The sequence below is a fragment of the Triticum aestivum genome, chromosome 5D (genome assembly GCF_018294505.1).
Source record: "Triticum aestivum cultivar Chinese Spring chromosome 5D, IWGSC CS RefSeq v2.1, whole genome shotgun sequence".
Taxonomy (NCBI): Eukaryota; Viridiplantae; Streptophyta; class Magnoliopsida; order Poales; family Poaceae; genus Triticum; species Triticum aestivum.
Genome location: NC_057808.1, coordinates 484,434,646 through 484,506,734, shown reverse-complemented (window position 1 = coordinate 484,506,734; position 72,089 = coordinate 484,434,646). Strand labels below are relative to the sequence as shown.

The following is a 72,089-nucleotide window of genomic DNA, read 5'->3' as shown; positions in this document are numbered from 1 at the left end:
AATGGCGGCTGCCAGGGTTCCTCAGTTGCAACAAACACCATCTCCTCCACCACAACCAAGGCTACTTACCTTTGAGGAGTTTCTGGCACAGAATGCTGACCCCTCGCCGGTTAGTTCATCCCCAATCTATTCACCCAAAGCATATCGTTTATTCAACACAGTCATATATCCCGTTCACATGTCTTTTCAACATCCAGGGAACCGGTGGATCAACCGTTGGTGGTGGTCTTCGCAGCACTCCCGAGTCACGGAGCCCGACCACTCTGATCCACGGAGGCAGAGGCAGTGGTGGAGGCGGTTTTGGCGGTAGCGCTGCCGCTAGCAGTGACGACCTGGGCTTCGGCGGACTTGGCGGTGACGACCTCCGCGGTGCTCGACGTCCTGGCGCTTAAGCCTTTGGGTGACTTGTGGTGATGATACACTTGATGCTTCTTATGTTGTGAGATGCTTATGCTTGTGAGATGCTTCTTATGTTGTGAGGTGATTCTTATGTTGTGAGATGCTTATGCTTGTAAGATGCATATGCTTATGAGATGCTTATGCTTTGTGATGCTCAGTTTGTCTATGCATATTTGATCAGTTTGTCTATTGCATATGTGATGTATATATGTTGTATATATTGAATTGAATTGACCTGAAAAGAAACAGAAAAAAGAAAAAAACAGACAGAAACTATCGGCATAGAGCTGGCGTGAGCTCCCAGTGGCTGACACGTGGCAGCTATGCCGACGGCCTAGCCGTCGGCGTAGTTTTAATCTATGCCGACGGCTAGGCCGTCGGCATAGAAGTGCCACGTGTCGCGCAGCTGTTGGTCAGCACTTGACGGCGGCCGCCGTTAGGCGTGGACGTTGCCGACGGCCGAGGCCATCGGCATAGATGTACGGACACCGTCGGGATAGTATCTATGCCGACGGCCTTTCTACGCCGATGGCCTCCCGGGCTACGCCGATGGATACGGCCCTATGCCCACGGGGGCCGTCCGCATAGGCCTGTCCCAACGGGAATCAGGGATGAACAAATATAGGTGTTGAAGCCTCTAGTGTCGCCACCTAGCAGTTCAATTCGTTGGTCAAACACAAATATTTGTGAGAAGAGATGAACAAATATAGAAGACTTGATGATGCTGATTGCTGCAATGATTGGATCATAGTCCTGATCGAGATCGATGAGGATATAGTCGACCATCTCTGGATCAGAGACCGGACGACCAGCATTCGCAAGTTCATCACCTACGCTCTTCATCTTAGCGATATAGGCGGAGACCGACATGGCACCCTTCTTGGTGTTGGCGATCAAATCCTCGGGTTTGTAACCCAGGAAAGAGACTCTGAGGCGAACAATGTGATGATTGCAGCCCATAGGTTAAATGTGGTTTCCTTCCCCACAACTTGTGCGAGAATTTCTTTGGAGAGAGAATTCACCAACTAGCTCCTAACTTGTTAGTCCTTCTATACCTATCTAGCATACATGGGTTACATGGGATTTGGTGCGATGCCATGGCTTTGTCCGTCTATTTAGTTTCTACCATATTTGGTGGCACGGCGTTTGAGCCATGAAGGATACTCGTGAACTGCGCGCCAAGCAGACCCGACATCCATTGAGCCTTCCAGAGGAACTAATTCTCCCTTGTCAGTTTATCGGTTGGAGGTGGTCTGAGGTTGAGGGCTACGGCAGCTGAGTTGGAGGCCATGGCATGACGTTTTTCTTGAATTATTAGGGTGGGCCTCGGGCCCATTTATCAATTTTAGAAAAAAAACTCTAAGGGCCTATGTGGGTGAAATGGCAATGGATGTGGTGGGAAGTTTAGTCCCATACCACTAATTGGAGAGGAGTTCGACCTCCTTATAGGGGATTCTCTTCCACGTGCTATTGGAGCTTGAGAAGAGAAGTGGTTCATGCGTGCTCGTCCTCCACCGCCCGCCTCGTCACGACGCGTCGCGTAGCGGTTTGCGAGAATGAGCCTAGCCGAGCTTGAAAGTGCGTTATATCGACTAGAGGGGGGGTGAATAGATGATTTTTATGAATTCTTCACTGAGGAATTTGCGAGTGAGGAAATTCCTGAGTGAAGAACTACTTGCAGTGGAATAAGTACTCAGATGTAAACATAATAGAACACAAGCATGGTCATCATGAAGAAATGAAGACAAGCACAGAGTACAGAAAGTGTAAACACAGGATGAAGACAAACAGACTGAAGAAATTGAACTGAGGAAATTGAGAGAGTGTTCAGTCAAAGTCTTCAAACAGATATGAACAAGTACACAGCATAGTTACGAGGAAATGAAAGAGTTGAGGAAGTAGAACCAGTAAGCTTGGTGAAGACAATGATTTGGTAGACCAGTTCCAACTGCTGTCTCAGTTGTACGTCTGGTTGGAGCGGCTAGGTATTTAAACCTGAGGACACACTGTCCCCACCGTATTCTCCTTGAGCTAAGGTCACACAGACCTCGCCCAATCACTCGTGGTATGTCTTTAGGTGACTTCCAAACCTTCACAAACTTGGTCACTCGGCGATCCACAATTTCCTCTTGGATGCTGTAGACCATGACCCCTAACCGTCTGGAAGAAGCACAGTCTTCAAAGGTAACAAACATCGGATCCACTCAGGATCAATCTCTTCAGTGATGCTCAATCACTTTGGGTTTGTAGGTGTTTGGGTTTGGGTTTCCTCACTTGATGATTTTCGCTCAAAATCCTCGGAGGATGGGATGCTCTCAAATGACAAGTGTCAGTTTCTCTCGGAGCAGCCAACCAGCTAGTGGTTGTAGGGGGCGGCTATTTATAGCCTAGGGAGCAGCCCGACATGATAAGACATAAATGCCCTTCAATGATATGACCGTTAGGTGGGTAGATATTTTGGGACAGCTGGCGCGTAGCACAGCAACGGTCGGATATTTGAGGCTCAATTTCCTCAGGGCTATCATGTTCCTCACTGTGTAGGCAATCCGCACTGGCGAATTCCTAACTCCTCAGTCAGAACAAATTCCTCAGAGACCAGAAGAACTTCGTCTCTGTCACTGAAGAAATTGACTGAACTGTATGAGATTTCCAATGGCTTCACTCGAAGGGATTGGTAGGTGTAGGATTTTGAGTTGAGCATCACATGGAAATTTTTCCTTAGTATTTCCTCGACCCCCTTTAACAGTACGGTGTTTCCTATGACTCAAGAAAGAGAAAATGAAACTACGAAAACAAAAGTCTTCACGCTTCATGTTCCTTGAATGAATACCAAGTCTTCAAGGTCACACCAATTTCTTCACTTTCAAAGTCTTCAGAAAGTCTTCAGAAATCCAAATCTTCAGTCGAAGATATTCATTTTTAGGGGTCGACTTTTCTGTAAATATCAAACTCCTCATAGACTTATAGACCTGTGTACACTCATAAACACATTAGTCCCTTAACCTATAAGTCTTCAATACACCAAAATCACTAAGGGGCACTAGATGCACTTACAATCTCCCCCTTTTTGGTGATTGATGACAATATAGGTTAAGTTTTCAACGGGGATAAACGTATGAAGTGTAAATACTGATACTGAGGAATTTGATTGCAAGATATAGAAGAACTCCCCTGAAGATGTGCATAGTGAGGAATTTGCTTTTGAAGCAATGCACACTTGAAGAATAGAATCATGGAGATCCCCCCTAATCTTGTATTCATGCTCGCATTTAACATATGATATGAAGAATTTGAAATGCATGATGAAATATGGTGACTGATGTAATTCAGCATGCGTGCATTAACATTAATGAGGAATAAGCATGCAGAAAATCACATCAAATGTATCAGGCCACCATAGAGTTTAAGTTTACAACCCGGTCGAATAAAGTCTCAGAAGAACGAGAGTTGCAACTTTGCAAAAAAACGCCCATATAGGTAGACCCGCTTGAAGACTAACTCAAATTTCTCCCCCTTTGTCATCGAATGACCAAAAGGGTCGAAAAATGAGGACTAACGCCCCTGAAGAATATCATGATGATGAAGGAGCGCCAGCGTTGTTGGGGTCGTTTGTTGTTGAAGGGCCTGCCGTAGTGTCGTCCAAGTCTTCATACTCGTCGGTGTCGCGTGATGAAGAATAGGAGCTGGCCACCAAGGAAGGAACCTTGACCTTCTTGAATTTCTTCGGTGGAGGTGCAGACCAGTCAAAATCCTCCTTGAGACCCATTTGCTTCAGATCTTCTTCACCATATAGATGTGACAAAATAGCCCAGGTGCGACCGAAGACTTCATGGAGGCAGTAATGGTTTTTCTTCACTGCATTATGTGTAGCAGTCATGTTGTGAAGAATAGAACCAAACTGACGCTTAACCCATTTATGGTTTCGATCCACCTTCTGGTGAAGACTAAGAAGAAGCTCATGGTCAGTCATCACCCTTGGAGCTATGGCTTGAGGATTTGGCTTGGATGCATTTGCAGCAGAGTCATGAGTGGCAGAGTCATCATTGGTGGAATAAGATGCAGCTTTGCGAAACTGACCATCCAATGGACGAATGCCTTCATCAATAACAGTTGGTGCCTTGCCCTTTTCATCAGTTGAGGAATATGTCCCTTTGAGGACTTCAATTGGGGGCAAGTAGCTGAAGGTGATCTGAAAGTCAGCCTTGTAGTTGAGTGAAGACCTTGTTCTGAGGAATCTCATAATCCAAGGTGCGTAAGGCTTCAACTCAAATAGAGAGAGTGCAACATTTGCCAGAGTTCTCATGAAGAAATCATGATAGTTGACAGGAATGCCATGCATGTATTGAATAGCAGATTCTTCATGATGCCAACAATTTCCTCATCAGACGAGTCGTGGCCTTTGACAGGACTCAAAGTCTTCGTTAGAATGCGATAGACTGTGCTTAGCACATATAGCAATTCCTTCACGAGGAATTTTGTCCTTGGGGCTTGACCAGGATTCAGAGGCTTCATAAGCACTTGCATGTAATGAGCAGTCAGTTCAGGCTCCTGGTACAGGCAGCGAGCTCCTTCAAGGGGTGGACTGATGAGCAGGGCGTGAAGTAATTCAGAGGCCAGTGCCTTATAATGAGTATTTTCGGTCATCCATTCCAATACCCAAGTGTTGATATCATCAGCATCACCTGTGACGTGCAGTGTTGCGTAGAACTGAAGAATAAGCTCTTCATTCCAATCAACAATGTCAAAGCAAAAGTTGAGAAGTCCTGCATTATGAAGCACACTAAGGACCGGGGTAAAGCAAGGCAGTGATTCCATGTCTACATGAGGAATATGCTCGTGGTCGAAGACTTTGTCCTTGTTGAAGAGCAGTGAAGAATAAAAATTGGCCTGGCTGGCAGTCCAGAAACGCTTCCTTCTAAGACGAGCAGAGTCATAAGGATTATAGTCAGTGAAGAAAATATGCTCGCCGAAGAAGTCATCAGCCTTGAATTTCTGTTTCTTCGAGAATGGATCCTTTGGCTTGGGCTGAGGAGTATCAGTCAATTGCACCACCACCTCAAGAATCGCAATCTCAGGTTCCACGGGCTGAAGAATTTCAGGTTCTTCTTCAGTGACAGCCTGGGTTTTTAATTCTTCATTAACATTTTCTTCAGCACTAGTGGCTGGAATGTCTTCATTGACAGATGGGGTTGCATGAGGTTCTTCAGATCCCATTTGTACTTCAGTATTGACAGGGGACTGAGGAATTTGTTGCAGAGGTGTGAACAGAGGAGAGTTGGGGTGCTGACTTTCCCAAAAGTCATCATTCAGCACAGGAGTTGTACACCCAATGTCCACATCTTCTTCTTCACTCTTTTCCTCAACGCCGGCCTCTTCAGTAGTGAACTGAGGCATGGGCGATGAGACTATTGGGGTTGAAGGGATTGCATCCGCTTCAATTTTTTCATCCAACTGCTCTGACGAAACAGCAGAAGGAATCTCTTCATCTGATTCACTTGGAATCACATATTATTCATCAAAAGGAACAAGGTCCTTTGATGGCATGGATGAGACTGGAATAGCATCAATTGGATTCGCAAAAGAGCTGGTCAATGGCTTCATCTTCTTCGGAGCTGAAGAATCTGATAAAGTTGATGATTTCCTTTTCTTCACAGCTGCATGCTCTGCAGCCTTGGTTTTCTTCACATCTGATGCAGACGGAAGGATCGAGGTTGGGGTAGGCACAGGAGGAGCAGAGGAATTTGGTTCAATTACTTCAGGCACAACTGATGCAGTTGCCCTGACTTCTTCAGTTTCTTCAGGCGCAACACTAGTGGTTGCCCTGGCAATTTCTTCAGCGGCTGGAATGCAGTCATCAGCCCTGGTACTCTAAGTTTCTTCAGCAGCCTGATTGTCATCAGCGGTGCTGGCATTTTCTTCAGTCGGCTGAGCGGATGCCTCAGCCTGAGGATTTCCTTGTTGCGTTGGGGCTGCAACATTGGAAGTGAACTTCTCAGTTAAATTCACAAATCTGACTTTGGCTCCAAGCCAGTCAGCACGGTATACGTCAAATTCATCACTGAGCTTCTTGATCTCAAATTGAATAGTGACAAGTTCTTCAGTTGTCATGGAGACAACGTTTTTCTTCAGGAAGCGCTCCTTCCTGTACTGCGCTTTCTTCAACTGCCTGGCCTTTTCAAATTTCCATTTTTCTTCTTGAATGAAGGCAGACAGCATATGACTCTGGCCAGGAGTCAGCTTGGAATCAGGCATAGGAGTGTTGGGGTCCTTGTGCCAGAGATCAATGTAATCAAGGATCAATTTTTTATCCAAAAGTAGAGGCACATTTGTGCCTTTGGCTCTAGCGACCTTGAGCTGCTTGTCTCTGATGATTTTAGCAAGTTCATCATCATCAACTTCGTCTTCATCAGACGGCACATGAAAGGCGGCCTGCTTCTTGTGAGGACTTGGTCGAGAGCCTCGTCCAGCAGTAGCCTTTTTCTTCGGCAGAGAGGGGCCAGTTGATGAATTTGGTGGAGCTGAAGAACTAGCAGAAGCTCCTGAGGCAATAGAGATGCCTGTTGTCCTTTGGCAGGTGGCGAGATGCACAGGTGCTGAGGATTTTGTCGGAGGAGTTGAGGACTTTGGAGGAGCTGGAGCAGCTTGAGGAGTTGGCCGTGAGGACTTTGAAGAATCTGGCCGTGAGGGCATTGCTGAGGAACTTGGCCGTGAGGGCATTTGGGGTGAAGCACTTGGCTTATGAGCAGGCTTCTTTGTCATGGACTTCTTTGGCTTGCTTGCAGAGGCCTCAGTAGTGTTAGCAGCAGCAGCGTCTTCATTAAATTTCCTCACTGCTTCCTTAGCTATTTTGGCTAGCTTGGCCTGGCGCTTGGCCCATTCATCAAGGTAGTCCTCACCACGCTTGAGGCTGGTGGGATCAGCTTCTTGGTCAGGTGCCAATGGTGGTCTTGGGCATGGAGGATTTAGAGCGAATTTCTTCATATACTTGGGAGTAACATATCTGTACTCCCTCCATTCCCGTGCCCATCTCCTCTCAATCTTTTGAATGCGCACCTTGCGCTGATTTTTATCCTCGTCATGGGGTGTGCAGTACCCAGCATAGATGTCATCAGGGATCTCAAACACTGTGTTGACCTCAGGCCTCTTTCCTCCCTTCTGTGGCTTCTTACCGCCAGCCATTTTCTTCAGCTGAGTAATATGAACAACATAATTTTCTGAAGAGGTGTGCAACTTTTCTTCGAGGAACGCTGCAAATGAGTTAAGTTGATGAGAACCTAGTGATTCAGCAGCGCACATGAGTACCTGTGAACAGAGTATAGTTGCGAGGAATTTGGAGAGGTCATATGCGTTCTCAGAAGGTTTTTCAAAAAGAACAAGTTTGAGGAATTTGACCAGATGTGTCTTGAAGAATTTCACTAAACGTTCTTTGTCTTAGGTTCCAGAGTTGTATAGATCGAAAATCCACACAATTGAGGAATCTTGAAGAAAAATGTTGCTTAGAGAAACGTATCAAGAGCAGATGACATGTGAGGTGCTTAGTGTGTGAAGATTTGAAGAATAAACACCTTTGAAGATTTTGTAGAAAACATTCGAATCAAATAGGGCAGTAAAAGTAACTTTTAATTACCCTTGATGAAGAACACGACGAACTGGGAAGTGTAGATGTGAAGTTCTTCAGTTCAGATCTTCCACGCCCTAACTCGGCAGAGGAAGACAGCTACGGCGGCGGCGGAGTGAAGAAATCCGCAGCCGGCACGAGTACGATGGTGACGAGGTCGAGGCAATGAAGCTCTTCCTCACCGGCGACGATGAAGTAGCGGCGGCGCTAGGTTTTGGGAAGCTCGAGCGGGAGAGAGGTCGAGCGGAGTAAAAATGAAGTGAGGAAGGGGAGGGGTATTTATAGTCGGAGTGAAAAACTGTTCGCCCGAAGAAATTGGACGAACGTGCCCCTGACCCTTCTCATTCGCTTGACATGTGTCACCCACGTACTGAGAGGTGGCGATCGTGTGAGATCGTGGGTGAATAGATAAGTATTATCGTGGAATGTGGAACGGTTTGAGCGGCAAACGCCGAAAATTCAGATAAGATAAGTTTTAAAGTTCCGTTCGCAAATTCTTCAGCTGACAAGGACACAGTGAAGATTTTGAATGAGTTTCAAATAGAACGCACATGAAGAATTTGTGAATAGATTGGGTTGAGTATAGCATAGAGGGGGAAGGGTCCGATCACATTCACTTAGCAGAAAAAGCAACTTGAAAAATTAGCAATAAGTGAATGCTGTAGAGGACATAAACTCTCTCTCTCTATATATATATAGCCATTGAAGAAAAACGACGGAAACAGTGAAGACAATGCAAAGTTGAAGAAAATGAACAACTAAGGAATTTCAAAACTGAGGAAAAACTCAATTGAAGATTTCAACTTTTGGTGGTCGCGTAACCCACCGTGTAAGAATGATGATTTCAGACACCGCGTACAATTGTCGTAGGGCTCTGAGAATCAAATTCTTCGTTAATTTCTTCACACTTAGAGTGTTAGTCTTCATTGATTGAAGAAAAACGTTTCTTCCTGTGTTGCACATCTAAGTCATCAATTTTGCATAAGTGTTAGGATGAGTGTCCTTTTCAAAGAACATTTGAAGATTCTAGGATATTTACCTCACACCTCAACTTGCTAAATCTCTTCTCATCCAAGGGCTTTCTGAAGATATCGGCTAGCTGTTCTTCAGTCCGTACATGCTCAATAGAGATGTCGCCCTTCCACACATGATCACAAAGAAAATGATGACGAATTTGAATGTGCTTTGTCTTGAAGTGCTGAACTGGGTTGTGAGCAATCTTGATTGCACTCTCATTGTCACAGTAGAGAGGCACATTCTTCATGTTGATGCCGTAGTCCTTGAGAGTTTGCTTCATCCACAGCAATTGAGCACAACAAGAACCAGCATCAATGTACTCAGCTTCAGCAGTAGACAATGATACGCAGTTCTGTTTCTTCGAGGACCAACAGACCAAAGATCTTCCGAGGAAATGGCATGTGCCAGATGTTGACTTGCTGTCCACATGATCACCAGCATAGTCAGAGTCTGAATATCCAACGAGATCAAAAGCCGAGCCCTTGGGATACAATAATCAAAGTGTTGGTGTGTGAGCTAGATATCGAAGAATATGCTTCACAACCTTATGGTGTGATTCCTTCGGTGTAGTTTGAAATCGGGCACACATGCATACACTAAGCATAATATCTGGCCTAGATGCACATAAATACAATAAAGAACCAATCATGGAGCGGTATACCTTTTGACCCATTTTCATCAGTGCATAGATGGCCATTTGTGGGCATTGGAATTTTGACCCTTTTGCATTCTTGCATGCCGAATTTCCTCAGTACATCCTTGAGGTATTTCTCCTGAGATATGAATATGACATTGCGCTGTTGACGAATTTGAAGACCTAAGAAGAATTTCAATTCTCCCATCACAGACATTTGATATTCTTCACTCATCATATAGGCAAATCCATCACTGTAACGTTGGTCAGTACAGCCAAAGATAATATCATCAACATATATTTGGCACACAAATAATTCACCATCATAAGATTTAGTGAAAAGAGTAGGATCAAGTGAACCAGGTTTGAAGCCTTTCTTCATGAGGAATTCCTTCAAAGTATCATACCACGCCCGAGGGGCCTGCTTGAGGCCATAGAGGGCCTTATTGAGTCTGAAGACTTTGTCACGATGCTTTGGATCTTCAAAACCTGGGGGTTGAGCAACATATACTTCTTCCTCAAGCTTACCATTGAGGAATGCACTTTTCACATGCATTTGATATAAAGTGATATCATGATGGTTAGCATAAGCAAGTAATATGCGAATAGCCTCAAGTCTAGCCACAAGTGCAAAAGTTTCATCGAAATCAATTCCTTCAACCTGTGTGTAGCCTTGAGCTACAAGCCGTGCCTTATTCCTCACCACAAGGCCATTTTCATCTTGCCTGTTGCGGTAGATCCACTTTGTGCCAATAATATTGTGCTTGCGAGGATCTGGACGATTAACTAGCTCCCAAACGTTGTTGAGCTCGAACTGATGTAATTCTTCTTGCATAGATTGAATCCACTCAGGCTCCAGAAATGCTTCGTTTACCTTAGTGGGCTCTGTGATAGAGACGAAAGCAAAGTGCCCACAAAAGTTAGACAAATGTGAAGCTTTTGAGCGTGTGAGAGGACCTGGAATGTTGATGTCGCTGATGATTTTCTCAATCTGCACTTCGTTTGCAACGCGAGGATGAGCGGGTTGTCGCCGAGGAATTTGATCAACATTTTCTTCAGCACCATTTTCTTCAGGTGCATCAGCATGACGTTCTTCATGTTCTGGAATGATTTCTTCAGCTAATTCTTCGGTAGGAATGACATCCTCCGTAGCTTTGAACTTGATAGATTCCTTAGGTGACTGTTCATCTAACACAAAAGGTAGGTGCTCTCTTTGCGAGCCATTAGTTTCATCGAACCGCACATCTACAGTTTCAACAACTTTGTGAAGAACGTTGTTGAAGACTCTGTAGGTGTGCGAGTCCTTTCCGTAACCAAGCATAAAACCTTCATGTGCTTTCGTTGCAAATTTAGAGTTGTGATGAGGATCTCTAATCCAACATTTAGCACCGAAGACTTTGAAATAACTCACATTGGGTTTCTTGTCAGTGAGGAGTTCTATGCAGTCTTCTTGAAGAATTTGTGAAGATATACTCTGTTGATGATGTGGCATGCAGTATCAATTGCCTCAATCTAGAAGCTACGAGGCGTCTTGTAAGCATAGTGCGAGCCATCTCAACAAGAGTCCTGTTCTTGCGCTCCACGACGCCATTCTGCTGAGGAGTATAAGGAGCAGATAACTCATGAGTAATACCGAGTTCATCAAGATAGTCATCAAGACTAGAATTCTTGAACTCAGTTCCATTGTCACTTCTGATATGCTTGATCTTCACACCAGAGTTTGTAGAAGCCCTCGATGAAAATCATTTGAAGACTTCTGCAGAATAATGATTAGCACCAAAGAGATCCATGTGAAGCAATTCAAATGGTCGAGTAGTAGTCATGATAGTCTTCACTGGATGCTTAGCCTTGGTCATCTTTCCGGCTTCACAGGCTCCGCATAAGTGATCCTTGAGGAATTTGACATTCTCAATGCCAATGACATGCTTCTTCTTCGCGAGCGTGTGCAGATTCCTCATGCCAGCATGACCGAGTCGTCGATGCCATAGCCATCCTTCTGAAGCTTTTGCAAGTAAACATACGGTTGGTTGTGGTCCTGTAGAGAAATCAACAATATACAGATCTCCTCTCCTAAAGCCTTTGAAAACTTTGGAATTGTCAGCTTCCATGATCACAACACAACGATACTTGCCAAAGACAACAACCATATCAAGATCACAAAGCATTGAGGCAGACATGAGGTTGTATCCTAAGGACTCGACAAGCATGACTTAGTCCATGTGTCGATCCTTTGAGATCGCAACCTTATCTAGACCCAATACCTGACTTTTGCCTTTGTCAGCGAAGATGATATGCTTCAGATGCGATGGAGATAAGGGAACATCCATCAATAGATTCTTGTCACCAGTCATGTGATTTGTACATCCACTATTGAGGACCCACTCATTAGCTTTGGGTTGATCATCCTGTAGATGAATTAGTGCATCTTACAAACTCATATATTTCATCAGTGAAGAATATGACATCAATTCATCAGATCAATTTCATCAACCAATAGAACAGATAAAACAGTATGAGGACGTGAGAAATGAATATTCATTTCTTCATGATTAGCCTGCGTCCTATCAGGCATTTTCAGATCTCCAGCAAATTCTTCAGACGTTTAAGCACGTCTGGAGACCTGACCCTGCCAAAGAAATTAGTTCTTTTTCTTCACCACCCACATCTGAAGGGGTGGCAAAGAGTTCATCACTCTGCGAGCTCCATACGAGAAAGGTGGCATAGAAGCCAATCCATTTCGTTTCACATAAGAGGAGTTAGGATAAGCATATGAATAAGCAGAGAAATTCTTCGAGGACTTATGAACATAATGATTAGAAGAATAATGCTCATATTCATAGCCCTTAGCTCTCCCCTGCGAAACAGAGGTGTTAGCACGATATGAGGAATTTGACCCACGTGAGGAATTTGGTCCATATGAGGACTTGGATCCATATGAAGAATTTGGTCCATATGAAGAATTTGATCTGGGGTTCCTTTTCTTCATAGGTGGTGTCATGATGACATTCACCTAAAGATTTTCAAGGCACCTTTTGGGAACCCAGATTTTCTTCATAGGGGAACCATTCTTGCAGTTAGTGCCAACATATCTAGCAAATACTTCACCATTCTGATTTTTGAACAGTTTATAGTTGGAGTCAAATGACTTATCAGAAGAATGAGGAGATTCACATGTAAAGCCAGATACATTAGATGGATCTACTGGAGGTCCCTTTGCAGCAACCCATGAGGTTTTGGGGTACTGCTCAGGCTTCCAATATGTTCCGTCAGCATTGATTTTCCTCTCAAAGGCAATACCCTCTTTCCTAGGGTTCCTGTTGAGGATCTGCTTTTTAAGCACATCACAAAGAGTCTGATGCCCTTTGAGGCTTTTGTACATGCTTGTCATATACAATTCCTTCAGCCCTGCATCATCAGTGATACTAGCAATGTCCTCAGATGAGGAATTAGTGATAGCAGAGACAGGTGAAGAATTTGTAGCATTAGAAGCATTTGAACATTCAGGTGAAGAATTAGCAGATTCACGTTCAATGCACTTCAAACATGGAGGAACAAAATCTTCCTGAGCAGCGCTGATTTGTTGAGCAAGTAATGAATCGCGCTCCTTCTGAAGATCCTCATAACTCACCCTTAGCTTTTCAAGATCTTGCTTTCTTTGAAGAAATTCATAAGAAAGCTTCTCATGATCAGATAAGAGAGTGTTATGATGACCTTGAAGGTTGTCAAACCTAGACTGAAGTGTCTGAAGACTTTCAGTCAAGGTTTTAGTGCGATCCATTTCTTCGCCCAACATATCATCACTTTTGTCTAGCATGTTTTGAACCTTTTCAAAAGCCTTTTGTTGTTTCACAGCAATCTTAGCAAGTTTAGTTTAACTAGGCTTGAGGTTTTCATCAGATTCATCTTCACTAGATTCAAAGGAGGGGTATTTGAGTACCTTGGCACCCTTTGCCATGAAGCAATAGGTGGGAGCGTAGTCATCATTGCCTTCATCAGCCTTGTTGGTGAAGCCATTTTCTTCAGAGTTGAAGATAGACTTGCTAACGAATGCAGTAGCGAGAGCTAGGCTCGCCACACCAGACTCGGACTCCTCAGATGCCTCCTCTTCCTCATGTTCCTCAGATTCAGCCTCAGTGTCCATTTCCTTGCCAATGAATGCCCGAGCCTTCTTGGAGCTACTCTTCTTGTGAGATGAAGACTTTGAGGATTTTGATGATGAAGACTTTGAAGATTTCTTCTTCTTCTTCGCATCATCAGAACTGTAATCCTTGTATTTCTTCTTCTTTGATTCCTTTTCCCACTGAGGACAATCTTGACTGTAGTGACCAGGTTTCTTGCATTTGTGGCATAGCCTCTTCTTGTAGTCACTGGATGAGGAATCATTGCTCCTTGAGGATTTTCCAAAGCGACCACGTCTTGAGAACTTCTGAAATTTCTTCACGAGCAGTGCTAGTTCCTGGCTCAGTTCTTCAGGATCACCAAGGCTGCTGCCAGAATCTTCATCTTCAGACTCAGAAACTGCCTTGGCCTTCAGGGCACGTGATCTGCCATAGCTCGAACCATAGAGATCTCTCTTCTCAGCAAGCTGGAACTCATGAGTATTTAGCCTCTCGAGGATATCAGCGGGATCAAGTGACTTGTAATCTCCACGTTCTTGTATCATCAGTGCGAGGGTATCGAATGAGGAATCAAGCATCTCAGCAACTTCTTCACCACCTCATGGTTGGTGATGTCAGTGGCACCGAGTTCTTGAAGCTCATTTGAGATGTCAGTGAGGCGATCGAAGGTTTGCTGAACATTTTCATTGTCGAGTCTTTTGAAGCGGTTGAAGAGATTGCGAAGAACGTCAACTCGAGAGTCACGTTGAGTTGAGACTCCTTCATTGACCTTGGACAGCCTATCCCAGATAAGCTTATCAGTTTCCAAAGCACTCACTCTTCCATACTGCCCTTTGCTAAAATGGCCACATATGATGTTTTTCGCATGGGAGTCGAGTTGCTTGAATCTCTTCACATCAGTAGCGTTCAGTGAAGGTGAGACTGAGGGAACACCATTTTCCACAACATACTAGAGATCGTTATCAATTGCCTCAAGATGCATTCGCATCTTATTCTTCCAGTAGGGGTAGTCCGTCCCATCGAAGGTAGAACACCCAGTAGAGACCTTGATCATACCTGCGGTCGACATAACTAAAACTCCAGGCGGTTAAACCAAAATCACATAGAACAAGGGAGTACCTTGCTCTAATACCAATTGAAAGTGCGTTATATCGACTAGAGGGGGGTGAATAGGCGATTTTTATGAATTTTTCACTGAGGAATTTGTGAGTGAGGAAATTCCTAAGTGAAGAACTACTTGCAGCGGAATAAGTACTCAGATGTAAACATAACATAACACAAGCATGGTCATGATGAAAAAATGAAGACAAGCACAGAGTACAGAAAGTGTAAACACAGGATAACATAGGATGAAGACAAATAGACTGAAGAAATTGAACTGAGGAAATTGAGAAAGTGTTCAGTCAAAGTCTTCAAACAGATATGAACAAGTATACAACACAGTTACGAGGAAATGAAAGAGTTGAGGAAGTACAACCAGTAAGCTTGGTGAAGACAATGATTTGGTAGAGCAGTTCCAACTGCTGTCTCAGTTGTACGTCTGGTTGGAGCGGCTAGGTATTTAAACCTGAGGACACACAGTCCTCACCGTATTCTCCTTGAGCTAAGGTCACACAGACCTCGCCCAATCACTCGTGGTAAGTCTTCAGGTGACTTCCAAACCTTCACAAACTCGGTCACTCGGCCATCCACAATTTCCTCTTGGATGCTCTAGACCATGACGCCTAACCGTCTGGAAGAAGCACAGTCTTCAAAGGTAACAAGCGTCGGATCCACGCAGGATCAATCTCTTAAGTGATGCTCAATCACTTTGGGTTTGTAGGTGTTTGGGATTGGGTTTCCTCACTTGATGATTTTCGCTCAAAGTCCTCGGAGGATGGGATGCTCTCAAATGACAAGTGTCAGTTTCTCTCGGAGCAGCCAACCAGCTAGTGGTTGTAGGGGCGGCTATTTATAGCCTAGGGAGCAGCCCGACATGATAAGACATAAATGCCCTTCAATGATATGACCGTTAGGTGGGTAGATATTTTGGGACAGCTGGCGCATAGCACAGCAACGGTCGGATATTTGAGGCTCAATTTCCTCAGGGCTATCATGTTCCTCACTGTGTAGGCAATCCGCACTAGCGAATTCCTAACTCCTCAGTCAGAACAAATTCCTTAGCGACCAGAGAACTTCGTCTCTGTCACTGAAGAAATTGACTGAACTATGTGAGATTTCCAATGGCTTCACTCGAAGGGATTGGTAGGTGTAGGATTTGAGTTGAGCATCACATGGAAACTTTTCCTTAGTATTTCCTCGACCCTTTTTAACGGTACGGTGTTTCCTATGACTCAAGAAAGAGAAAATGAAACTACGAAAACAAAAGTCTTCACGCTTCATGTTCCTCGTATGAATACCAAGTCTTCATGGTCACACCAATTTCTTCACCTTCAAAGTCTTCAGAAAGTCTTTAGAAATCCAAAGTCTTTAGTCGAAGAACTTCATTTTTAGGGGTCGACATTTTATGTAAATGTCAAACTCCTTATAGACTTATAGACCTGTGTACACTCATAAACACATTAGTCCCTTAACCTATAAGTCTTCAATACACCAAAATCACTAAGGGGCACTAGATGCACTTACAAAGCTCATACCTATGCACTTATTTTGCCGGTCAGGAACGGATAATCTTTGACAGATGGGGCCACGATCTGAGATGTCAGATCCTGGGCTATTAATGACTCAGACGTGGGTTTCAGCCCATATCTCTCCACGCGGCCGCTCCTATATATGTGAGGCATTAACCAACCCTAGCTGCCGCAACAAAATGCAGCTACCTCCACGCCATCTATTGTTCCTTCTGCTGCTGCCGGTGATCCCATCCCGTCCACCGTGTACACGGTTGACGGGAAAGCACGCCTCCGAAACCCGGCCTCTCCAGATCCTGTACGGGAGAGGGGCAATTAGGTTTTTGGGAGTGTCTTCTATGGCGTTGTTCATCCACGTCTGTTGCATCGTCTTCATCATCACCATGTTCAACCCCATGGAAGCTGATTGTGCCGCCACTGAGAAGTTTGAAGGTGAGAAGAAGGCCACTAAGGACGTTGATGCTGCCCTGGCCTCTGCCTGGCCGATCGGAGGGTATAACTCATTTAACATTCTCCTATTCATTTGTGTGTTGAACTTTCATTGGTTTTGTCTTATCAGGTCACATGCTACGGGTCTGTATTGATGGGGAATGGCACAAGTGCTTCCGCTCATGGTTTTAGCATGGTCGATATGAAGTTTACTTCGGGAAGGATTGTGCAGCTGAAGAATGTGCAGCATGTCCCCGCCATCAAGAAGAACCTTGTTAGTGGTTCCCTTCAGTGTAGAGAAGGGTTTAAGTTGGTCTTCGAGTCCAAAAAAATAGTTGTTATGAAATATGTACTATTTGTTGGAAAAGGTTATGAATGCGATGGAATGTTCCGCCTTTCCCTTGCGGACTTTTGTAATAAAGTCATGAACAATGTTCATTCGAGTGTTAATGAATCTGAAGTTTGGCATTCATGTCTTTCTCACATTAGTTTCGGTGTTATGATGCGGATAGGTAAGTTGAATTTAATCCCTAGTTTGACTTTATCCAAAGGTTCTAAGTGCCTTTCGTGTGTGCAAGCTAAGCAACCTCGCAAGCCTCACAAGGCTGCGGAGGAGAGACACTTGGCGCCATTAGAACTCATACATTCTGATCTTTGTGGGATGAATGGTGTGTTGACCAAAGGTGAAAAGAAATACTTGATGACATTGATAGATGATTCCACTAGATATTGCAATGTGTATCTATTAAATACTAAAGATGAGGCTCTACACTACTTTAAACTCTATAAGATAGAAGGTGAGAATCAACTTGAAAAGAAAATTAAACGAGTCCGGTCAGAACGTGGTGGAGAGTACTTCTCCAGTGATTTTGATTCATTTTGTGCGGAACACGGTATTATTCACGAGAGGACGCCTCTCTATTCACCCCAGTGAAACAGGTTTGCTGAGCGGAAAAACTGTACTCTAACTGATTTGGTTAACACCATGTAAGATACATTGTGTTTATCCAGGGCATGGTGGGGGAGGCTATATTCACATCATGTCATGTCTTGAATAAAGTTTCGACAAAGGATAACGAGATCAGTCGCTATGAGAAATGGTAGAAGAGAAGGACGACACTCTCATACTTACGTACTTGGGGTTGTTTGGTGAAAGTCAACGTGTCGATCCCCAAAAAGCGTAAGCTTGGACCAAAGACCATGCACTGCGTTAATTTGGGCCATGCTAAGAATAGTGTTTGTTATAGATTTCTAGTAGTGAAATCTGAGGTACCTGGCCAGAAGGTCGGTACAAATATGGAGTCTATGGATGCTACATATATTCTTTGAGGATATTTTTCCTATGAGAGATATGGAAAGCAATTCTAGATAGGAACCTGAGGAGACTCCTGAGCCTGCCACTCCTATGGAATATTATGAACAAACACATTATGAAAATATTGAGAAGGATGACCAGGAAACCTTTGGTAGGGGTAAGAGACAAAGGACTACAAAGACCTTTGGTGATGGCTTCCTTGTGTACCTCGTGGATGATACTCCCACTTCTATTTCAGAAGCGTATGCCTCTCCAGAAGCCGACTACTTGAGAGATGCGGTCCGTAGTGAGATGGATTCCATCATGGCTAACGGGATATGTGACAACACTAAATGTCCCTATGGTTGTAAACCGTTAGGATGTAAGTGTGTCTTCAAAAAGAAGCTTAGGCCCGACGGTAGAATTGAAAAGTACAAGCCGAGGCTTGTGGCCAAGGGCTATGCCCAGAAAAAAGAGGAAGATTTCTTTGATACTTATTCACCTATGGCGCGACTGACCACAATTCGAGTATTACTCTCGCTGATGGCCTCACATGGTCTTCTCGTCCACCAAATGGATGTTAAGATGGCTTTCCTGAATGGAGAGTTAGACGAGAAAATCTACATGCAACAGCCAGATGGCTTTGTGATAAATGGTCAGGAAGGAAAGGTGTGTAGGTTGCTGAAATCTTTATATGGATTGAGACAAGCACCTAAACAATGGCATGATAAGTTTAATACAACTCTGACATATGTTGGCTTCGTTGTTAATGAAGCTGACAAATGTGTATACTATCGCCATGGTGGGGGCGAAGGAGTTATATTGTGCTTGTATGTTGATGACATACTGATATTTGGAACCAACCTCAAAGTCATTGAGGAGGTCAAATCATTTTTATCTCAAAACTTCGAGATGAAGGACCCTGGGGTGGCTGATGTTATCTTGAACATCAAGCTACTGAGAGACGATGAGGGTGGTATTACACTTCTGCATTCCCATTATGTTGAGAAGGTGTTGACTCATTTTGGATATACGGACTGCAAACCATCTCAAACACCATATGATCCTAGTGTGTTGATTCGAAAGTTCGAAGGCACAACTAAAGATCAATTGAGATACTCTCAAATTATTGGTTCATCATGTATCTAGTGAGCGCGACAAGGCCCGACATCGCGTTTTCTATGAGCAAACTGAGCCGGGTGATGTACATTGGCAAGCTATTGAAAGAATTATGCGCTATCTGAAAGGTACTATGAACTATGCACTTCACTATACCGGATACCCGTCGGTACTTGAAGGGTATAGTGATGCGAATTGGATCTCTGATGTTGGTGAGATGAAGGCCACAACTGGGTATATGTTTATTCTTGGAGGTGGTGCTGTTTTCCTGGAAGTCTTGCAAGCAAACGATCTTAACGAGATCGATAATGCAAGCAGAATTAACAACATTAGACACTCTTGTGTCAAAGCATAATGGCTTCAAGATCTTTTGATGGACTTGCCACTAGTTGAGAAGCCGGTTTCGGCTATCCTTATGAACTGTGATAATCAGACTGTTATTGTCAAAGTGAAGAGTTCAAAGGACAACCTGAAGTCCAAAAAACACATAAGAATGAGATTAAAAGATGTCAAAAATTTAAGAAACTCTGGAGTGATAGCATTGGATTATATCCAAACGACTAAGAATCTGGCAGATCCCTTTACTAAAGGACTATCGGGTGTTGTGATAGATAATGCATTGAGTGAGATGGGTATGAGACCCAGGTGAGTTGCCATGTTGGTAACCCAACCTATGTGATCAGAGATCCCGTGAAGTAGGACCTGGGAAAACAAGCCAGTGGTGTACTAAGGAGAGTAACTTTACTAACCCACTCTGCTGGAGATGTAGTACTCAGAAACTGTATGGTAGGTTGACTAATATCTTAATGTGTTCCCAAGCTTTTACAATTAAGATGCTATCCTACAGAGCGATCTTTGGAGGAATACATCTATATAAGCCCGACTACTGGTCACGGTTTATGTGAATGGGGTGATCTCTAGCAAGCTGGTGAATAGGCCAGGAATGTGACTAATATGCTCCACCTGAGGGGTCAGCCTTCGGCAGTCTAGTACTAGTAAGACATGTGGTGAAACTTCTTTACGCCAAACTGACAATTCAAGACATGAGCTTAACCTTAACAGATACTGGCATATCAAAACAGTGTTTGGAACAGAGGACAATCTTCTTTTTTACGGGTCTGCTTTGCGGGGTCTGCTCGGCTACCGCCCACACCTTTTTTACGGGTCCGCTTTGCGGGGTATGCTCGGCCGCTGCCCACACCGGCACGTAAATCAGTAATTTGCATTTCAATTTCGGGCATGAAAACACATTTCTTTGCTTCTTTATTTTCTTCAAGGGCATTGGATGCATAATAATTCACCAAATCATTGCTACAATACCAAGACCAAACAAAACAAGAACCACAATTAGGCATTTTAGAAGATATCCAACTTCCTTAACTGCTCCCACTAGTTAGACCAACTTCTTCTCCATGTCTTGATTGTTGGTCTGCGGATTCTTGATCTTGCATTCTTCATTCTTCTTCTTTGATTCTAAAGAAGTAGACGTTGCTTCCCCTCTAGTTTCTTCTCTAATTGCACATGCAGCCGCATCATTAGCCTCAATTCTACCAAGGAGTGCACGGACATCTATTATGTTTCTTCCTCACTACAAGAAATATGTCAACTTGTGACCTTTCTGTCAGTGACCCTGGAAGAATTGGTCATAAATCTACGACCATTTGAGATCAATTGGTCAAAAGTTGTTCGGGGGGCTCCAAACCCTAAACTATAACGACCATTTTGGTCAGAAAGGTCATAATTTCCTTACACGAAATGGTCATGAAGCAGACAACACTGGTCCGCTGCCTTATTTCTAGCTGATCACGACCAATGTAGATGGTCATAACCTTGTAAATTGTGGTGGATTGCTATGACTAGGCTCCACCTCATCAGTTTTGCCTATGTGTCATGTCCATGTGTCAATTTTTGCCCTAGGTTGTGAAGCAACCTATATTTCTGTCATTCCCAAAATTCCCAAAAAATTGGGCATTCTTTACTATCCAAATCATTGCCTCATGACAATATTCAACTCCATTTGCTTGGTAAATCTTCCTCGGCAAATTTCCAAAGTTTTTATTCAGCTCGAACTGTTCTGAAGGAAGTACTAGCTAGGCATATCCTAATGAGCTGAATTTTTGCCACATCTTCTATATTCCCAAATCATAGCTCTGCACCAAATTTGAGCCCCATCTAATAATACATGTGAGCTCAACATCCAATCTTTGTTTCTAGTGATATTTTCAGTTTGTGAAGCAACTATGTTTTATGTAAATTTATAATTGCTGAAAATTTACCACGACATGACCCTGCCCATAGAACCTCCATCCACCAAATTTTAGCTCATTTATTCTAGCCAATTTCCCTCGGCATTTTTCCCAATTTTCTGTTCAGTGGAGAGCACTATGAAGGAAGTACCATTTTTATGTATCCAAATGGTATGAAATTTTTAAAGTGGCTTCACATACCCAAATTATCATCCTCCTCCAAATTTCAGATCAACCCATTCATTCATTTGAGTCTATCTTCAACATTCATATTTTTGTCTAGTGTGGTACGTTGCAAAGCAAATGCCACCTAGGCTCCTCCATTTGAGCTGAAAATTTGTGAAGACAGTCTTCTTAGTAGATGATCATCCTTAGCAAAAACTCACGCCCATCGGCAATGTGCATTTCCCGTACCGCTAATCAAACACTTGGCTGCTAATTCATGTTTGAGCATAGTTCGGTCTCCTCATGAGAATCTTATGTTGTAATTTTCTTCCAAGCACCTGCCTGGGGAGTGCTAAACGCACTAGACATGCCTAGGCCACCCAGAACGCATCGCAACGCCACGGTCACGCGGTGACCACACGGCGGGCATGTGAGTTTACGCGCTCTAGAGTTGGGGCCCTCGGCCATCGTCCAAACCCCGACGTATCGGCACCAAACCATGTATTTTTTATTAAATAGATACTTATGTAACTATAAATGATTTTTGGAAAAATGAAGAGCAAACTATAAGGCAGCTGTAGTTCAAATTTGACCCATTTCCTACTGAATCAGCGGAAATTTGTCTTTTTTCAGAGGTGGATCAAGCCTTTTGACACCCAACCATTTTGTCAATCGTGCATTAAATATGGCCTGGTATTTTATAAAATTCATTTGGTCCAATTTTGCAACAAATATATGGTAGGTCCTTAAAAAAACTCATTCCGGGCACTTGGAAAATGGAAATTTGATTTTTCGCCCAAAGAAAATAGAAACTACCTTAGGCAACATTGTTTCGAATTCCAAGATGCACCTTTGTGCACAATATGAGATCATTTGAACAAACTATGCCATGAATGTGGCCATAAGATTGATCATTTGGCTTGAAAGCCATGAATCTTCACGCATGATAGCTCATTTCTGATAACACTTTTTTAAAACAATGGCCGTATTACAAGTTTATTATTTATCCTAGCAACTTGGTCACATATAATGACACAATGCAAAGGTTTCCCAATTTTTTGATTTTTTTATGCCCGTTTCAAAATGCGGTCAAAACGGCGGGCTTGACCGTTCCTAGCTAGTGGTTGAATCTTGGAAAACCTTTGATGTTTCTCTGATTAAATAGATACGTATGTACCTAGAAATGATTTTTGAAAAAAAATAAAGAGCAAACTATGAGGCAGCTGCAGTTCAAATTTGACCCACTTCCTGCTGGATCGGCGGAAACTTCGTCTTTTTCACGAAAGGTGGATCAAGGCTTTTGACACCCAACCATTTGATCAATTGTGCATTAAATATGGCCTAGTATTTTATAAAATTGATTTGGTCCAATTTTGCACAAATATATGGTAGGTCCTTCACACACAAAAAAACTCATTTCACGCACTCGAAAAATGGAAAATTGATTTTTCGTCCAAAGAAAATGAAAACTCCCTTAGGCAACATTGTTTGCCATTCCAATATCCACCCTCGTGCACAATATGAGATCATTTGAACAAACTATGCCATGAATGTGGCCATAAGATTTATCATTTGGCTTGAAAGCCATTGATCTCCACACATGATAGTTCGTTTCTGATAACACTTTTTAAAAGAATTGCCGCATTACAAGTTTATTATTTTTCCTGGTAACTTGGTCACATATAATGACACAATGCGAAGGTTTTCCAATTTTTTGTTTTTTTGAATTTTTTATGCCCGTTTCAAAATGCGGTCAAAACGGCGGGAATGACCGTTTCTACCTAGTGGTTGAATCTTAGAATTTTTTTGGTGTTTCTCTGATTAAATAGATAATTATGTACCTAGAAATTATTTTTGGAAAAAATAAAGAGCAAACTATGAGGCAGTTGCAGTTCAAATTTGACTTGCTTCCTAGTGAATCGGCAGAAATTTGTCTTTTCACCAGAGGTGGATCAAGGCTTTTGACACCCAACCATTTGGTCAATTGTGTATTAAATATGGCCTAATATTTTAGTAAAATGATTTGGTCCAAATTTGCAACAAATATATGATAGGTTTTTCACAAAATAACTCATTTTGCGCACTTGAAAAATGGAAAATAATTTTTTCGTCGAAAGAAAATGAAAACTTCCTTATGCAACATTGTTTTTCATTTCAAGATGCACCCTCATGCACAATATGAGATCATTTGAACAAACTAATCCATGAATGCGGCCATAAGATTGATTATTTGGCTTTAAAGTCGTGAATCTTCACACACGAGAGGTGAACACTTTTCAAAAATAATTGTCGTAGTTCAAGTTTGTTATTTTTTCTGAAAACTCGGTCACATATAATGACAGAATGCGAATGATTTCACTTTTTTCATTATTTTTTTAAATTATTATGCACATTTAAATGCGGTCAAAATGGCGGGCATGACCATTCGTAGCTAGAAAGATCAGAAATGCAATCAAATTGGTGATCATCCATAAGATATGGTCTAACTTAAGTGAAAATTTTAGTGATGCCATTTTGCAAAATATTTTTGATAGCTGCTTCACAACCCCTGTTTTTAGCACTAAAAATAGAGTTCACGGATCATCCCACCACAGTCGATCTGAGCCGTCCACCTCCCATGGATCCAACGTCTCTTACTAACCTCTGTTAAACACACGCACGCGGCACACCCTCGTCTCTCGATCCTCTTCTTTCCCAAGAAACCCTAGGTCAAGCGCTGCCGCCTCCCTCTTCCTTCCTCTCCCCGATCCAGATCCCTCCTCTGCCGCCCCTCCTCCCATCCACCACCCCTCCTGTTCCAGTCGCCCCCGCAGCAGCCACGGCCGGATGGCTTGCTGGTGTGCGTGTGCTTCTATGCGCGCCGCTTCGTCATTCCCCACCCTAGCAGTCGATCCCAGCTGCCGCTGCTTCACCGGCCTCCTCGATCTCTCCTGCGGCCACTAGTGACCACCCAACTCCACTCTCGATCCCCAAAGGCAAAGGCAGAGCCAGCCGCCGGCGGCCTCCGTTGTCTTCCCCAACCCCGGCCTTCACTCCATCGTTGGCGCCCTCTCCCCTTCTCTCCCTCTCCGTAGATCCTCTCGAGCAACGTTGCCCACGGCCAGATCCGCTCCCTCCTCGCCGCCGCCACCCACCGCCCCGTCTGACCTCGTCGCCGGCCGCCGGTCCCGCTCTCTTCCCCCCACACCCGCCGCCCCCTCCCTCTCCTCCTCCCATCAGAAGAGAAGAGGGATCTCGCGCGGATCGCACCAGAGCATCGATCTGGACCTCCGTCTGCACGAGGGGACGGCTGCGTCTCGTCCTCGTCCCACCTCAGGCGGGGTCCAGATCGAGCCGGACTCGCGTCGTCGTCAAGAGCCGACCTCGACGGAGACGAGAGGAAGCCTTCTTCCTTCGTCTTCCTTCGACCTCGGCATGTCGCTCCCCAGCTACTCCGACTCTGCCAAGGTTGCCTACGTCCTCCAGGGTATGCGCCAACGACTGATCCCCTCTCGCGCTCGCGCTTGATTTGAATGTTATTGGGGAGTACTGGTGACCTGTGTTTGTGATTAGCCAGGATCATGATGGCACGTTTCCATTACTTGAACCTTGTCATGACGTTCTTTTCGTCTTGTTTTGCAGCGTGTGGAGCTTCTGTAAGAGAGGTCACAAGATTTGTGCCGGGATCCTTGAACTGTATCTTGAGTTGAAGTGCCTGCCTATTTCCTCCTCTTTTTGGCTGGATGCTTTTTGGACTTCCAGTATCGCATGTTTGTTCTTTTGAACAGAAGATTAAGGGGTTCAAGGATGCCGAGACTAGTATAGTACTAACTGTGAAACCAGATCTTTTTTTCATGCATGCGACTGTGAGACTTTTCTGAGTTGTAGATGGTCGCGGATGAATATACCTTGTTGGGTTCAGACTCTAGTTTAGATGGAAGAGGCTTGAGCTGGGATGAGTGAGAGATTGCTATTTCATCTGCTGGAGATAGATTGAGAGAGAGGGGTGCTGATTAGTGTAGTCTGTGATTGAGAGAATGCTTGCTGCTGCTATTTATGCTTACTGATTGATTATACAGTGATTATGCTGCTATTTGTACTTGTTGATGTTATTGTTGCCATCCGATGCATATTGTTGTGATCCATAGCTTACTGCCTTGCCTGCAAGTGTCATGCTGGCGACCGGGTTCGGAGCGCTCGGATCGAAGGTGGTCGAGCACTGGTACGAGCTCTACAAGATGGACAAGCAGGGGGCCAACCTCTGGTACGGTTCATCTACTGGTGGGAGGAAAAGGTCTCAGGTGTGTTGCTTTCTTCTGGCTCTGAATGTTAGGATGGTCAATGTACTAGTCCAGTCTGTAGTGTAAGGTTTTGGATTGGAAACTCAGTGTGAAGTTTGGCTCTTAGGCTTGCTTTTGCTGCCATTTTTTATTGATGAATGCATTACCTTTTTCTGATTGATCCAAAATGTCATCTTATCTCTAGCGCAATGGGAGTTAAAATGTTTGTTCAGACAATAGAGTTTATGCTATGATAATCACTGTATTGTTTGTAGTATGGAATTTGCATTCTGTAATGGGACTGAAGTTTACCTCTTTGGCTTGCTTTTGCTGTGCCCTAGAGATGAATACAGCGGCCCTAGAATAATACCGCCACTTTATTAGCACTTCCAAGTAAGCGCCGCTCTCACTCTTGCCATCTACTATGTGTAGGAGTAGGACATGGTCCTCTTGCTTGTGCTACACAAGGATTTGTACTGCACTGCTGCTGAAACATGATGTTGCGATTGCCAATTTTTTTTGTCTTAATGCCCATCTATTGTTATTTGCTTGGGGTGTTCTTCATTAAAATACAAACAGTGGCCATTCTGAAATTCAAGATATTGAAGAATGATGATAAAATACTTTTTTAAACAGTGGGTTGATGCTTAGTGTAATTGATGTACTAGTGCACTGCTTGGCGTAAAATTATAGCAGTACACATAGATATGCAATGAAATGCTTCTAGTATCTTACACATGTATATTTGACATGAATGTGTACTGCTTGGCTTAAAGTTGCAGCAACCATGTTTTCTGAATAACTATAGTTGCTTTCAAAATCTGCAATTTATTGGCTATGTTACCTTATTATTTGCTCTCTTTAATTGTTTTTGTAGGTCCATGACATCTCCCTGAACCACTACTCAATGTGGAGTCGATGAAGCACTACACCTGGCTTGCTCGCCGGCGCGCGTGTGCGTGCTTCGATGCGCGGCGCTTCATCGTGCTGGCCGGACCGGGGCAATCGCCAGAGCCGGAGCCGGAGGAGCCGACGAGGTGCTGCTGCTGGGGCTGCGTCCTTGGAGGCTGCTGCTGCCCCTCGCCGACCTCACCAACCTCCGGCGTCCGCCATGAGCTCCGCGCAGGACCCCTTCTTCATTGTCCGGGAGGAGATCCAGGGCTCGGTAATCCCCAAATCCCCATCCGCCCTCCCTCCCCTGCGCCCCTATCTCTTCCTCTAGTTGCGAATATTCATATGCTGCCGCTGTTCATTTGGCTGCACCATGGTGTACTGTCAGCTGAAAATTGCTTCTGTATTTTCTACTCCAGTACTATGGCTGAGGCAGTGACCAGCTTGGTAGGTTGTACTAGCTGAGAAAATTCATGATGCTGGCTGGGAGCAAAAAAATTATAGGCTTAGTTGCTGTATTGGTTCTGTTGTTGTATGGGGATATATGCATAGATATGTAACATGTGGGTTCCAAGCATGCTTCCGAGAAAAAGTAAAATTATATATCCAATTTAAACATTGTACATCTGCCGTTCTTGTGGAATGCAAGTTATTTTAGGTAGTAAGAGTGTGCAGGGCAGGTTATCAAGTGCATGGCTGCTAGTTTGCTTGCTAGCTCTGTTCTATTGGGATATGTATATGTATGTGTGGATTTTAAGCATGGTTCCTATAGATGTGATAAGTGCATACCATTGCAACTCCTCTTTGTCTGGTATTATAAGGCCATTTGATTGAATGCTTGAAAAGATGAGTCTCTAAAGTGAATGTGCTTCTAAGTCTCAGGTAGTTTCAGAAACACATGCATTTATCCATTTCTTTGTCTGCTCTTTGTCTGCTCTTGTGAGCTCTTCCCATCGGGAAACTTGGCTAGCTGCCCATATCAGTTGATGAACTATAGTATTATCCACTGTTTTTAATCAGCTGATGATGCATATTCAGTTTGGCTGATTTTGTTACATACATACATACATACATACATACATACATACATACATACATACATGCATGCATGCATGCATGCATGCATGCATGCCTTTGTTTTGGTCTGGCAACTCAACTATGATGCCATTGCTGCTGCTCTGTAGAACTTCTGTATGTTTAGAGCATGCATCCTAATTGTCAATCTCGAGTCTGCACTTCTGTATGTTTTTTTATGTCAAACACTTATGCATGACTAATTGTTAAGCTTGGAAACTTAGACTACAGACTGTTAAACTGCTACTAATTTAGACTACAGAATTTTTAATCTTAGACTACTGGTTTATCTATGTTTCATATCATGGATTTGACCTGTACCATGCATTACACGTGTTGATACAATCATATAGCTTATCTGATCAAACAATCTGTTCATGTTATCTTTACCTGCTGCTCTTATACCTTACCAAAACAAAAATAATTCTAACTAGGAGTAGTTCTTTTTGTTCAGATTTTGTATTTATTACTGCTGACATATTGTCGTGATTTACTTTTTGTACTGAATAGCTCTTTTCCGATATTCACAGGTTTTAGCGATCAGCCGTCTTTCATCAAAGGTGCATGGTGCAACGGAGGACAAGCGCTTCATGTCCAACCAAGGTGCATGGTGCTCGCAATTGATGAACAGGAGGTCTACGAAATTTGAAGTTCGAAGCCAGATAGCCCTACTCAGCAAAGAGTCGTCTCTTTTGTTTGACTGTAATAGACTGTAAATGTTGTTATATTGTAATTGTAGGCATATTTGGGTTGTTATAGACTATGTACAGATTGTAGTAGACTTAGCGTTAGTTGATGAACTACATTTGTAATGTTCTGTTTGAAATATTGATTATGTATGTGATTTGAAAATGTGTGGAATGGAAACCTGACTTGTGGGACCCATTTATGAAAATAATTTGAGCACTTTTGAAAATTTTGTCAAGTGGGCCCAATGTGTGAGATGATGACAAGTGGACCAGCTCCAAAATATAATAGCCCAAACAATGTTAAAAGGCCATGGCCCAGAAATAAATAAAAGGCTGAATTGTTGGGCCAGACCCATGTAGCTGACCAAAATTGAAAGAAAAAACAATAAATGGGCTGAATTATTGGGCTCGGCCCATGTAAAACACCGAATCGGACCGGGCTGAATCTTGTCAATGACCTTTTCATTTGGTCGCAATTTTGCAACATCAGCTTGCCACGTCGGATCCGACGTGGCCTGGGCAGAGAGCTAGCGACCAAAACAGAAGGTCATAGGATCAACGACCTTTTGTTTTGGTCGTGACCTTCCACGACCTTCTCTTATTTTAGTTTACGACTGTCAGCTTTTGACCATCTATTTTTGGTCAAAAAAAGGTCGCAAATGAAAAACAATGACCTTTCAGTAACCAATAGTGATGGTGACAAATTGACAAATTTCTTGTAGTGCCTATCAATATATCGATGTATTCTTCTTCCCAATACCAAAATGAGCATCCAACTTCCTACACACATGACCATCTCAATAAGTACCGAAACTGAACCGAATAGGTTGACAAAGCCGAATGAAAACAAGAACATACCCCGTCGTTTTCGCATTTGAAGAATCCCATCTGGGGTGTTGCGGCATGCTAGATGTTAGCCGCAACACTGTCTGTGTGCAGTCGTTGCTCTGTAGGAGTGGCATCGGGGAACCGGCGAGCCGCTGTGCGAGCGCCGAGCCCGGGCGACGGCCGGCCGAGTCCTTGCCGGCAAACTGGTGACGGCGGCTAGAGGATGAACCAGTACCTGCATGCGGCGCTGGGGTTTTGTCGAGGCTGTGCGGGGTGCTCCCCGACCAATCCATGGCTTGGCGCAGCCACCGGTGGCCGAAAACGCCAAATCCGGCGGCCGCGACAAACAACCGCCGTTCTGCAACTTTCCGGCCGGCCGAGGCAGGAGGAAGTGGTGGAGCACAATTCGGGCGTGTGGCGGCCCGCTGGCGTCATCCGATGGCTGGTATGGCCGGAATCGTAGGCGGGGGCCCCGCGGCGGTGGGTGGGGAAATGCGCAGGCTAAAATGCCCCCCGCCAATCGCTCCCGCTATATACAGGGCACCGGCGGGTCGAGGGGGAGAACCTGCGTTTTCGCGTGTTGGGGTGGGGGCGCCCCGCAAAAATATTTGCGGGGTCTGATCGGGCAGCTTTTTTTGCGTGGACCCATATTTTAGCGGTTATTTTACGGGTCAGGGCATTATACGGGGTCTACTAGAGATGCTCTAACAATTTCAGGAAAATCTCTAAGGGCCCATGTGGGTTAAATGACTATGGAAGTGGTGGGCAGTTTAGTCCCAATCTCTAAGGGCCCGCGCGCTCCTCCTCCACCGCCCACCTCACCATGCTTCGTCACGACGCGCCGCAGGTTATGGGAATGAGCCGAGTGGAGCTCACACCTATGGGCTTATTTTTGCCGGTCAGGAATGGAGAATCTTTGATAGATGGGGCCATGATCTAAGACGTCGGATCGTGGGCTATTAACGACTCAGACATGGGTTCAACCCACACCTCCCATGCGGTCGCGCCTATATATAGGAGGCGGCTACCAGCCCTAGCCGCTGCAACAAGATGCATGTACCTCCACGCCCTCTGTCGTTCCTTCTGATGCTGCTGCTGCTGTGGCCGCTACCGGTGATCCCATCCCATCCGCCACGTACACGGTTGATGGGAGAGCAAGCCTCTGAAACCCCGCCTCTCCAGATCCTGTACGGGAGAGGGGCGATTAGGTTTTTGGGGAGCGTCTTCTAAGCGACTGCTCGCTGTTGTTCGTCCACGCCCGCTGCATCGCCTTCATCGTCACCATGTCCGCCAACCCCACGGAAGCTGACTGTGCCGCCGCTGAGAAGTTTGAAGCCGAGAAGAAGGCCACCGAGGACGCTGCCGCCGCGTCCTCTGCATGGCCGATCGGAGGGTATAACTCGTTTATCCCTCTTCTATTCATTACTGCTTTAGCCGTACCAGTGATCTGCATAGATGTTTCTACTATCTGTCTAGTACGCGCTAATATGGTCAAATATCAGTATGTATTTAGCACTGTTTATGTCATGTTCATGATTTATTTTTGGATTAATTTAGTCAAAAAATTGCCTATTTGCTCAGCAGTTTCTCTATGGAGTTTATGTAGCTAGATGACAGGGAAGAGGTTGGCTCTATATACCATGTGAAAGATTGAAGCGTTCTTAATCTCCAACAGGGAAAGCTGCGTAGTATTTATTGATATGTGGGGGTGGCCGTTTATTTACAGGATGCGTACCACAGAAAATGTATGACTTAATTAACACCCTTAGTTCTCATCTTAACACCACATGTTTGAGAGAGAGAGAGAGTACACTAAACAACCGTATCCATTAACAGTGAGCAGGGAAGAAAATTAAGATACTGAATGAAATAAGTGTATTTCACCAAGATTTGGCACCTGGGGTTTGCTTGGTTGTTAGGAGAGATTGTTTGCTCTGAAGTTGCTCCTAGGGCATCGTGTTGGCTCGGGCTGGCCTCTGATCTAGGGATGGCAATGGGTACCCATTACCCGCGTACCCTGTGGGTAAAAACCCTATTAGGATAAGGGTATGGGACAAAAAAGTACCCATGGGTACTTAAATGGGAAAATATCATACCCATCGGGTAGAGAGGGTACGGGTATGGGATCGTATAACCCATGCCCGCGTACCCATGTCTGTTAATATCCCAATGTATTCATTTACCCTCCTAATCACGCTAGGTAAAAACTCTAATGTGTATTCAAATTATCTATATAATTTATCATGATTTCATGAACTTAAAGTGTATGCATATGTGTTGTTATTTATGATTATGTGTTGTTGTTTAACATTTTTATATGTCACTTTATAGGCAAGTATTTTTGTTTATGAGAATATGTTGTTGTTACAATATGTTGTTGTATATTGTTGTTTAAAATTTGTTGCTATTAATAATTTATGATTATATGTTGCTTTTTACAACTATTTTCTATTCAATTGATGTGTTGTAAACGCGGGTATTTTTACCCGCGGGTACCCATATACCCTGTCGGGTGACGGGCATGGGAAAAAATTGTACCCTTGACGGGTATGGGTATGGGTGATGGGTAAACTCAGGGCGGACGGGTAAGGGTATGGGGTAGCTCCACCCGTACCCATACCCTACGGGTGCCATCCCTAGTCTGATCTGCTGCAGCAGCCTAACACTTTGATCAACAAGGTTCGCGTTTAAGTATGCACATGCCAAAGGAACGAGTCCCAACAACCTTGCTGAAGATGTGCTGGTGTACAAAGTACCATGTTCTCCTTTCCAAAAGCTAGAATTAAACTGTTTACTATGAGTAATAGTGCACCAAATTTATGCATCAATGTGAGGTTGTTTTGACAATGCAAGGCAGGCGTTCTGCCGATTTCTTTAAGATATTAAGATAGGGAAGGGATAAAAAATAGCGGAATGGCTAACTCACATCTAGATGTTTTGTAGTGATCTCACATCTAAGTGTTTAACCATCGGATCTCCGTGTCTTTAATTTCGTGCACGAGCGATCCGCTCGACTCGTGATCGTGGGTGTCGCGTTGTTACATCGGAGCGGGCTGGTTCCTGTTTTTTTTTTGGGCCGGCCTTTGTTTGTTTTGAGCTCTAAGTGTTGGGCTTTTGTTTTGGGCGACGTTATGAGATCGAGCTGGTAGCCTCGCTCACGTCGTCACAGGCTTAGTCTTGCACATACGGAAGTGAAGGAAGTTTGCACAATGGCCAATGATTGTGAGTTTTTTATTTTTTTGATATTGCAATCGCTCATGTTCATGTCATTTTTCAGAAAAATTGTCTAGATATATTTCACCATTTCCTTTTTTAATCATTTTTACGTTTGTATTATTTTGTCCATGTCATCAGTGTCCTTTTTTGTTATTAGCCGATTTTTTTCCTTTACCTTTTTTGTTTGATGCACTTTTTTCATGTCAAATTTCTACTGTCTATGCAAGTGTAAACCCCTCGATTCCGGAATTTGGCCTTTTTTTTGTAGTTTGTAGTCACCTCATTTGCAAGTAGCCATCTAGCAATCGGATTTTTTGTAGTTTCAGTTGCCCAGTTTTACAAATCCATCCTCGATTCACGAATAGTTTTTTTCCTTTCAAAGTTGTAGTTTGTCCCAGTTGCAAATCAATCATCAAGTCAAAATTGTCCCCTGGTGTCCAGTCAACCCTCAACTCGCAACTGGGGCATTTTTTGCAAGTATTCCAGTTGCATGTCCACCTTCGTGTCACAACTAAAGTCAGGTCATAGTTTGTAGCCGGCTTAGTTGCAAGTCAACCCTCGACTTGCAACTAGGGGCGACTTTTTCATAGTTTGAAGGCGCCCTAGTTGCACGTCAACCATCGACTTGCAACTAGCAGGCCCAGTTGTGAGTCCACTATCGACTCGCAACTAGGTTTTTTGTAGTTGCGTCAGTTGCAAGTCAACCTTTGGCTTGCAACTAGGAGGGTGGGGGCGGTAGCAAGTCAACCATTGACTCACAACTAGGTTATTTTTTGTTTTCTTGTAGTTCGCCTCAGTTGCAACTCAACCATCGACTCATAATCGTGCCCCAGCTGCAAGTCAACCATCGACTCTCAACTGAAATGTGTTGTAGTTTTATAGTTGCCCCAGTTGCAAGTCAACCATTGACTTAACTTGCAACTAGGTTATTTTTCCTTTTTTGTAGTTTGCCTCAGCTGCAACTCAACCATTGACTCACAACCATGCCCCAGTTGCAAGTCAACCATCGACTCGCAACTGGGATGTCTCGTAGTTTGGTAGTTGCCCCAGTTGAAAGTCAACCATTGACTCTTGACTCGCAACTAGGTTATTTTTCGTTTTGTTTTCTTGTAGTTTGCCTCAGTTGCAACTCAACCATCGACTTGCAACCGTGCCCCAGCACACAGTTGGGGGTGTTTGTTTGTTGAGGACCCCCAGTTGCAAGTTGACTATCAGCTCATAACAAGGGTGTGTGTGTCGAGGGCCCGTAGTTGCATGAAGCCCATCGACTCGCAACTAGGGGGTGTGTGTTTGTTGAGGACCCCCAGTTGCAAGTTGACTATCAGCTCGTAACAAGGGTTGTTTATGTGTGTGTGCATGCGTCTTGTCGTGGCCGCAGTTGCAAGTCGACCATCGACTCGCAATTAAGGATGTGTGTGTGTGTGTGTGTGTGTGTTTGTCGAGGGTGCCCAGTTGAATGTCGATAATCGACTCGCAACTAGGGGAGGTGTGTGTGTGTGTGTTGTCTTTTTGTCAAGTGTCCCCAGTTGCATGTCAACCATCGACTCGAAACTAGGGGTTATGTGTTTGTTGAGGACCCCGAGTTGCAAGTTAAGCATCGACACACAACTAGGGTGTGTGTGTGTGTGTGTTTTGTCGTGGCCCCTAGTTACAAGCCGGCCATCGACTCACAACTAAGGATGTGTGCGTGTGTGTGTGTGTCGAGGGTGCCCAGTTGCATGTCGATAACCGACTCAGAACTAGGGGTGTGTGGGTGTCTTGTTGTCAAGGGTCCCCAGTTGCATGTCAACCATCAACTCGCAAATAGGGTGTGTGTGTTTGTTGAGGACCCCCAGTTGCAAGTTGACCATCGACTCGCAACTAGTGTGTGTGTGTGTGTGTCGAGGGTGCCCAGTTGCATGTCTACCATCGACTCGCAACTTGTGGGTGTGTGTGTTTCTTTTTGTCAAGGGTCCCTCGTTGCATGTCAACCATCAACTCGCAACTAGAGGGGGGTGTGTTTGTTGAGGACCCACAGTTGCAAGTTGACCATCAACTTGCAACTAGGGGGTGCGTGCGTGTGTGTGTTTTGTCGTGGACCCCAGTTGCAAGCCGCCCATGGACTCGCAGCTAGGGGGGCTATGTTTGTTGAGGACCCCCAGTTGCAAGTTGACCATCAACTTGCAACTAGGTGGTGCGTGTGTGTGTGTTTTGTCGTGGCCCCCAGTTGCAAGCCGCCCATCGACTCGCAACTCAGGATGTGTGTGTGTGTCGAGGGTGCCCAGTTGCATGACTACCATCGACTCGCAACTAGGGGGTGTGTGTGTTTCTTTTTGTCAAGGGTCCCCAGTTGCATGTCAACCATCAGCTCGCAACTAGAGGGGGGGGGTGTGTTTGTTGAGGACCCACAGTTGCAAGTTGACCATCAACTTACAACTAGGGGTGCGTGTGTGTGTTTTGTCGTGCCCCCCAGTTGCAAGCCGCCCATCGACTCGCAACTCAGGATGTGTGTGTGTGTGTGTCGAGGGTGCCCAGTTGCATGTCTACCATCGACTCGCAACTAGGGGTGTGTGTGTTTGTTTTTGTCAAGGGTCCGCAGTTGCATGTCAACCATCAGCTCGCAACTAGAGGGGGGGGGGGTGTGTTTGTTGAGGACCCACAGTTGCAAGTTGACCATCAACTTGCAACTAGGGGTGTGTGTGTGTGTTTTGTCGTGGCCCCCAGTTGCAAGCAGCCCATCGACTCGCAGCTAGGGGGCTGTGTTTGTTGAGGACCCCCAGTTGCAAGTTGACCATCAACTTGCAACTAGGGGGTGCGTGTGTGTGTGTTTTATCGTGGCCCCCAGTTGCAAGCCGCCCATCGACTCGCAACTCAGGATTTGTGTGTGTGTGTGTGTGTTTGTCGAGGGTGCCCAGTTGCATGTCGATAATCGACTCGCAATTAGGGGAGGTGTGTGTGTGTGTGTGTGTGTGTGCGCGCGCGCGCGTGCGTGTGTGTTGTCTTTTTGTCAAGCGTCTCCAGTTGCATGTCAACCATCGACTCGAAACTAGGGGTTATGTGTTTGTTGAGGACCCCGAGTTGCAAGTTAAGCATCGACACGCAACTAGGGGGTGCGTGTGTGTGTTTTGTCGTGGCCCCGAGTTACAAGCCGCCCATCGACTCGCAACTAAGCATGTGTGTGTGTGTCTTGTTGTCAAGGGTCCCTAGTTGCATGTCAACCATCAACTTGCAACTAGGGTGTGTGTGTTTGTTGAGGACCCCCAGTTGCAAGTTGACCATCGACTCGCAACTAGGGGATGTGTGTGTGTTTTTCCATGGCCCCCAGTTGCAAGCTGCCCATCGACTCGCAACTAAGGATGTGTGTGTTTGTCAAGGGTGCCCAGTTGCATGTCAACCATCGACTCGCAATTAGGGTGTGTGTGTGTGTGTGTATGTGTGTGTGTGTCTTTTTGTCAAGCGCCCTCAGTTGCATGTCAACTATCGACTCACAACTAGGGGTTGTGTGTTTTTTGAGGACCCCCAGTTGCAAGTTGACCATCGACTCGCAACTGGGGGTGTGTGTGTGTGTGTGTTTTGTCGTGGCCCCCTATTGCAAGCTACCCATCGACTCACAACTAAGGATGTGTTAGTGTGTGTGTGTGTCGAGGGTGCCCAGTTGCATGTCTACCATCGACTCGCAACTAGGGGTGTGTGTTTCTTTTTGTCAAGGTTCCCCGGTTGCATGTCAACCATCGACTCGCAATTAGGGGGGGGCGTGTTTCTTGAGGACCCCCAGTTGCAAGTTGACCATCAAGTTGCAACTAGGGTGTGTGTGTGTGTTTTGTCGTGGCCCCTAGTTGCAAGCCGCCCATCAACTCGCAACTAGGGGGGCTGTGTTTGTTGAGGACCCCTAGTTGCAAGTTGACCATCAACTTACAACTAGGGGGCTGCGTGTGTGTGTGTGTTTTGTCGTGGCCCCCTGTTGCAAGCTACCCATCGACTCACAACTCAGGATGTGTGTGTGTGTGTGTGTGTGTGAGGAGGGTGCCCAGTTGCATGTCGATAACCGACTCGCAACTAAGGGAGGTGTGTGTGTGTTTCTTTTTGTCAAGCGGCCCCAGGTGTGTGTCTTTCTATAAAATTCACCTTGTTTGAAATTGTTCACCACGTTATGAAAAAAAAATTCTTCATATTTTTGAAAAATGTTCATGTATATAAAACTTCACCATGTAATTAAAAATATTCATCATATTTTATAAAAATGTTCAGCTGGTTCTGAATGCCAAACATGACTATATGTCAACCAGTCAACATGAAGCTATAATCTGACCAGCCCAATTTGTGTTGATACTCTGAAAAGAAGACGCGGCAACCCTGCAACACCGTGCAATGGACCGACCTACAAATCCATGCATTACGCTACCTACTTAATTAATTTGGAAGCACGTACCGTATGCCGACGTTGCTAGTATACACTGCCGCTTAAGCATGCGTCTAACAGTGGTACTAAACTAAATGCAGCTTTATTAGGTTTGTGGGTGACTGGGACGAGCAGACGATGCAGCATACGTGCGCGGACCCCGTGCTTGTCTACCTACGTGGCCACTGGTCGATCGAGACGGACAACCTCAAGAAACGAAACAAACAAACAAACAAGAAAACAAGTATTCGAACCACAAAACAGGTGATGAAATCAACTTAGATGTGACATAGTTATGTCATATCTAGATGTGTCTTAGACACATCCAAAAAATAGAGTGTTGTCCCTATTTACAAGAGGTGAAAATCTCCCAAAAAAAAACTACAAGGCTACACGGAAAGTACATGGCTGAATTGGCTTCAAGGTAATGAAATTAGGAGCGTAAAACTTGTCAATCCTCAAGAAGGAAGGTGTTTTATACACGATATCCTTCCATGCAGTTGAGAAACTCTATTTTGTGAAAGCTAGCATATCTTATGCAAGAAAAACAAAATGTCTTTTTTTGGCGGGGTAAAAACAAAATGTCTTAGACTTGGTTGCAAAAGAGATACATTGTTTTCAAGTTTAGAGTATCTGCAATTATGGGGGAAGTAAGATAAATGACTCGATCTTCTTTTGACCTAGCATGAAAATGAACAAATAAGAGAATTAGCTTGACATGCTAGATGGCCCAAATATCTTAACTTAACTACGACGCTTTTTTTTTGCGGGCAACTTAACTACGACGCTGGATATGGATGCATGTGATTTTCTTTACCTCTTTGATCATACAGTTGAGTTTTAGGGCTTCCTTGGTTCGCAAGCCTTTGAAACCTAGGAATATGCAGAACACCAGAATATCATAGAAATGCAGAAGCAAAATAGAGTATTAAGGAAACACCTTTTTTGTAAATTTACATGTTTAGTTCAGATGAATAGAGAAAATACAGTCGTATTAAAGTAAATCTACATAAAAATATAATTACGATTAGGGATATAAATGGCGCCAGAAACCCTGTTTAATTTTTTTGTTAGCTCGATAGTTCATTTTCTCAAGAAAAGGAAACTTTCTTGAACAGTTAGACCGATTAGTGGGCTTAAACGATGCGTCGTTTAGATCCATAATTTGGATGTTAGTATGACACTAAGATCTTGTTCTTGTAAATTTTTTGTCGTAATTCTAAAATTAGTTTAGTGGGGATGGTAAATTCTTGAGTTTTCATTTGAAAAAAAATTACCACAATTTTTTTTGCTCCAATCCTTTGAGCCGGATGAATGAGTGGTGTGACGAACTGAAGATCTCCTACTCCCTCCATTTTTATATACAAGGTTACAAACTCATATTACATGTAGCAAGATAAAATTTAATGTCTTGCTTTATAAACTGACTTTTATTTTCGTTTATTGGGATCATTAATATGCCGCGTGCATGCAAGCACTAGTAGAAAAAGGGGCTTTCGTTCGGGCCTGGCCAGCCCATTAGTCCCGGTTCTTATACGAACCGGGACCAATGGGTGCATTCGTCCCGGTTCGTGAGCCCAGGTGGCCGGCCGGGGCCTCGTGGGCTTTGGTCCTGGTTCGTCTGGACCCATTTGTCCCGATTCTAGGCACGAACCGGGACCAATGGGCCTCGCTCCTGGCCCACATCCATTGGTCCCGGTTCCAGCCACGAACCGGGACAAATGATTTGCCTATATATAGCCCATCCCCGGCGAGCAGAGCACTCCACACTGCTCTGTTTTTTGCTGGCCAGCGAGGGGAGGGCATTTGGGTGCTCTAGCTCACCTCCTATGCACATGAGGTGTTCGATGAAATGTCCGAGCCACACTAGTTAATATTTCTTCTCTCGAAACTCGACCACCGAGCTCCATTTCCCCCGAGATTTTTCTAGGTTTAGCGGCCCGTCACGTCCCGTCCCCGTCTTCACCGCCGTCGATCGCCCGCGCCGATCTCGTCGTCGGCACCACCGTGGTGAGCCTCTTGTTCTTATCTTCTTTCTGAAAAAAAATCTTACTTGAGATAGATACTTGTCTAATTTTCTTACTTTTATTATTCCTTGTTATTATATAGTGCGATGGTTCTGGTATCCGCCCCCGTCGGCCCTCGTCCTGTCTATGATTCGGATGTGGTATATATTATCTTTTTATAACTATTTGGTTCATTTATTGTTTATGACAATTATGCCGACCAACGTGACATAGATTTTATTTATGTAGGAGGTGGTTGAACCGGAAATTCCAACCGACCCTATTGTCGAGAGGTTAAATTTAGTTGAAGAAGAAAACAATTACTTGAAGGAAAAAATAAAAAAATTGAGGAGGAGAAGATGATATTGGAGTTGCATGTTGCGGATGTCGTCGATGATCACAAGATCAAGATGGATGCAATGCGGTTGAAGATTAGAAAGATTAGAAAATATGCCATTCATACCGAGGCTTGGTATCATTATGCCGTTGGATCAATTGTTACCTTAGTTGTGATTATGATCGCATTTGTTGTTGCATTGAAAGGTTTTACATAGTTTCAATGTATGGTTTAACTAGATGCTCTGGAGAGCTATATGTTGTTCAATTTGAACTATGTATGTACTTTGGTTTTAATGTGATGATGAACTACTATTAATTTGGTCACTTATCTATCCATGTTCATTTGTAGTGCTTTTCAATTTCAGGGTCTTATAGCTGAAAAAATCAGTAAATGCATGAAAAATAACAAATGAAGTCAGAAAGGGTTGAAAATTGATGATGTGGCTTTGAATGGTGCATTTTGAACACAGAAAAACTATGGAGTTCAAATAAGTTCAAAAAAATGAAATCCCTTTGTAACAGACGAGTTTCCGTATGAAACCCTGATACTTCGAAAGAGATTGTCCGTTTTGTACACGAAGTGCATCCAGTTTTTGCCGTAAGCCTCTCTACTTTCTTGCACATGCTATGTGGGTGAAATGATGATACCATGCCAACTTTCAACCTTTTCAGAGTTCATTTGTAGTGCTTTTCAATTTCAGGGTCTTATAGCTGAAAAAATCAGTAAATGCATGAAAAATAACAAATGAAGTCAGAAAGGGTTGAAAATTGATGATGTGGCTTTGAATGGTGCATTTTGAACACAGAAAAACTATGGAGTTCAAATAAGTTCCAAAAAATGAAATCCCTTTGTAACAGACGAGTTTCCGTATGAAACCATGATACTTCGAAAGAGATTGTCCGTTTTGTACACGAAGTGCATCCAGTTTTTGCCGTAAGCCTCTCTACTTTATTGCATATGCTATGTGGGTGAAATGATGATACCATGCCAACTTTCAACCTTTTCAGAGTTCATTTGTAGTGCTTTTCAATTTCAGGGTCTTATAGCTGAAAAAAAAATCAGTAAATGCATGAAAAATAACAAATTAAGTCAGAAAGGGTTGAAAATTGATGATGTGGCTTTGAATGGTGAATTTTGAAACCGAAAAACTATGGAGTTCAAATAAGTTCAAAAAAATGAAATCCCTTTGTAACAGACGAGTTTCTGTATGAAACCCGATACTTCGAAAGAGATTGTCCGTTTTGTACACGAAGTGCATCCAGTTTTTGCCGTAACACTCTCTACTTTCTTGCACATGCTATGTGGGTGAAATGATGATACCATGCCAACTTTTAACCTTTTCAGAGTTCATTTGAAATGCTTTTCAATTTCAGGGTCTTATAGCTGAAAAAATCAGTAAATGCATGAAAATTTAATAGTAAAAAGAATTATCATAAAATAAAATAAATAAGTAATTTGAAACAAAATAATATAAACTTTAATAAAATATATAAGTAGAAACAAAATAAAAAATAAAATAAACTTTAGTAACATAAATAAAATTTATGAAACTAAAATTATCAAAGTATTTTTTGTTCAAAACATTATAAGCAACCTCTAAAATTTATGAAACTAAAATTATAAAAAATTGATGCATCTAAAATTATCAAAGTATTTTCTCTTCAAAATCATTAAAAGCAAAAAGAATCTTCATAAAGAGCTTTTTTTGTTAGAAACTTTAATAGCAAAAAGAATTATCATAAAATAAAATAAATAAGTAATTATAAACAAAATAAAATAAAATAAATAAGTATTTTGTTGTAAGTAGAAACAAAACAAAAAAATAAAGCAAAAAAGAAAACGAAAAAACTGGGAAAAAATAAAAAAATTGCCACCTACTGGGCACCACGGCCTGAATACAATTAGAAACCCATCCATGGGCCAGTATTCAGGCCCGCAGAAGGCCCAGTAGGCCCATCAGGCATAGCAGTCATAATTAGGCCCGTAAGCCTGCAATGGAGAGGAGCTCGAGAAGGGTGCGGCAGTGGGGCTTATAAACTACTGCGCGCCCCACTCAACTAGCGAGGTGGGACTAAACTCCCACCACCACCCCGCTGTGGAAGGCCTTTGGTCCCGGTTGGTGGCACCAACCGGGACTAAAGGGGTGCATTGGTGCCGGTTCGTGGCACCAACCGGGACCAATGCCCCCCGTTTAGTCCCGGTTGGTGCCACCAACCGGGACCAAAGGCCTCTGCTTCCCGCCCTTTGGGCTGCTGAAAAGAGACCTTATTGGTCCCGGTTGGTGGCACCAACCGGGACTAAAGGGGGCATTGGTCCCGGTTGCTGCCATGAACCGGTGCCAATGCCCTGGGTATATAAGAAAACACTTAGCAGTTTCGACCAAATCCATCACTTCTTCCCCCGACGCCCCTGCTCCTCCTCGCCGTCGCCGCCCGACGCCCCTGCTCCACCTTGCCGTCGCCGCCGCCACCGACGCCGTCAGGCTGCTCGACGTCGCCGTCGCCGCCGCCACCGACGCCGTCAGGCTGCTCAACGTCGCCGCCGCCGCTGACGCCCTCTGCCCCGACGACGGCGTCGACCCTCGCGCCCCTGCCGGCCCCGACGCGCCGCCCACCGTGCGCCGCCGCCCCCTCTGAGCACCAGCCTGCTCCCGCGCCCCTCCCCTGTCCCGCGCCCCTGCCCTGCCCCGCCGGCGCCGGCCCCTCCGCCGTGCCCCTCCGCCCCTGCGCCGTGCTAGCTATTAGATTTTTAGATGTTTTTAGATGCTATTTTTAGATGTTTTAGATGTTTTTTAGATTATTTTAGTTTATGTTTAGTTTAGTTTTAAGATTAGGAAAATTTCAGATGTATAGTTATATTTATTTAGATGTATAGTTAATTTACATGTTGTAATTTGTTCATAAAAATTGTGCACTTTTGTATAGAAACTTTATTTTTTTCATATGTACAAAAATGTAGAATGAAAACGAAAACAAACATATAAGAAAAAACAAAGGAAAAAATGAAGAAGGAAAAGAAAACCGCCTGGCCCGGCCACCACCACATTTTCATAAAGTGTTTCCACCGAGTCCACGTCGCACCGATCGAGCACCCGCGGCGAAGCAAGTGTTTTTTAAGGTAGTTCTTTGTTAAAGTGAGGGGGCACGTCCGGAGCACCCCCCGGCCCTCTCGCTCGACCAAAACTCTCGAGGACACCCAAACCCTAGAAAAAAACGATGTCGGCTGCTACTCCCTCCCGCCGCGCCCCTACCTGATCGACAAACTCTCTTGAGGCCACCCAAATTTACCAAGTTAAAAGAGCGTTGTCGTCGAGGCCACCCCGAACCCTTGAAGCGTTGTTGACGCCACCCCAAACCCTTGAAGCGTTGCCGAGGCCACCCCAAACCCTAGAGAAGCGTCGAGGCCAGGCCACTAATATGATTCCTTATTGTGCTTAGCTAGCTAGTTCTACGTTTGCCACTAATATATCCATCTGTCATGTTTGAATAATAATTGCCATGTTGTTAATATTTGCAGAAACTATGGATCCGCACCCCGAGACGAAGCAAAAGAAGCGGTGTTGGGGGAGATAATCGCACACGGAAGTGATGCCGTCTTGTCGTTTCTCAACGACACATGCACCGATGGTCTGGAAAGACAGGATGAAGAAGCAGGCTACGACGATGATCAAACAATGGAGGAGGAAGGACACCGTGATGACGGCTCCGGTGACCGAATGGAGGGGGAAGGACACCGTGATGACGGCTCCGGTGACCGAATGGAGGGGAAGGACACCGTGATGACGGCTCCGGTGACCGAACGGAGTCCGGCCAGGTATATATATTAATTAATTAAGCATGTGCTGACTATAGCTAATTGATGCATTAATTGTTTTTGGTATGTACACATATTAACTCTCTTCTTTTTCTTCTTTTCTAGCCCTCCGGATCGAGCAACACTTCGGTAACGAGACGAGGCCCGAAGAGAAAGTTGCGCGCGGATGAAAGGTACACGATCATCGAAATTGATCGCGCTGGCCAACCGATTGAACCCCTCCGGACCAAGCAAAAATTTAATGCTCAGTGCGGGGTTCTAGTTAGGGACATGATCCCGATCAGCATCGAGCAATGGTTGAAGCCTAAGGACAAAGACTCTCAGGTGTCTTATGTCAGCGATAGGCAGAAAGCTGATCTTTGGACCGCGCTGCAGGAAAATTTCACCTTCCCGCCAGAGGAGGATCCGGAGAATCCAGTTAAAAAGCCAATGATCAAGGCTTATGCTCTTAAGAAGATGGCTGAGCTATTCAGGAGGTGGAAGAATGAGCTGAAATCATCGTTTGTCGACCAAGACAAGACTCCAGAATTCATCGGCCGATTTGAGAAGATCAAAGATCAGTGGCCCGCATTTGTCACCAAAAAGAAATCTGAGAGAGCAGCGAAGATGTCAGCGACAAACAAGAAAAATGCTGCAAAGAAGAAGCATCACCATCGCACGGGGTCAGGTGGCTACCTGAAAGCCCGGCCGTTGTGGGACAAGGCTGAGAATGACCTCATTGATAAAGGGATCGAACCAGAGACGCGACGCTGGCCAGACCGTTGCAGGACTTGGTTCTTCGGGGTTGGGGGAAAATTGGACCCTGTAACAGGGAAGTGCGTTTGGACCAACGAGCAGCTGAACACACCCATCGAGAAGCTTCAGGAGTATATCGAAAAGGCGCAGCAAGGGACGTTCGTTCCGGACAGAGAGAACGACGAGCTCACAGAGGCCCTCGGGAATCCTGAGCACCCCGGACGGACACGAGGCACGCCAGGCTCCCTTTCGTGGAAGGCTGGATTTCCCGACGCAGGCGGTTACAAACGCCGGGAGAGGAAGAAGAAAAAGGAGTTGACCCAACTACAGGCGCTGCACGCAAGGGTACAAGCGCTAGAGGAACGAGACGCAGTTCGCAGCACGCGACCTGCCGAAGCTACACCCGAAGCTACCCCGCCATCTCAGCGGAGAAGCAGCGTGGCTTCCACGGAGCTGCTTCAGGAGCCTGTCTTCACGGCTCCTGCTAGCTACCCCGTGGATGCTATCACGGAGTCTCAGCATTGCCACCTTATGACGCAGTGGATGGAATTGAAAGTCAAGGCGGCTGTTGGCTCTGTTGCACCTCCTGAACCTGGCGCAACTTTTCACTGCCGGCCGATTCCAGAAGGATATGCTAGGGTGATGGTGGATGAAATCACAGAAGGATTTGAGGACCTCCAGCTTGACCACCCTACGGGTGACGGGGAGACTCGGCTGGGTTCTTGTCTGAAGACTCCATGCCTATGGCGGAAGGAGCTCATCAACCTTCCGAACTGGACGCCTCCGCCTCCTCCTCCTCCTCCGGCGAGTCAGGGCACTCCGCCTCCTCCACCGCCTCCTCCTCCGGCGAGTGAATCAGGGCACTCAGCCTCCTTCTCCGGCGCGTGGCGGCACTCCGCCTCCTTCTCCGCCTGCGCCGGCGCGCCCGAGCAGCCACCAGCCTCCTCCTTCTCCGCCTCGCCAGCAAGGGCGGAAGAGACCCGCCGCCGCCCCGGCTGCTCCGGCGCGTCGTAGTCCTTCTCCTCCGCCTCGTAAGCAAGCACGAAAGAAGACAGCCGCAGCCGCTCCGTCTGCTCCGGCGTCTAGCAGTACAGCCAGAGGCGGGAGGCAATACAGATACGGTCCACCTCTCAAGCCTCTAGAGAAGTTACCGTACGAGATGACCGTGGAAGAAAACAAGAAGATCGTGGAAAAAGAAGTGAAGGACTTCTTTGAAGGGGTGAAAGCAGAGAGACATCCACCTCCGGAGGAGAAGGTAGATCCGGTGAAAGCAAAGCGCACTATCGATGCCCTGAGGAAACCACCAAAGTCTCCGCCGAAAACCAACTATGAGCGCATTACTGAAAAGGTATATCTCGAAGCGGAGCGGTCGGGAAGTACTGTCAGTGATCAAAGGTTAAAAGAACGACGAGCAGCTGGGAAAAAAATTGCCCAGCTCGGCGAACAAGCGAACCAATCGTGCCCCCCGCTCAATGTGTCTAGCGACATCGTCGCTAATGATCCGGGGATGGTGCCCGGTTATAGCAATCTTGGAGATTACCTGCCCGACGATGTACATTATGATTTCTTGGAGGTGGACGAACACAGATACGAGTACGGGAAGCCTCTCGTCAAAGATGAAAAATCTCTAACAACGATGATGCGAAGATTCCATGATTGGTACATGAAAACCTGCAGAGAGTCTGGGGGGACGGATACTTTGTATCTGAGAGTTAAAGAGGAGCACGACCTCGTTGGAATTGATCTGTTGTATGTTCCATTTGAGGAGTTCTTCCAGTTCTTCAATCAAAAGGCCCTCGATAAATTAACGGTCACTTGCTACTGTCTGTAAGTACTACTTCTGTCATTAAGTCTCTATATATAGCTCAGCTCTTTCATTGCATGTATTTATAATTATCCTCACTATATTATGCAGATTGAAGATCGTCGAGTGCAGAAAAGCAGAAATGTATGATATTGGGTTCATTAACACAAATCTCATAGATGAATTTCAGGTTAAAAAGAGCGCCAAAGATGCCGAGGCCAACTTGCTCAAATCATTGATAATAAATCAAAACAAAGATTTAATACTCTTTCCTTACAACTTCAAGTGAGTGTTACTGTCGTGTGCATATTCGGTTTCCCTTATTACTCGAGCGAGGTTATAGTAATGTAATTGATGAGTTATGCATGCGTGCGCAGCTTCCACTATATTCTCCTGGAGATTAAGCTTGAGCAGGGACTAGTAACCGTCTTAGACTCGAGACGAAAAGATCCCGAGACCTATGCGGACATGACTAAAATTCTCAACAAGTAAGTTCAATCGATCATTATCGCACCATATCGGCAACTTTTTGTTCATTTCCTGATATCTCAAGTAATAATTATTTTCTTTGTCTTGCAGGGTTTGGAAACAGTTCACCGCAGAAGCTCCGGGACTGCCGAAGGAGCTGCGATATACATACCCGAAAGTAAGTACTACTAGCTAGCTAGTTGCGCGCATCTCCCGTTGATTCTAGCTACTTTCATCAATGCCATTTATAATGCTTCATTATCAGTTTGATTGACCTCTATTTCTCGTAAAGTGCTTGTGGCAGGAACAAGGGAATGATTACTGTGGATACTACGTGTGCGAGTTCATCTACAACGCGACTTGCAAAGATAAGCGGGGCTACTCTAAAAGACAATATGAAGTGCGTAAGCAATAATATTCACAATTTCATTTTATTACACCATCATTTCTGTTGAGTTTCATTCATATATATGTATTAACCCCCTTCTTCAAATTAGACGTGGCAGATGCGGAATGAACTCCTACCACAAGATCGCATGAAAGCAATTCAAGAGGAATTGGCGGGATTCTTTCTTGACCACGTCATCAATAAAGCCGGAGAATACCATGTGGAACTTGAGTTCAAATGCTAGGGGATTGTAAGAGATCTTACATATTGTATATGTATGTAGCCAGTAGCGTCGGATAGATAATACGAAAACTTGTTGTTCGACCAATCTCTCGGAGAAGGAGAGGTCGATCACTTCTCTCGGTATGCATGACGAACTTCTGTACTTAATGGTTTCCTTCATTTTCTTACTAGCTAGCGTGTCGAGGGCCTCTCTATACGTATAGTACGTAGCGTCGACCAAGCGTGGTGTTATAAGAGAGGACACTTCTCTCTATTAATTAATTAGCTACCTAATACAATATATGAAACACCTTAATTAACCATACAAAACCCCCAAATCCACCCCTGTTTCAGAAAAAATAAATAAAAACCCTAGCCCCTGAACAGCTGACGCGTGGATGCCTATTGGTCCCGGTTGGTGCCACCAACAGGGATTAAAGGGCCTCCTGCCTGGGCTCGCAGCACCGGCCACGTGGAGACCCATTTGTCCCGGTTCGTGTAAGAACCGGGACTAAAGGCCTAGGGCATTAGTAACGACATTTTAGTCCTGATTCCTAAACCGGGACAAAAGGCCCTTACGAACCGGGACAATAGGCCCTTTTTCTACTAGTGAAGGAAGAAATAGAAAACTGAATGGGGTGTCATTATGACTACATACAAGCAAATATTAAACAAGTTGCTAGTAGAAGGAAATATCGTTAACTTTTGTTTTGATTTCTGTTGGTGGCCTTGTATAAATGTAAAGTGTAATTATCATTGTGACCTTGTATAATTAAATGGAGGGAGTATTATGTTTTTCTATTGAGTTTTCCTATATGAACAAAGGAGGCTTGTATGACAAAGGATGAGCACAGCGGCAGAATTGCACTTTGCTCACAAGGCTCCACTAGCTTTCTTTCGGAAATATGAAATACAAACCAAAAATATATATATAAGTCATAATCTGACGCACATAGTAGCTGAGCTTGGGACGAATCACACTTCAGTGTAAGTTCTTTCTGACGTTGTACCCATCATTTAGACATTGCACATTAAGTTTTACATGTACTATAGACCAACCGTCTCTTCTTAAGGATTTCTGCTTCCTATATAATCTCCTCTTCTTCACACGTCCGAATACCTGACCTCCCCTAGAACCTGCCGTGATTCTTTATGATTTTGTTATACACTTGATCCAATACTCGGCACCCAAGCGTGCATACGTATGATAAGAAAACACAATGAAGAGTTCCAAGAATATGACGGAACAATGCTTAGGAATCAGGCCGGGTACTATTCACGGTTTCGGCACAATAAATTCAAGGAAGATGCATGGGAAGGATGTGTAGTCTCAACTTAGAATTGTGAGGCATCAGATTAATCTATCGAGTAAGTGTCCATTTTCCAGGAAGTACGATACACACTGGCTATAGTTGAACGGAATGAAGTTGTGACTTCCACAAACTCCTAATACGGTAGGCACAAACTCACTGTTTCTGAAAAAGAAGGAAAAGCTATACACACACATACGTCCATCCATACAGACAAGAGAGGCCATACTGTTGCACATGTGCCGTGTGCGTGCTTCTTTGAGTTGTACCCGGTGCTCTTAACCAATGTACGTGCACGCCTGGAGAGAGAGTAGTCACAACTTTTAAAATTATAATCGAGTCAAGTGCTAGATGTCTGAGCGCCTGCACCTGTATATTGTGTTAAAATAAAGTGATGAAGCTTACACATAGTCCCTCTGTAATAATTTTAATAATTATAAGACGTTTCATACTCCGTTTGTAAAACGTTTACAAGTGTTTAAGGGGGAGTACGTGCGTGCTTATTCGCCGCGGGATGAGCTGAAGTGGGACTTCCGCTGAAGTGTACGTGCCAGTCCCAGCACCGCCGGATCTCTTGAACGCGGTTCGTTCACCACTTGACCGCGCGCGTGCCGTGCCGCGCGCCGAACCCACCCACCACGCTCTCATCTCATTTGGGTTCGCACCGATCCGTCCCCACTCGCCCACTTCTCCGCCTCGCCGGGCCGCCGACAAGGCACTTGCGCCTCCTCAGCCCCCACCCCACCACCCTAGAGCAGCGCGGTGTACCACGATACAATCTCAGCGCGGAGGCGATGGGTCGTCGGGCCCGAGCCCCGCGGCGGTAACGGTGCTGGTGGCGCTACTCAGGCTCGGCGTCGCAGCATACATCGTCGGCCCGCCGCTGGTGACTACTGCTCTAGTTTTTATTTGTGGAAATATTTTCTTATGTTTATTGTTCTCTCCACACTCTATAATTAATTAGTTTTTATCCATGATATACTTTGTTTCGTCAGTAGTTTAACTAAGTAGCTCAGTTACTTTTCTCCATGTTTACAGTTAGTCTTGACTTGGATACTATGCTACCTCTTAAATATCTAAATTCTTAAATAAATAAACATGGTAAATTGCCAGTCTACCTCTGAAGTCATAATCATACTATGCAGTAGTGCAGTACCATTATAAAACCAGTCCATAAGCTCTACGTCTAAAATCATATTCCTTTTGCTTTCGATAACTCCATAGTATTTTAGAAGCATCATAAACATAGGCACTTTGTTATGTATGTCCTTATCATAAGAAATTGAACATGTCAAATGAAGCTCCCAAGGGCACTTGTATTCCATAGCCATATTTTGCAATTATCTGGTATCACTTTAACTGGTTATTATTGCTTCTGATGTTCCCAGACTGTGCCAAACAGTTCAAAGAGGTCAAGAGTGGTGCTTCCAGTGAAGAAACAAAGTTACTGATGGACGAGCTAAAGCAGAGAGAGGAGGAAGCAACAAAAGCTCAGCAACAAGCAGATGTAAAATTGCTCGAGGCCAAAAAACTAGCTTAGCAGTATCAAAAGGAAGCTGACAAATGCAGTTCAGGTATGGATACATGTGAAGAAGCTAGGGAAAAGTTAGCAGAGTCGTTGCTCAGCCAAAGGAAATTAACTGCTTTGTGGGAGGAAAGGGCTCGGGAACTCAGATGGAAACCCGTGAAACCACACCAGAATGATTAATGAACACTGAAGGATGGTGATGGGTACAACATGCGAACCAATAGAGATCTCATTACAAACACGCTTCCTCGGTGATAGAGGCAAGGAAAAAAAAAAGGTTTCACTTCTGGTGACCTTGTCTCACTTTGCGCCACGACGAGCCCCCTTGTCCATAGTTAATTTATATTAGCTTTGTAGTATACGTCCATAGCTGCTTGTCAACATTGTGTTAAAATGGCCATAGATTGACGAGACAAATTACCTGTATGTCTTGAAACGGTGATCAGTTTCTTGGTTGTGTATGAATGATGGTATTGGAGAGGGAATTGCTCCTATTTGTACGGTCTGCTAGACTGGATAGTTGTTTGATGTGTTGTGTATGTCAGAGTTACATCTCCATGCAACCAAGCTACTAGTAACATCCAGATGCAGGCAACAGGCTCGATGGCGAAGATGGAATTAACGAGAAGATGTGGAGCCTCAAGGAACATGAAGGTACTCACATGCAAAAAAACTAACCGCCGGCAGCAGAAAAAAAAACATGGTCCTTCCTAGTGCATCCTGTTTAGTAGGGTTAGTCGCCCATCTTGTGCACTAACCTGTCATGCTTGGACGTCCATGTGGCACTGTAGTGGCTGAAATATATGCACATGCCATAAGGAAAGACACAACAATCTTGCTCATGATATATGTTGGTGTACAAATTGCAATTCATGTCCTCGTTTCCAAAAGTGGAAGTTAAACCCTTTTATACAAGAAACTGGAAGGTGAATTTATTATGTATCAGCGTGCATCAATCCCATGGAAATAAATTTTTGGGAGTGGAGAGCCCTCAATAAATAAAAAAGGCACTTTCTACTATTTTCATGTGGTTGGGGATTTTATTTTTTGAGAAAACTGATGTGCATTTAGTGTAACTGTCAGGAAAAAAAAATGTCTTCAAGAGTTGGTTGCATAAGAAAGAATGTGTGGAGAGTTTAGAGTATCTCCACATGTAAGTTTTCGTGTGTAAATGTGCTCGGTCTTCTTTCCATGACCCAACATGAAAAGGATTAGATACGTGAATTAGCAAGCTATCTCTCGAAATGCGCTCCCAGGTCGCTCCCCAGGGTGACTCTGGAGTGAAACTTGATCCCAGAAAAAGAACCCTCCGCCGCCACTCTCATGCCACCGCTGCCGCCGGCGGTTAAAGATTTCAACGAAATTTCAGTGAAATTTTCGAAATTTCGCATATTTCAGTGGGATTCGAAATAGTTTTTAACCCTGAAATTTCAATGCAGATTCAAACTGATTTTAAAATAAATTTAAATTATGTTAAAATTCATTAAAATTAAGTGAAATTTGAACTCTCAAAATCCGAAATAATTTCCGAAATATGCTAAATTTCTGAAATTTCGCATATTTCAGTGAGCTTCGAAATTATTTTGTTTCTGAAACTAAAAACCTCCGCGGTGGCGGCGGGCCCAGCTGCCGAAGGTGGCCGGGGACTGTTGGGCCGGCGGCGGCCGGTTGTAGCAGCTGGGGCGGCGACAGTCGCACCTGTCCGCGCGCGGCGACCAGGGATGGCGCTTCCTCGCCGTGTTGGTGGCAACGGCGTTCTTCCGTGGTGGTGAACAGCTGCTAGATGCACTGCTGGACTCCCGGCCATGGTGGATTTGTACGTTGCTAGGTGGAGGTGGGCAGGATCTGGGCTTGATTGGCCTGCTCTTTGACTGCTGGTCACATCGTACTTCCGCTCTAGCCACTCTAGTTTCAGAGGGGTCTGGCCTAGCGCGAGCCGGAGCGGCGAGGTAGGGACGAGTGGCGCGTACGTGCAGGCGGAGCCACATTTTCCTTCTCCTCCGCTGTTCTGACCGGCGGCGTGGGGACCTGCTGGTTTTGCTTCAATAATGAAGGCGGTCCTAGGGTTCTTCTAGCGTCAAGACGGTGTTCTACTTGATACAGGCCCTCATTGACCTGGTTGTCAACAAGTTCCGGAAGGCTCCATCGAAGATCTTCATTGGGTGCTTAACGTCTATGGATTGCTAGATCGGATGGGATTCGGTCGTGTACGCCCCTATTTAAGCCCGTATGGCTTCAGGAGGGCGTGACACGAAGCTTCGTTGTATGTTGACATTATTGGACATGTCGGCATTTCAATTTTCATGATGAAGACAGTGGCGGAGAAGGTCATGGTGGCTGAGGTCTGAGGCCTAGTAATGGCGGATCGAGTCTTCCAGGCGATGGGGAATTTGCTTGGTGTTCCGTGACTTGTACCAGCGGCATCCGCAAGTGGGGGCGACAACACAGGACAGAGTCTTAGCTTTCAAGGTGAAACCAAGATCTGGCCTTAATTGGTTGTGTCTGACAATGGTCTTATTGAAGGCATTGTTTTGAGCGTGGATTTTTTCTAGGGTGAAAACCTAAGACCTATGATCGGACGCCGACGGTGGTTGTGCACTGTTTTCTTTCTTGACGCCGCTTTTGGAGAATTTGAACTTCGGGTGTTGTCTCGGTGGTGGTTCATGTTGCAGGTACAAGGAATTGATCGCCGTAGCGGGATCTTCTTCTTCTTCTTCTTCTTCTTCTTCTTCTTCTTCTTCTTCTTCTTCTTTGTTTTTTGGCTTTGTGCATCCATAATGTCTTTAGGACATTTCGTGGTTGGAGAGGCTAGGTGTAATTGGTATCTCCGCGATATTAATATATTCCCTTTGTCAGAAAAATAAATCTCTCGACATGCTAGATGGACCAAACAACTAGCTACAGTGATCTGCCTAGGGCGATGGAATGGCATGCTTGTTATTTTGTTCCCCTATTTCATTAGACGTTTAAGTAGGAACTGAGCATACCGGCACCATTTCATCTTGCTCACAAGGTCCCCGCACAATTCTCATGTATATCTTATATGCCGGCCAAATTCCATATACAAACATAAGTTCACACTCCCCCAAAACAAAATAGTTCACAACCATGCATTGAAATTAGCTCGTAGCCAATCGTACCATGGTTTATTTTTCTAGAGTAAACAAACATATCCACGATAAATAAACTTGGCACAAGAGAACAACTTAATAAGTCAAGTAGTCAACAGGCTCAACACCCAAAATGTGATTCCGGGACTCACACTTAGCTCTCGCAAGCAAATATGGTCCAAATTCCCCTTCAGTACAACTCCCCTCACTAATCGTATGAAAGGTAATATGGACTTTGGCAAATCGTCCCCACTTTGTATGTCTGGTGGATCGCCAAACTCACTATTTCATTCGAACCGCGGTGACTAACCGGGAAAGCCCACCGGTCGCAGCGTCAGTTGCACTCGATTGTAGCACGTCGTCTGACCTGTCGCAGCATCCGTTGTTTTCGGTTGTATCATGTCGTCGCAACGGTCACATAATCTGTCCTCGTCATGACGGCCCTCGCAACATATTGCCTACCCCTTGCAACATGTCGTCCAACCGGCCGCAACATCCGCAGTTGCTGGTTCCAGCATGTCATTACAATGGTCACAACTTCTACCCGCATCGCTCGTAGCACGTAATCCCGCTAGTCGTAGCATCTGCCATTACCATATGCAACATATAGTCCCACTGGTTGCAGCATCTATCTTGTTGTTAGCAGCACATTTTGCAACATGTATTGTTGCAATTCACAACATGTCGCCCACAGGTTGTAGCATTCAACCATGCCACTCGTATCAAAATTTGTCCATGACATCACTTGGATACGACTTAGCTATGTCACAACTAGATGAGCCTTGGACATACTCATATTTAATTTAAGATTTTACAACAAAACTACAGCTGTGAAACTGCCTAAACAAATAACCATGCAACGCACACGACAAGCAAAACAAAAGAGAAAAGGAGAAAAGCACAACTTATTTTAATGGCGTTGCCCACGATGCACCGACATCAAAGACAGGCAAGCAAATGCAGCATAGAGGATCAGCCTACTGCCAAGAGGAGGAGGATGTTGATCTGCTCCGAACAATTGAAAGAAACCGTATAAGTACTCTCTGGGGCTATCTCAGCCGACTTTGTAGGCCTTTTTCTGTTGCTATTTGTTCTTTTACACTTGTACCTTTCAACTTTCAAAAATCAATAAAAATATACGCTGTAGAGTCCTATAGTTTCCCTAAAAAAACAAAGCAACATCATTCTCTAATGCCAAAGACATATCCAGACCCCTCGCCTTGGTTGGAAAGACGCCACACCGTCAGGCTGTAGAGGAATCCACCTGAGTGTTGAGGAAGATGTCGGTGTCACAACAAATATTGAAACAACGCTGAGCAGAACCACCCCGACATGGGAGGCACACCGCACTAGTGGTACCACCAGCTCACAACACTCAAGTGCATAGGCAAAACTAATGGTGGAAATTGAAGAAGATGAGAAGTATAGAAACACCAGAACAGATCGAGAGACGTCGAGCACAAACCAAATGATCGCATTTGAGAAATCATGCATCCACGACCGCCGTCATATTGTAGCCACTAGGAAGGGGAACCCCATTCCCTTCCACCCAGGATCATGGGTGCCGAACTGTCGGGACACAACCATGGACGCGACTGCCAAAATATACCACAAGAAGGATCATGGGAACTCACATGTATGTAGTTCTTGCTCCGACAGGGATGTCATCTGTCCAACGGATTAGATGGGTACGAAGTTTGGCTAGCATTTGAAGCCTTTCTTGTTTCGCAGACACATGTCTACTTGCCTTCCAAATCAATTAACAACAAAACAAGCTTAAATATTCTCATGTCCTTGTTCTTCAAAGCGCATTGGCTCTGTCTAAAAGGGAAACATTGCATCTCAATCAAACATGTTGTGACAGTGTGTGAGGAGACGGTAACAGGGATGTCATTAGTTTAATATGGTGTAGTGCAGATTTACTTGAAGTGACCACCGAAGATATTGTCAAAGAAAGGGAGAGAGACTCCCAAAGACTTCTCTAAATCATGTTAGAGCTTTTTCATTTGAACTGTATGTGGTATTCTTCTAGACATAGTATGCCCTCGTTTTCCAAAATATGGTCTATGTAAATGGAATGCAATCATCCCATGTTTCTTCCGGAACGTCCTTACGTACCTTCTCTACACACAATAGGATTTAAGTTCTCAACCATACATGACCGCAATAAATGAAATAACTGCATGTGTCAACTGTCGGAACATGGGCAGAGTTCAGCATCTTATCATGGACTCTTCAAATTATTCTGCACCATACCACACTTCATATAGAAGTAGAGTTTTTGGTGCTGCCTCTTTCTCAAGAATTGTAATTGTACACTCTATTAACATTGTTCAAGCGCGTCGACTAAAAAAATCATAGGGCGATAGGAATGGCAGGCAACAGGAGCACTAACACGGGTGTGTGCTACCTAAGCCTTCTGTATCATGCCGATCCTCCATATCGGATGGTCAAGATGAATCAGGACATATCTAGGCTTGGCAGTTCTTGACAAATGGATCCAGTACTTCTTTGCCGTCGACAGATACTCGGCGCAATACCTTCCTAGCTCAATGGGAGGCGGATAGCCTGGTAGGGCTGCAGCTTGAGAGCGGGGCCATCCTCGCTCGACGTACGGCACACATAGCACCTCCCCGTGCAACATCCGTTGCTCCACCCTCCCGCGCTCCTCATAGCGGCACACTCGAGCGACATGATCATGTCGGTCGTCGATGACACTTAGCTTGTACCCCCAGCGTAACGGTAGCAACAACACGCTCGCCCTGCTTGCCAGTGTAGTGCTTCATAAGCTATATTGATGCGCTAAGCTTACAGACACTGACACCTCTCGTGCCTACTCAAGCTCCTGCATGTCGTCACGTTCAAGTCCTCCTACGCTTCTTACCACTACTAGGGAAAACGTTATACACAGAAGCTTATCAGTAGCGCCGGTCAAAAAGAAGCGCTACTGCTATTTACCAGTAGCGCCTGGTCACAAAACGCGCTACAGCTAAGGTTATAGCAGTAGCGCGTCTGCAGGAACAAGCGCTACTACTAAAATTCCCACATTGTTCTCCGCAGGCTAGGAATAGTAGTAGCGAGATTATGTAAAGCACGCGGCTGCTAAATTGGTTGTAGCAGCGTGTTTTCTGGGAAAAGCGCTACTGCTAATGAAAATAAAATAAAATGAAAAACATATAGAAAAGTAAATGAAAATGAAAGAGATAGAAAAAGGGGAAAGAAAAAAAGAAAATGTGAACGAAAATAAAAGAAAAAGAAAAATAAAGGAGAAAGGCGTAGCAGTAGCATGCTTTCAGAACAAGCACTATAGCTAATGTAGCAGTAGCGCGTTCCTTGTACCCCTATTATAGATCATTTCCTTAAATAAAGGAGAAAGGAAAAAAAGTAAATAAGAAAAGGAAAAGGTAAAGGAAAAAAGAAAAGAAAAAGGAAAATAAATAGGTACTGTCTATAGCAATAGCGTGTTTTGGAATCCAGCGCTATAGCTAAGTTAGCTATAGCGCTTTTCTGGGCCAGCGCTACCACTATTTTTTACTTAACCCCCCGCGCGGTTTTTCTCCCCCCCCCCGGCCACTTCCCCCAAATTCCCCCTCGATCTGTTGTCGCCGCCGTCGTCGCTCTACATCACCGTCGGCCGCCGCCCGCTCTCCCGTCGCATTCCGCACGCCCTCTGCTGCCCTGGCCGTCTGGTGCCCGCCCTCCGCCGCGCGCCCGAGCCCCGACCCCGACATCGACGCCGCGTGCCCCTTCCTCGGTCGCTCTGCCTCCTCCTGCTCTCCGCCGACGCCCACGGTGAGCACGCCTACACCTCCTCCTCCTCCCCTACCTCTGCCTAGCTAGGGTTCCTAGGGTTCATCAAATTTTAGGGTTCATCAAATTAGCTAGGGTTCATGTAATTAGTTAGGGTTCATCAAATTAGCTAGTACTTGTAGATGCTTAAGTAGTTATATAGTTGTTGTTAACCCCCCGCGCGGTTTTTCTCCCCCCCGCCACTTCCCCCAAATTCCCCCTCGATCTGTTGTCGCCGCCGCCGTCGCTCTACATCACCGTCGGCCGCCGCGCGCTCTCCCATCGCATTCCGCACGCCCTCTGCTGCCCTGGCCGTCTGGTGCCCGCCCTCCGCCGCGCGCCCGAGCACCGACCCGGACCTCGACGCCGCGTGCCCCTCCCTCGGTCGCTCTGCCTCCTCCTGCTCTCCGCCGGCGCCCGAGGTGAGCACGCCTACACCTCCTCCTCCTTCCCTACCTCTGCCTAGCTAGGGTTCCTAGGGTTCATCAAATTTTAGGGTTCATCAAATTAGCTAGGGTTCATGTAATTAGTTAGGGTTCATCAAATTAGCTAGTACTTGTAGATGCTTAAGTAGTTATATAGTTGTTGTGCACCCAATGTAGTTAAGTAAATATAATTGTAAACTAGATGTTAATTAGGGCAGTAGTTGTAGATGCTTAAGTAGTTTTTAGGAAAAATTCCTAGGGTTCATCAATGGGTGCTTAAGTAGTTGTAGGTGCTTAACTACCTAGCTAGGGTTCATCTAATTAGTTAGCACTTGTAGATGCTTAAGTACTAGGGAAGTAGGGTTTAACTAGATGTTAATTAGGGCGGTAGTGTTTAGTTTAGAAAAAAATCAATATCTAAATATAAATTTCTATTAGTGCTGCAAGTCCAGTAGGTTCTTAATTTGTACTGATTTTTTATTATGATAGAAATTTAGGACACAGTTTGAATTGAGTTCTCGGGTTCATAATTTGAAATTTAGGATAGAAATTGAGTTCTAGGGTTCATAATTTATATTAGGACATAATTTTTATTAGGACAGTAATTTAGGAGAGAAATATGTAAAGGTTCTAGGTTTCTAGGGTTCATCCATCTATATTTGGTTTTTGAATTGAGTTTGAGAGAGCACAAGATTTGTGTAGATTTTCTTGAAGTGTCAAACACTAGGAGATGCAAATTTGAAGTGGTCAGGTTATATGCAAATTCCTCAATAGTGTTTGCTCATGTATATCTACTGTTGTAGTTGCTCATGTACAGGTTTTTAAGTGGTCCTGTTATATGCAACATTGAAGTGGTTCGATTCTGCCCAAGTGGCCTTTTGTTGTTTGCAGGGAATGATTCCGAGTGGCCTATGTTTTGCCGGAATGTTGACTCATTTCCGTTCCGGCAAATTTCAGGCGCTCTATTTGTCCAGTTTGTAGCAAAGTGTTGGGGAACGTAGTAATTTCAAAAAAATCCTACGCACACGCAAGATCATGGTGATGCATAGCAACGAGAGGGGAGAGTGTTGTCCACGTACCCTCGTAGACCAAAAGCGGAAGCGTTAGCAGAACGCGGTTGATGTAGTCATACGTCTTCACGACCCGACCGATCCAAGTACCGAACGCACGGCACCTCCGAGTTTAGCACACGTTCAGCTCGATGACATCCCGCGAGCTTCGATCCAGCAAAGCTTCGCCGGAGAGTTTCGTCAGCACGACGGCGTGATGACGGTGATGATGATGCTACCGACGCAGGGCTTCGCCTAAGCACCGCTACGATATGATCGAGGTGGGTTATGGTGGATGGGGGCACCGCACACGGCTGGGAGAGATCAACAGATCAACTTGTTTGTTCTAGGGTGCCCCCTGCCCCCGTATATAAAGGAGCAAGGGGGAAGGCCGGCCGGCCTCATAGGGTGCGCTCCAAGGGGGGAATCCTACTCCTACTAGGAGTAGGTTCCCCCTTTCCTAGTCCAACTAGGAGGGCAAGGAAAGAGGAGGAGGGGAGAAGGAAAGAGGGGGCTGGTCCCCAAAGCCCTAAACCAATTCGGTTTGGGCCTAGGGGGCGCACCCCACACTTCCTTGCTGCCCTCTATTTCCACTAAGGCCCATGAAGGCCCATTGACCCTCCCGGCGAATTCCCATAACTCTCCGGTACTCCGAAAAATACCCGAATCACTCGGAACCTTTCCGATGTCTGAATATATAGCCTTCCAATATATCGATCTTTACGTCTCGACCATTTCGAGACTCCTCGTCATGTCCCCGATCTCATCCGGGACTCCGAACTTCCTTCGGTACATCAAATCACATAAACTCATAATACCGATCGTCACTGAACGTTAAGCGTGCGGACCCTACGGGTTCGAGAACTATGTAGACATGACCGAGACACGTCTCCGGTCAATAACCAATAGCGGAACCTGGATGCTCATATTGGCTCCTACATATTCTACGAAGATCTTTATCGGTCAAACAGCATAACGACATACGTTGTTCCCTTTGTCATCGGTTTGTTACTTGCCCGAGATTCGGTCGTCGGTATCTCAATACCTAGTTCAATCTCGTTACCGGCAAGTCTCTTTACTCGTTCCGTAATGCATCATCTCGCAACTAACTCATTAGTCACATTGCTTGCAAGGCTTATAGTGATGTGCATTACCGAGAGGGCCCAGAGATACCTCTCCGACAATCGGAGTGACAAATCCTAATCTTGATCTATGCTAACTCAACAAACACCATTGGAGACACCTGTAGACCATCTTTATAATCACCCAGTTACGTTGTGACATTTGATAGCACACAAAGTGTTCCTCCGGTATTCGGGAGTTGCATAATCTCATAGTCATAGGAACATGTATAAGTCATGAAGAAAACAATAGCAACATACTAAACGATCAAGTGCTAAGCTAACAGAATGGGTCAAGTCAATCACATCATTCTCTAATGATGTGATCCCGTTCATCAAATGAGAACTCATGTCTATGGCTAGGAAACTTAACCATCTTTGATTAACGAGCTAGTCAAGTAGAGGCATACTAGTGACACTATGTTTGTCTATGTATCCACACATGTATTATGTTTCTTGTTAATACAATTCTAACATGAATAATAAACATTTATCATGATATAAGGAAATAAATAATAACTTTATTATTGCCTCTAGGGCATATTTCCTTCAGTCCCCCACTTGCACTAGAGTCAATAATCTAGTTCAAATCGCCATGTGATTTAACACCAATAGCTCACATCACCATGTGATTAACACCCATAGTTCACATCGTCATGTGACCAACACTCAAAGGATTTACTAGAGTCAATAATTCTAGTTCACATCGCTATGTGATTAACACCCAAAGAGTACTAAGGTATGATCATGTTTTGCTTGTGAGAGAAGTTTAGTCAACGGGTCTGCTACATTCAGATCCGTATGTATTTTGCAAATTTCTATGTCAATAATGCTCTGCACGGAGCTACTCTAGCTAATTGCTCCCACTTTCAATATGTATCCAGATTGAGACTTAGAGTCATCTGGATCAGTGTCAAAACTTGCATCGACGTAACCCTTTACGACGAACCTTTTGTCACCTCCATAATCGAGAAACATATCCTTATTCCACTAAGGATAATTTTGACCGTTGTTCAGTGATCTACTCCTAGATCACTATTGTACTCCCTTGTCAAACTCAGTGTAGGGTATACAATAGATCTGGTACATAGCATGGCATACTTTGTAGAACCTATGGCTGAGGCATAGGGAATGACTTCCATTCTCTTTCTATCTTCTGCCGTGGTCGGGCTTTGAGTCTTACTCAATTTCACACCTTGTAACACAGGCAAGAACTCTTTCTTTGACTATTCCATTTTGAACTACTTGAAAATCTTGTCAAGGTATGTACTCATTGAAAAAACTTATCAAGCGTCTTGATCTATCTCTATAGATCTTGATACTCAATATGTAAGCAGCTTCACCGAGGTCTTTCTTTGAAAAAATCCTTTCAAACACTCCTTTATGCTTTCCAAAAAATTCTACATTATTTCCGATCAACAATATGTCATTCACATATACTTATCAGAAATGTTGTAGTGCTCCCACTCACTTTCTTGTAAATACAGGCTTCACTACAAGTCTGTATAAAACTATATGCTTTGGTCAACTCATCAAAGCGTATATTCCAACTCCGAGATGCTTGCACCAGTCCATAGATGGATCGCTAGAGCTTTGCACACTTTGTTAGCACCTTTAGGATCGACAAAACCTTCTGGTTGCATCATATACAACTCTTCTTTAAGAAATCCATTAAGGAATGCAGTTTTGACATCCATTTGCCAGATTTCATCAAATGTGGCAATTGCTAACATGATTCGGACAGACTTAAGCATCGATATGAGTGAGAAAATCTCATCGTAGTCAACACCTTGAAATTGTCGAAAACATTTTGCGACAATTCGAGCTTTGTAGATAGTAACACTACTATCAGCGTCCGTCTTCCTCTTGTAGATCCATTTATTCTCAATGGCTTGCCGATCATCGGCCAAGTCAACCAAAGTCCATACTTTGTTCTCATACATGGATCCCATCTTAGATTTCATGGCCTTAAACCCTTTTGCGGAATCTGGGCTCATCATCGCTTCCTCATAGTTCGTAGGTTCATCATGGTCAAGTAACATGACCTCCAGAACAGGATTACCGTACCACTCTGGTGCGGACCGTACTCTGGTTGACCTACAAGGTTTGGTAGTAACTTGATCTGAAGTTTCATGATCACCATCATTAATTTTCCTCACTAATTGGTGTAGGCATCACTGGAACTGATTTATGTGATGAACTATTTCCCAATTTGGGAGAAGGTACAATTACCTCATCAAGTTCTACTTTCCTCCCACTCACTTCTTACGAGCGAAACTCCTTCTCTAGAAAGGATCCATTCTTAGCAACGAATATTTTGCCTTTGGATCTGTGATTAGAAGGTGTACCCAACAGTCTCCTTTGGGTCCTATGAAGACGCATTTCTCCGATTTGGGTTCGAGTTTATCAGGTTGAAACCTTTTCACATAAGCATTGCAAATCCCAACTTTAGGAAACGACAACTTTGGTTTCTTGCCAAACCACAGTTCATATAGTGTCATCTCAACGGATTTAGATGGTGCCCTATTTAACGTGAATGCAGCTGTCTCTAATGCATAACCCCAAAACGATAGTGGGAAATCGGTAAGAGACATCATAGATTGCACCATATCTAATAAAGTACGGTTACGATGTTCGGACACACTATTATGCTGTGGTGTTCCAGGTGGCGTGAGTTGCGAAACTATTCCGCATTGTTTCAAATGAAGACCAAACTCGTAACTCAAATATTCTCCTCCGCGATCAGATCGTAGAAACTTTATTTTCTTGTTATGATGATTTTCCACTTCACTCTGAAATTATTTGAACTTTTCAAATGTTTCATATTTATGTTTCATCAAGTTGATATACCCATATGTGCTCAAATCATCTGTGAAGGTCAGAAAATAACGATACTTGCTGCGAGCCTTAACACTCATTGGACTGCATACATCAGTATGTATTATTTCCAATAAGTTAGTAGCTTGCTCCATTGTTCTGAAGAACGGCGTTCTAGTCATCTTGCCCATGAGGCATGGTTCGCAAGCATGAAAATGATTCATAATCAAGTGATTCCAAAATCCAATCAGCATGGAGTTTCTTCATGCGCTTTACACCAATATGACCTAAACGACAGTGGCACAAATAAGTTGCACTATCATTATTAACTTTGCATCTTTTGGCTTCAATATTATGAATATGTGTATCACTACGATCGAGATCCAACAAACCATTTTCATTGGGTGTATGACCATCGAAGGTTTTATTCATGTAAACAGAACAACAATTATTCTCTAACTTAAATGTGTTGGGGATCGTAGCAGAAATTTAAATTTTCTACGCATCACCAAGATCAATCTATGGAGTTTACTAGCAACGAGAGGGAAGGAGTGCATCTACATACCCTTGTAGATCGTGAGCGGAAGCGTTCAAGAGAACGGGGTTGATGGAGTCGTACTCGTCGTGATCCAAATCACCGATGATCCTAGCGCCGAACGGACGGCACCTCCGCGTTTCAACACACGTACGGTTGGGAGAAACGTCTCCTCCTTCTTGATCCAGCAAGGGGGAAGGAGAGGTTGATGGAGATCGAGCAGCATGACGGCGTGGTGGTGGAAGCAGCGGGGATCTCGGCAGGGCTTCGCCAAGCTCAGCGAGAGGGACAGGTGTTACGGGGAGAGAGGGAGGCGCCAGGGGCATGGGTGCGGAGCCCTCCCCCTTTATATAGGGGCCCTGGGGGGGGGGCGGCCCCTGGAGATCCCATCTCAAGGGGGGGGGACGGCCAAGGGGGGGACTTGCCCCCCAAGTCAGGTGGGGCGCCCCCCACCCCCAGGGTTTCCAACCCTAGGCGCAGGGGGAGGCCCATGGGGGGCGCACCAGCCCACCAGGGGCTGGTTCCCTTCCCACTTCAGCCCATGGGGACCTCCGGGATAGGTGGCCCCACCCGGTGGACCCTCGAGACCCTTCCGGTGGTCCCGGTACAATACTGGTGACCCCCGAAACTTTCCCGGTGGCCGAAACTGGACTTCCTATATATAAATCTTTACCTCCGGACCATTCCGGAACTCCTCGTGATGTCCGGGATCTCATCCGGGACTCCGAACAACTTTCGGGTTACCGCATACTAATATGTCTACAACCCTAGCGTCACCGAACCTTAAGTGTGTAGACCCTACGGGTTCGGGAGACACGCAGACATGACCGAGACGACTCTCCAGTCAATAACCAACAGCGGGATCTGGATACCCATGTTGGCTCCCACATGCTCCTCGATGATCTCATCGGATTAACCGCGATGTCGAGGATTCAAGTAATCCCGTATACAATTCCCTTTGTCAATCGGTACGTTACTTGCCCGAGATTCGATCGTCGGTATCCCAATACCTTGTTCAATCTCGTTACCGGCAAGTCACTTTACTTGTTCCGTAATGCATGATCCCGTGACTAACTACTTAGTCACATTGAGCTCATTATGATGATGCAATACCGAGTGGGCCCAGAGATACCTCTCCGTCATACGGAGTGACAAATCCCAGTCTCGATCTGTGCCAACCCAACATACACTTTCGGAGATACCTGTAGTGCACCTTTATGTCCACCCAGTTACGTTGTGATGTTTGGTACACCCAAAGCATTCCTACGGTATCCGGGAGTTGCACGATCTCATGGTCTAAGGAAATGATACTTGACATTAGAAAAGCTTCAGCAAACGAACTACACGATCTAGTGCTATGCTTAGGATTGGGTCTTGTCCATCACATCATTCTCCTAATGATGTGATCCCATTATCAATGACATCCAATATCCATGGTCAGGAAACGGTAACCATCTATTGATCAATGAGCTAGTCAACTAGAGGCTCACTAGGGACATGTTATGGTCTATGTGTTCACACATGTATTACGATTTCTGGATAACACAATTATAGCATGAATAATAGACAATTATCATGAACAAGGAAATATAATAATAACCATTTTATTATTACCTCTAGGGCATATTTCCAACAGTCTCCCACTTGCACTAGAGTCAATAATCTAGTTACATTGTGATGAATCATACACCCATAGAGTTCTGGTGTTGATCATGTTTTGCCCGTGGAAGAGGTTTAGTCAACGGATCTGCGACATTCAAATCCGTATGTACTTTACAAATATCTATGTCTCCATTTTGAACATTTTCACGAATGGAGTTGAAGCGACGCTTGATGTGCCTGGTCTTCTTGTGAAACCTGGGCTCCTTGGCAAGGGCAATAGCTCCAGTGTTGTCACAGAAGAGAGTCATCGGCCCCGATGCATTGGGAATAACTCCTAGGTCGGCAATGAACTCCTTCATCCAGATTGCTTCATGTGCTGCCTCCGAGGCTGCCATGTACTCCGCTTCACATGTAGATCCCGCCACGATGCTTTGCTTGCAACTGCACCAGCTGACTGCCCTACCATTCAAAATATACACGTATCCGGTTTGTGACTTAGAGTCATCCAGATCTATGTCGAAGCTAGCATCGACGTAACCCTTTACGACGAGCTCTTCGTCACCTCCATAAATGAGAAACATATCCTTAGTCCTTTTCAGGTACTTCAGGATGTTCTTGACCGCTGTCTAGTGTTCCATGCCGGGATTACTTTGGTACCTTCCTACCAAACTCACGACAAGGTTTACATCAGGTCTGGTACACAGCATGGCATACATAATAGACCCTATGGCCTAGGCATAGGGGACGACACTCATCTTTTCACTATCTTCTGCCGTGGTCGGGCATTGAGGCGTGCTCAATCTCACACCTTGCAATACAGGAAAGAACCCCTTCTTGGACTGATCCATATTGAACTTCTTCAATATCTTGTCAAGGTATGTGCTTTGTGAAAGACCTATGAGGCGTCTCGATCTATCTCTATAGATCTTGATGCCTAATATGTAAGCAGCTTCTCCAAGGTCCTTCATTGAAAAACACTTATTCAAGTAGGCCTTTATACTTTCCAAGAATTATATATCATTTCCCATCAATAGTATGTCATCCACATATAATATGAGAAATTCTACAGAGCTCCCACTCACTTTCTTGTAAACACAAGCTTCTCCATAAGTCAGTGTAAACCCAAACGCTTTGATCATCTCATCAAAGCGAATGTTCCAACTCCGAGATGCCTGCACCAACCCATAGATTGAGCGCTGGAGCTTGCATACTTTTTCAGCATTCTTAGGATCGACAAAACCTTCCGGCTGCATCATATACAATTCTTCCTTAAGGAAGCCGTTAAGGAATGCCGTTTTGACGTCCATTTGCCATATTTCATAATCGTAGAATGCGGCAATTGCTAACATGATTCAGACGGACTTCAGCTTCGCTACGGGTGAGAAGGTCTCATCGTAGTCAACTCCTTGAACTTGTCGATAACCCTTAGCGACAAGTCGAGCTTTATAGATGGTAACATTTCCATCCGCGTCCGTCTTCTTCTTAAAGATCCATTTATTTTCTATCACTCGCCGATCATCGGGCAAGTCTGTCAAAGTCCACACTTTGTTTTCATACATGGATCCTATCTCGGATTGCATGGCTTCAAGCCATTTGTTGGAATCTGGACCCGCCATTGCTTCTTCATAGTTCGAAGGTTCACCGTTGTCCAACAACATGATTTCCAAGACAGGGTTGCCGTACCACTCTGGTGCGGAACGTGTCCTTGTGGACCTACGAAGTTCATTGGTAACTTGATCATGATCGTCATCATTAACTTCCTCTCTAGTCGGTGCAGGCACCACAGAAACATTTTCTTGTGCTGCGCTACTTTCCGGTTCGAGAGGAGTTATCTCATCAAGTTCCACTTTCCTCCCACTTACTTCTTTCGAGAGAAACTCTTTCTCTAGAAAGGACCTGTTCTTGGCAACGAAGATCCTGCCTTCGGATCTGAGGTAGAAGGTATACCCAATGGTTTCCTTAGGGTATCCTATGAAGACGCATTTTTCCGACTTGGGTTCGAGCTTTTTAGGTTGAAGTTTCTTGACATAAGCATCGTATCCCCAAACTTTAAGAAACGACAGCTTAGGTTTCTTTCCAAACCATAATTCATACGGTGTCGTCTCAACGGATTTCGATGGAGCCCTATTTAAAGTGAATGCAGCAGTCTCTAAAGCATAACCCCAGAATGATAGCGGTAGATCGGCAAGAGACATCATAGATCACACCATATCCAATAGAGTGCAATTACGATGTTCGGACACACCATTACGCTGAGGTGTTCCAGGCGGCGTGAGTTGTGAAACAATTCCACATTTCCTTAAGTGTGTGCCAAATTCGTGACTCAAATATTCCCCTCCACGATCTGATCGTAAGAACTTTATTTTCCTGTCACGTTGATTCTCAACCTCACTCTGAAATTCCTTGAACTTTTCAAAGGTCTCAGACTTGTGTTTCATTAAGTAGACATACCCATATCTACTCAAGTCATCAGTGAGGGTGAGAACATAACGATAGCCACTGCGAGCCTCAACGCTCATTGGACCGCACACATCAGTATGTATGATTTCCAATAAGTTGGTTGCTCGCTCCATTGTTCCGGAGAACGAAGTCTTGGTCATTTTGCCCATGAGGCATGGTTCGCATGTGTCAAATGATTCATAATCAAGAGACTCCAAAAGTCCATCTGCATGGAGTTTCTTCATGCGTTTGATACCAATGTGACCAAGGCGGCAGTGCCACAAGTATGTGGGACTATCATTATCAACCTTACATTTCTTGGCATTCACACTATGAATATGTGTAACGTCACGTTCGAGATTCATTAAGAATAAACCATTGACCAGCGGGGCATGACCATAAAACATATCTCTCATATAAATAGAACAACCATTATTCTCGGATTTAAATGAGTAGCCATCTCGCATTAAACGAGATCTAGATACAATGTTCATGCTCAAAGCTGGCACTAAATAACAATTATTGAGGTTTAAAACTAATCCCGTAGGTAAATGTAGAGGTAGCGTGCCGACGGCGATCACATCGACCTTGGAACCATTCCCGACGCGCATCGTCACCTCGTCCTTCGCCAGTCTCCGCTTATTCCGCAGCTCCTGCTTTGAGTTACAAATATGAGCAACCGCACCGGTATCAAATACCCAGGAGCTACTACGAGGGCTAGTTAGGTACACATCAATAACATGTATATCACATATACCTTTGGTATTGCCGGCCTTCTTATCCGCTAAGTATTTGGGGCAGTTCCGCTTCCAGTGACCGTTTCCCTTGCAATAAAAGCACTCAGTCTTAGGCTTAGGTCCATTCTTTGTCTTCTTCCCGGCAGCTTGCTTACCGGGTGCGGCAACTCCCTTGCCGTCTTTCTTGAAGTTCTTCTTACACTTGCCTTTCTTGAACTTAGTGGTTTTATTCACCATCAACACTTGATGTTCCTTTTTGATCTCCACCTCCGCTGATTTCAGCATTGAATATACCTCAGGAATGGTCTTTTCCATCCCCTGCATATTGAAGTTCATCACAAAGCTCTTGTAGCTAGGTGGGAGCGACTGAAGGATTCTGTCAACGACCGCGTCATCCGGGAGATTAACTACCAGCTGAGACAAGCGGTTGTGCAACCCAGACATTTTGAGTATGTGTTCGCTGACGGAACTATTCTCCTCCATCTTACAACTGCAGAACTTGTCAAAGACTTCATATCTCTCGACCCGGGCATGAGCTTGGAAAGCCATTTTCAGCTCTTGGAACATCTCATATGCTCCGTGCTGCTCAAAACGCTTTTGGAGCCCCGGTTCTAAGCTGTAAAGCATGCCGCACTGAACCAGGGAGTAATCATCACTATGCGACTGCCAGGCGTTCAGAACGTCTTGAGTTGCTGGGAAAACAGGTGCATCACCTAGTGGTGCTTCAAGGACATATGCTTTCTTGGCAGCTATGAGGATAATCCTCAGGTTACGGATCCAGTCCGTGTAGTTGCTACCATCGTCTTTCAGCTTGGTTTTCTCTAGGAACGCATTGAAGTTGAGGGCAACATTAGCGTGGGCCATTTGATCTACAAGACATATTGTAAAGATTTTTAGACTAAGTTCATGATAATAAAGTTCATCTAATCAAATAATTAACGAACTCCCACTCAGACAGACATCCCTCTAGTCATCTAAGTGTTACATGATCCGAGTCAACTAGGCCGTGTCCGATCATCACGTGAGACGGACTAGTCATCATCGGTGAACATCTTCATGTTGATCGTATCTGCTATACGACTCATGTTCGACCTTTCGGTCTCTTGTGTTCCAAGGCCATGTCTCTACATGCTAGGCTCGTCAAGTCAACCTAAGTGTATTGCGTGTGTAAATCTAGCTTACACCCGTTGTATGCGAACGTTAGAACCTATCACACCCGATCATCACGTGGTGCTTCGGAACAACGAACCTTCGCAACGGTGCACAGTTAGGGGGAACACTTTCTTGAAATTTTAGCGAGGGATCATCTTATTTATGCTACCGTCGTTCTAAGCAAATAAGATGTAAAACATGATAAACATCACATGCAATCAAATAGTGACATGATATGGCCAATATCATTTTGCTCCTTTTGATCTCCATCTTCGGGGCGCCATGTTCATCATCGTCACCGGCATGACACCATGATCTCCATCATCATGTCTTCGTGAAGTTGTCTCGCCAATTATTACTTCTACTACTATGGCTAACGATTAGCAATAAAGTAAAGTAATTACATGGCGTTTCAGTTGACACGCAGGTCATAAATAAATTAAGACAACTCCTAGGCTCCTGCCGGTTGTCATACTCACCGACATGCAAGTCGTGATTCCTATTACAAGAACATGATCAATCTCATACATCACATATATCATTCATCACATCCTTCTGGCCATATCACATCACATGACACTTGCTGCAAAAACAAGTTAGACGTCCTCTAATTGTTGTTGCAAACTTTTACGTGGCTGCTATAGGTTTCTAGCAAGAACGATTCTTACCTACGCCAAAACCACAACGTGATATGCCAATTTCTATTTACCCTTCATAAGGACCCTTTTCATCGAATCCGATCCGACTAAAGTGGGAGAGACAGACACCTGCTAGCCACCTTATGCAACTAGTGCATGTCAGTCAGTGGAACCTGTCTCACGTAAGCGTACGTGTAAGGTCGGTCCGGGCCGCTTCATCCCACGATGCCGCCGAATCAAGATAAGACTAGTAACGGCAAGTAAATTGACAAAATCAACACCCACAACAACTTGTGTTCTACTCGTGCATAGAAACTACGCATGGACCTAGCTCATGATGCCACTGTTGGGGATCGTAGCGGAAATTTAAAATTTTCTACGCATCACCAAGATCAATCTATGGACTTTACTAGCAACGAGAGGGAAGGAGTGCATCTACATACCCTTGTAGATCGCGAGCGGAAGCGTTCAAGAGAACGGGGTTGATGGAGTCGTACTCGTCGTGATCCAAATCACCGATAATCCTAGCGCCGAACGGACAGCACCTCCGCGTTCAACACACGTACAGTTGGGAGAAACGTCTCCTCCTTGTTGATCCAGCAAGGGGGAAGGAGAGGTTGATGGATATCCAGCAGCACGACGGCGTGGTGGTGGAAGCAGCGGGGATCTCGGCAGGGCTTCGCCAAGCTCAGCGAGAGGGAGAGGTGTTACGGGGAGAGAGGGACGCGCCAGGGGCATGGGTGCGCAGCCCTCCCTCCCCCCCTTTATATAGGGGCCCTGGGGGGGCGGCCCCTGGAGATCCCATCTCAAGGGGGGGGGCGGCGGCCAAGGGGGGGACTTGCCCCCCAAGTCAGGTGGGGCGCCCCCCACCCCTAGGGTTTCCAAACCTAGGCGCAGGGGGAGGCCCATGGGGGGCGCACCAGCCCACCAGGGGCTGGTTCCCTTCCCACTTCAGCCCATGGGGCCCTCCGAGATAGGTGGCACCACCCGGTGGACCCCCGGGACCCTTCCGGTGGTCCCGGTACAATACCGGTGACCCCCGAAACTTTCCCGGTGGCCGAAACTGGACTTCCTATATATAAATCTTTACCTTCGGACCATTCCGGAACTCCTCGTGATGTCCGGGATCTCATCCGGGACTCCGAACAACTTTCGGGTTACCGCATACTAATATCTCTACAACCCTAGCGTCATCGAACCTTAAGTGTGTAGACCCTACGGGTTCGGGAGACACGCAGACATGACCGAGACGACTCTCCGGTCAATAACCAACAGCGGGATCTAGATACCCATGTTGGCTCCCACATGTTCCTCGATGATCTCATCGGATGAACCACGATGTCGAGGATTCAAGTGATCCCGTATACAATTCCCTTTGTCAATCGGTACGTTACTTGCCCGAGATTCGATCGTCGGTATCCCAATACCTCGTTCAATCTCGTTACCGGCAAGTCACTTTACTCGTTCCGTAATGCATGATCCCGTGACTAACTACTTAGTCACATTGAGCTCATTATGATGATGCAATACCGAGTGGGCCCAGAGATACCTCTCCGTCATACGGAGTGACAAATCCCAGCTCGATCTGTGCCAACCCAACGGACACTTTCGGAGATACCTGTAGTGCACCTTTATGGCCACCCAGTTACGTTGTGACGTTTGGTACACCCAAAGCATTCCTACGGTATCCAGGAGTTGCAAGATCTCATGGTCTAAGGAAATGATACTTGACATTAGAAAAGCTTCAGCAAACGAACTACACGATCTAGTGCTATGCTTAGGATTGGGTCTTGTCCATCACATCATTCTCCTAATGATGTGATCCCGTTATCAATGACATCCAATATCCATGGTCAGGAAACCGTAACCATCTATTGATCAACGAGCTAGTCAACTAGAGGCTCACTAGGGACATGTTATGGTCTATGTGTTCACACATGTATTACGATTTCCGGATAACACAATTATAGCATGAACAATAGACAATTATCATGAACAAGGAAATATAATAATAACCATTTTATTATTGCCTCTAGGGCATATTTCCAACAGTCTCCCACTTGCACTAGAGTCAATAATCTAGTTACATTGTGATGAATCGTACACCCATAGAGTTCTGGTGTATATCAAATATACCTATGTTCACTTTGCCATCCTTCTTATCCGCCAATTACTTGGGGTGGTTCTGCTTCCAGTGACCTGTCCCTTTGCAGTAGAAGCACTTAGTCTCAGGCTTAGGTCCAGACTTGGGCTTCTTCACTCGAGCAACAACTTGCTTGCTGTTCTTCTTGAAGTTCCCCTTCTTCCCTTTACCCCTTTTCTTGAAACTAGTGGTCTTGTCAACCATCAACACTTGTTGTTTTTCTTGATTTCTACCTTCGCCGATTTTAGCATCGCAAAGAGCTTGGGAATTGTTTTCGTCATCCCTTGCATATTATAGTTCATCACAAAGTTCTATTAACTTGGTGATAGTGACTAGAGAACTTTGTCAATTACTATCTTATCTGGAAGACTAACTCCCACTTGATTCAAGCAATTGTAGTACCCCAGACAATCTGAGCACATGCTCACTGGTTGAGTTATTCTCCTCCATCTTTTAGCTATAGAACTTATTGGAGATTTCATATCTCTCAACTTGGGTATTTGCTTGAAATATTAACTTCAACTCTTCGAACATCTCATATGCTCCGTGGCGTTTCAAAAACGTCTTTGAAGCCCCAATTCTAAGCCGTAAAGCATGGTGCACTAAACTGTTAAATAGTCATCATATCGAGCTTGCCAAACATTCATAACGTGTGCATTTGCTCCTGCAATCGGTCTATCACCTAGCGGTGCATTAAGGACATAATTCTTCTGTGCAGCAATGAGGATAATCCTCAGATCACGGATCCAATCCGCACCATTGCTACTAACATATTTCAACTTAGTTATCTCTAGGAACATATCAAAATAAAATAGGGGAGCTAAACGCGAGCTATTGATCTACAACATAGATATGCTAATACTACTAGGACTAAGTTCATGATAAATTAAAGTTCAATTAATCATATTACTTAA

At 44.8% G+C, this 72,089-nt stretch overlaps 1 long non-coding RNA gene and 1 pseudogene across 1 annotated transcript; both read left to right on the top strand.

Moving 5' to 3' along the window:
- Window positions 1–24,346: 24,346 nt before the first annotated feature.
- LOC123123017 (uncharacterized) lies at window positions 24,347–28,788 on the top strand. The gene is made up of 4 exons (XR_006460445.1): window positions 24,347–25,135; window positions 25,291–25,949; window positions 26,806–27,093; window positions 28,424–28,788. It is a non-coding gene; the product is annotated as an uncharacterized lncRNA (long non-coding RNA).
- Window positions 28,789–30,693: 1,905 nt separating this feature from the next.
- LOC123120959 (uncharacterized) lies at window positions 30,694–50,450 on the top strand (annotated as a pseudogene).
- The last annotated feature ends 21,639 nt before the right edge of the window (window positions 50,451–72,089 follow it).